The 71,489-nt window shown below is 47.5% G+C and overlaps 1 protein-coding gene across 1 annotated transcript; it reads right to left on the bottom strand.

Moving 5' to 3' along the window:
* Positions 1-38,442: 38,442 nt before the first annotated feature.
* Positions 38,443-66,759, bottom strand: FAM155B (family with sequence similarity 155 member B). Its single transcript, XM_010361780.2, has 3 exons — positions 65,064-66,759; positions 41,784-41,955; positions 38,443-41,377 (listed from the first exon to the last, which is right to left on the bottom strand). Exons 1-3 carry the CDS (start codon positions 65,937-65,939, stop codon positions 40,992-40,994), a joined length of 1,434 nt encoding a protein of 477 aa, XP_010360082.2. The 5' UTR covers positions 65,940-66,759; the 3' UTR covers positions 38,443-40,991.
* Between the last annotated feature and the right edge of the window lie 4,730 nt (positions 66,760-71,489).

Below are 71,489 nucleotides of genomic sequence, written 5' to 3'. Positions count from 1 at the left end.
GGAATGGGTGGTGAGGAGAGGTTCCTGGGATATGATGCTTTTATGCTAAAGCCAGGAAAGCCCTGGGCAAACCAGAATGAATTGACCACTCTATCCTTCTCTGAAGGCACTTATGATCAAACAAAAAAAGACAATGTTTATTCATCACTAACTCCAGTATACAAAAGAATACCTAGCATTTAATGAGGATGAAATATCTGTTGACTGACCAACCACATGAATAACTGAGAAAAGTGCTCTAAGAAAGGATGCTTTGGGAAGGCAAACTTAGTCATTCAATGAATACTTATCAAAGACCTACTGTGTGGCAGACACAGTGCTAATCACAAGAGATACGATGATGAATAAAACCAGGCATGTTCCCTGCCCTTAAGGGACTTACAGTATCATAAGAAAGATAGACATTTAAATCATCTCAACAAGGACAATGGACATCATGGAATCACACAGCAGGAGAACCTCGCCTAGTCTACTCATCAGGTAAGACTCCCTGGATTAAGTGACATTTAAGGTGAGACTTTCAGGATGAGTAGGAAAGAAGAAGATGGGTATGGAGTGGAGAAGAGTTAAATGATTTAAGTCAAATGAATTCTGGAAAGAGACTCTTCAGTTGGGAAGAAATGGCTGTAGTAGCAATCCCAAAATCATCCTCTGGGGCTTCATTTTCCTTATGGCATTATTCCACACTAATACCCAACACTTCTTTCTCTTTAGATACTCCACTCAGTTGTTATCTCCTCTATGAAGCCTCTCCTGCCCCTTCCAAGTAGAACTGTCCATTCTACCTGTGGCAGAGTCTGGCTACATGTTCATCAAACCCTGTTTCAAATATCCTCTTCTGCATGTCATTACACTGTATCTCTCAACCCCCTTGCATCTACATGGGGCCACACGACCACATGCTGAGTCACTTCCGGGCCAAAATGGTATTGGAGAGTTCATCTTCTCCACTCTGGCTCTCTCTCCACGCACCAGATAGGTGATTATTAGTGATCTTTAGTGGAAGACAAAACAGGTCTGTATCTCTAAATGACTTTGTGGAGTGGAGCTTCCCTTCCTAAGCTGACCCACAATAAACTTTGATGTGAGCAAGAAATACATTTTGTTATGTCAAGTCACTTAGATTTGGGACCGCATCTATTACAGCAACTAGCATTACTTACCCTATTGTACCAGCCTCTATTCAGGTTATATTTATATCTCAGAACCATTTTGATTATTTAGTGCACCTACTTGTTTACATGAATGTCTCCTTCTATTAGAATCTAAGTTCCTTGATGTGTCTTATTCTTCTTTCCATCTTCAGCACCTAGCACAGTGCCCAACATATGAAAATATGTAACTCTTTGATTAATGAATGAATGAATGATGCCTCACCCTCTAGGCTTTCCTGCTCTCCTTTAAAACTCAGGCACACACTGAAAAAAAAGTCCCATTTTCTGGTTTTCCATAGTGTGGTTTACATTCTCTAAAGGAATTTTACTAAACCCCGAGGGAAAACAGAAAATAATTACAGAAAATAGTAACAGCATGGCGTCAGGTTTCTACACTATAGATTTTGAATTCCACAACTCCAGTAAAAGCAATGAAAACCTTTCTTTACTGAGTCCCCAAACCTTCTCCCTTGAAATAGATACATTTAGGCCAGTGGTCCTCAAGGATTTCCCCCTGCTTCCACACCTTTCACATGCAGAACACACTACAATCAATAGCAGGTCTCTTTGCACCCAGGTAACTGAGATGCACTGATGAGCTGATATGACTTGGCAGCTTCACGTGGTCTTCCTTTCCCTTTGCCCTGCCTTGCACTCCTCCTGTTGCTTGGTCATGAGGCCCTCTGAATGTCTCAGCCCCCAAGTTCTCTTACCTTGCCTCCCCATTTCGAACTAGCAGCTGCTAAAAAACCTCACTCGGCTGTTTCAGATTTCAAAGGCCTTGCAAGGGTTCACACTTTCAATTCTAGTGTTTGGCCTACAGCAATAACCTAGCTCATAGCCAGTTTGCTGAAGAGGAACATTGCCACTCTTGAGTCTCCAGAACTGGCCCTGGAGCCTTCTATAAGGATTTAAGTGAGCCCTCTTTATCACTCACTGCTCTGCGATATGACAAGATCTTCACCACACAATACCCAGAACAATCCTGCAGTGAGAATTAGAACCTATACAGAGGCTTCTGCAGAAACAGAAAGATGAGAGGTACAGTATAAATAAGAGGAGAGACAGAACAAGCTTTAAGCCACTACAATGTGAGAAAAAGTGTGCTAGACTGTGCTAACTATGTTTGTATGATTTACAAGTCTTTGTAAAAGCAAACAGCTCTTTTTATCTGTGTTCACTGGGTCAGTAAACACAGCAGAAGCTAAGGTAAAAAAGTAGAACTACATCACAATAAACAGAACTTTACTGCATGCTAGTGCCTTGGAGTTAAAACTGGCCATTGCCCATGTTCTGGAAATAAAGATAGCCATGCTTTATTTCAACATGGAGTCCAAAATTTGGGCTTCATTCCATTTGGTTCAACACAACGATATCTGTGACTGAGCAGACAATCATGTATTCTATATGGAATCCCCAGGGACTAATTTCAGTTTCTGGCATAAAGTACATACTCAGTCAATGCTTGATCAGTGGATAAGTTCTCAGCAAATATTTATTCTCTCATGAAGACCATATCGTTTGGAAGTGCAGAGTTGCCAATTTGTGATTAGTGGAGGAGATCCCATCCTCACACCCAGGGTTCAGATGATGAGGAAGAGGATAAATAAAAAGGGAAAAGTCTAGGCCAGTATGACAAACATACAGCACATATGCTACAACTTCTTTCTCCTTCACCTACAGCAGATATTGCTAATCAATGGCACTCATGTCTACCACTAAGTTCATTTGCAGCCACAGACTCCTTGACAGCACACTCCAAACAATCCCTACCATTCAGCTGGAGTGCAGCATGAAATGTGTTTATCATTCTGAACTCAGGTTCCCTCGGTTATGAAGAAAGCATGAACGTGGATCTAAAATAAGACGCCTGTATAGTAAATCAGAAAATCTTTGAGTACACCATAACTTTTGTGGGGTTTTTTGATACTCATAGCTAAGATTTATTACAGTGACTTATTAAGGATATTAAGATGCATTAAGGATACATAGCCAGATCCTAAGGGAGAAACACACAGGTGGAGTCTGGAAGAATTCATATGCATAGGTCATAACTTTTTATGTTTTTGAGCCTTTGAACATGCTCTTTCTTCTTCTTGACAAGAAATTTTTCTCCCTTGTTGTCCTGGTAGACTCCTAGTCATTCTTCATGATTTAGGTCAAGCCTGACCTCTTCTTTAAAGCCTTGTCTCTCCTTTCTCCCCATCCTAAAGAGAGTTGATTACCTCTAGACTATTTTTCTCAGTCTTCTTTCATTCACTCAGCAATGTTTATTGTGCATTTACTATGACACAGATTCTATGCTCTTATTCCTCATCTCATCCCTTAAAGTCTGGGGTCCCACGAGCCTCTTTCTTCAGCCCCTTTCCTCATTTTCTCTCTATACACTGTCCTTGGGCCATCCCATTCACCCTCATGGCTTCAATGACCAGCTCTGTTCAGTTGTTGCCATTTCTCTCTTACTTGATCTTCAGTTCTGAATATTCACATATCTATTTGGATGTTTTGCAGACACTTTACAATCAACATATTCAAAACTTAATACACTATTTTCTTTCTCTCTTTTTTTTTTTTTTTTTTTTTTTTTTTTTGAGATGGAGCCTCACTCTGTCGCCTAGGCTGGAGTGCAATGGTGCGATCTCGGCTCACTGCAACCTCTGCCTCCTGGGTTCAAGCAATTCTCCTGCTTCAGCCTCCCAGGTAGCTGGGATTACAGGCGCCCGCTACCTCACCCAGCTAATTTTTGTATTTTTAGTACAGATGGGGTTTTACCATTGTGGCCAGGCTGGTCTCGAACTCCCAACCTCAAATGATGCACCTGCCTCAGCCTCCCAAAGTGCTGGGATTACAGGCATGAGCCACCGCACCCAGTCAATAAACTATTTTTCTTCCACCCTACAACTGCCCCTTCTCCAGTACTCCCTATCCCAGTGCACAGCATTTAACAACCACCTAAGTAGCTAAGCAGAACTTTGGAAATTGACTCCTTCCTCTTCCTTAGCCCCTACATCTGATCAATCACCAACCAATTCCTATTGATTCTACCACCTACATCTCTTGCATTGTTCCACCTTGCTCTATCCCCACTGCCATCACCCTGCCTGGGCCACCATTTTCTCTCATTTGGATCCCTGCATGGGCATCCCAACTGGTCTCTTTATGTCTAATTCTTGCTCCCCTTTAATCTGTTCCCTATGAAACAGTGAGAAGGATTTTTTAAAATACAGATATGATATGTAACTCTTGAAAACTCTTCAATGGCTTCACGTTTTTTCCCAAAGGAGTAAAGTCAAAATCAGGCCTGAAATATGGACCGGTACAATCAAGCTGCTACCTCTCTCAACAGCCTCATCTTCCATTCCTCAACACTTCGCTAGTCCCCTCCTGACACTCCATGTTCCTGCCATATTAAACTTCTGTCAGTTCCTCCAGAAGAGATACCATTCTCTTCACTTGGGGGAACTCTTCCCCACTTTCTACTAATTCCTTAGGCCTGAGCTTAAATATTACCCTCTCTGGGGTATTGCTGCTTCTGGAAGGCCTCTCGACTGCACCCACTCATCGAGTCTGAGTTTTGCTACCCCTTTACTTACTCCCACAAAACTTTGTGCTTTCTTCTAATGGTACCTTCACATTAAACCCAAATGACTTGTTTACTTGTCTGACTCCTGCACTAGCCTGTGAGCTCCCTGAGGCCAGAGACCAGAACTGTCTTATTCTCATTCATATACCTAGTGCTTAGCACAGTACCTGGTACATAGTAGGTGCTCAATAAATATCTGTTGACCACATGAGTGGTTGCTACTCCACAGAGAAGTTTTGTCTAGACTGGGCATAAATTCAGGAAGTTGATAAACAACACCCTTTGAAATAATACTTCTCTATAAACGTAGTTGTTTGCAAATGTTAATGTATGACTGGCAAGAGATTGACTGGAAGCCGAACAATAGGTGAGAAACAAATTGTTCCCTGGTGTGTGGAGAGCAAGGAATGAGTCAGGAAACAATGAAAGAATCAGGATTGAATTAGCTAAAATGAAAGATTAGCATGAAATAGCCTGCAGGAAGCTGGAGAGTGGGCAAGTAAGGAAAAGATTGAGTGAGTGGTGAGCTAAGAATAACAACTAGAACAGGTTATGGTACTTTATATTTCATAATGCCCTTCACCTACACTGTTCATCGAATCCTCACAACAATCCACTAATACAGCTATTGTTAACCCCTCCCCTTTCAATGTTAGCACAAGAGGAAACTGAGATTCAGAAGCTAAAGTAACCTGGCAAAGGCATACAGAAATCTAATGAGAAAGCCAGGACTCCAATCCAAGTGCACTAACTGCTATACCTGTACTATGCCCTAGAGCATCTTGGAGCAGGGATAACTAGGGCAGGTGACACAGCCATTCTATCTGAGGCAGCCCAGGCATTCCTGACCACCTGCGCACACCTCCCATCTGGGTCAGGCCCCCCTCTCTGCATGCTCCTAACACCTTAGGATTCCTAGCATCACACTCAGCATGCTGCATAGGAACCATGCTCACTTTGCTCTCTCCCCTGCAATAGCCCCTGCCCTCTACTCCAGCCACAACACTCCTATGCCTAAGGAGTGGGTACTAGCAGGAAGCAGCTGAATGCAAAGGTAGGGCATTGGACTCAGGCAGAGGCAGGAAGCTCCAGGCGAGTAATTGTTCAGTCTCTCCAGAGAAACAAACCACTCAGCCCATTCAAAGTCTGCCCCAGCTAGGGCCAGATCAATACAGTTAAAGAGAAGGAATCTCCAGTAAGAATGCTAGAATTCCCAGGCGACTGGGCACTCAGATCCCTGGAGCAGTCATTCTAACTAATAAAAGCAAACAGACCATAAACATAGACAGAAGAGCCACAAACAAATGTCATGAAGCTTGAATGGCCTCATTTCTCAAGCAGGAGGGGATATGGCAGAAGGCCTGAGGGGAATTTCAGGAGAAAATACCTTAGAGCACATGGTGGATTGAAAAATGGTCCCTCAAAATATATCCACCAAATGTTATATGCCAGAAAAAAAAAAAAAAAAAAAAAAAAAAAAAAAAAAAAAAAAAAAAAACACCTTGCAGATATGATTTAAGTTAAAGGTCTTGAGATGGGGAAATTATCCTGAATTTTCTGGGTGGGTTCTAAATGCAATCACATATTTCCATAAAAGAAAGGCACAGGGAACTTTGACACACAGAAAATAGGAGCAGACAATGTAAGGATGTGGATTAGAGTGTTGCAGCCCCAAGCCGAGGAATGCCGGCAGCCACCCAAAGCTGGAAGAGGCAAGTAATAGGTTCTCTCCGAGAGCCTCCAGAGGGAGCAGGGCTCTGACAACACCTTGATTTTGGCCCAGTGAAACTGATTGTGGACTTCAGGCATTCAAAACTGTGAGAAAATAAATGTGTGTTGCTTTAAGCCACCAAGTTTGTGGTAATTCGTTATAGTTGCCATAGGAAACTAATACAGAGTACAAAGCCTGTTAAGGCATTTTGGGTTTTGGCTGACTCTGTTGCCAATGTAGATTATACACAGTGAACACAGAAGCCTTTTATCTTCTTATCTCCACATTAGGTAAAAATCTGGGGTCATTTGTCTTATCTCTGTCCTTTTTTCAGAAAGACAGAGTGTACACATCTGACAGTTTTTCTTGTCAGAAATGCTTCAAAAGCAAGACTTGGGTTGGGTGGGACTCAAGAGGGCAAGGCTGAAGTGAAAGTGGGCAGGCTGGATCTGGGCCAATTGCCAGGACCTGAGAGCCAAAGTTCAAGTATCAATCAAGACCAGTACACAGCACACAGTAGGCCTGGATGTGGATTTAGACATATGAGATCTCAAGGAGAAGCCAATTTTCATTAAGGAGAGCCTGCTGTGAAAGTCACATGTCAGCAACCCAAGCCCAAGGTGTCAGAACATCTGGGCAAAGAGGACAACCACTGGGAGCCCGGCATTAGAGTCCAAGCAAGAGCAGTGATAAGGCGGACTCCATGCTGCCCCTTCTCTCCCCAACTACTAAGGTCAGGAAGTGTTTCTGAGGGTGGGGTTGGTGCAGGGCCTACAAATAACAAAAATAGCTAACAATTCATGCACTTACTGTGTGCCAGGCATTGTGCTAGAGTGGTTTACACATATTAACACATTTAATCCTCAACACAACCATATGAGGTAGGTACCACTGTTCTTTCCATTTCAAAGATGAGGGAAGTGAGGCTTACAGAGATTGTGTAACTGCTCCAAGGTCACACACTTAGTAAGTGAAGGAGACAAAATTCAATCTGAAATTCAATGCCAGGGCTGTCTGGCTGGCTTCAGTGCCCATTTTGCCAGTAAATTTCAACTGCAGTTGCAAATTGGGAGCTTCAAAAAAATAACCCTGCCTGGCCTCCACCTCTGGATATTCTGACTTAATTTGTTAGGGGTGGGAACTGATCATGATTTATTTTTTAATCTCACAGGTGATCCTTACAGCAGCCAGAGTTGAGAAGCCCTAGACTAGGCTGTACCAACTCTTGAATGACTGATAGCTCCTCCTTTGAATTCTTCCAGAGGTGTTTGCATGTTATTGAAATAAATCTCTTATGGGTAGAATTTCAAGTCAAGTTGGGAGACATAATAGTAACTATAATGAAGATGATAATGATACTAATAACTCTTTATAGCTTTATAGGCATCATCATTTACAAATGGCTTTCAAATGCATTATCTGCCACTTAATCCTCACAACCATCCTGTGAGGAAACAATCACTATCTCCACTTTACAGATTATCACACTGAGGCTCAGAGAGGTTAATAAACTTGCTCAATGTGTCCCAGAGTTGGTAAGCTGCAGAACTTTGGGTCTTCGGATTTCAAATTCCTTAGTCTCTCAATTACAGCACAAGTACAATCTTCCAAGGTCACAGTTTGGCAGAAGAGGGAGCAGGCAGGAAATAGCTACATATATCTCCCAAATTCACCTTTTCTTTCCCGTGCCAGCAGCCCCAGCCCCAGCCTCCTTTTATGTGGGATCGCCATGTGTAGCATGAGCCCTCTCCGTCCAATTTTCAAGGTCATGGTTCAGTTTGTCTCCCAACTATCAACATTATTTTGTCCTTTGTAATGGCATAAACAACATCAACATAAATACAAAGAAAAGAAAAAAATAATTCACTGACAATCCTGCCACCACAATGAGTCATTTTCATTTTTTATGCTCCCCTCTCCAAAGCTTGGCCATGTGCATAGATCATTTTTACATACTTGTAATCATTGCATAGCTGTAATTTCATATTCTGCTTGTGTCGCTTAGCATTATATAGTAATCATTTGCTGTATTGCTACAGTGTCCTCATAATTACCATTTTAATGGCCACATAATATTCCATTGAGTGGAAGCACCATCATTGACTTAAGTATTTCCAATTTTTCACTATTATAGATAATGCTGCAATAAGCATCCTTACACATAGAGCTTTTTTCTTCTCATTCAGTCATTCATTCATCCAACCATTCATTCAGTCTAATCTAAAAACATTGTCAGGACATTGGGGCACACGCACAGAAGAATGAGACATGGGCCCTGTGTTCAGTCTAGTGGTAAAACAAGCACCTCAGTGAGATTCTGATATTATGCTCTAAGTGCTATGGGAGTCCAGTGGAGGGAGTAACACATTCTGTCTCTTTCCCCTAGGGTAGCTTCTTATTGTTCTCTTGCCAGGACTTTGTCTCTTGCCTGACAGCTCTGGTTAACTTCATTTCTCCAGTCTCTTCTTTCTCCCTTGGCTGGCCTCTTGGTCTCCCTCACTCAAAGTCCCCTTCTTCTGAGCAATCTGTCCAAACTTGACCCTGGAATGCACACCCCCCACAACTCATAAGCTTTCTTTCTTCCTTAATTCAAATATCTCTGACTGCTACCTCCTTTTAATAAGCCTTCCCACAGGTTGCGAAGTATGGCCTTTAGGCCAAATTGGGCCTACGGGTTCACTGGTTGAGCACAGTGTTTTCAAACGTTGAAACTGGAAGTTTGTGGACTAGGCATGCTTCTCTGTTTCCCCCAGGTCCATCAAAACCTACCATCTCAGACTAGGTCAGCTCTACTCAGGTATTTTTCCTGGCTGGTCTGAACTGGCAACTCAAACTAGGTTCCACTCAAGTAATCTGGGAACTTTTAATATTTTCCCTCAATTCCTTACCCCTCTACATAGGAATTTAATTTCTCCTATATTCCAACCTTGATGTGTGCTGCTGGTTTTTTATTACATGTCTATTTGCTTCATTCATTTATTAATTCAGTGACTGGTAAGGTAAGGAACCCTCACTGTGCAGCTGTATTGTACTGAATGCTGGACATACAGATGTAAATGATATGAAGTCTTTACACAGATGGAACTCATGGTCTAATACCCATATGTGCTGTATGAATTTAGATTGTAAGCCCCTTTGCCTTTTGGGGGGCATGGTTAAAACACTTTATTTAGGGTCCTGCATATGAAACAACATACTTAGTGCTCCTTGGTGACAACTTTGCCAAAATAATGGGTATTCATTCAAGGGCCATTCTACTTCATCATGTGAAGCTCCACTGGTGTCTAGTTTTGTGGGACCAGAAGTTGACAAAATTTATATTTCTTCCAGGATAAAACTGGTCACTTGGAAAAGACTAGATGATTATCCTAAGATTTCTCAGTAGGAAGAATTTTGTCCTTTCCTCTCATTTGGTCTTTGCCTCTATCTTCTGCCTCTAGCTTCTGTTTTGTTCATCTGTTCCCAAGCTTTTGCATAAGTACAGGTCCTCGGGCCTCAGTATGAGAGGGTCTCGCCTCTCCTGTCTTCTCAGGACCACAGCTGAGATGTCTTTTTATCCAGACAGGAGAAAAACGAGGTGGAAAAAAGAAATGAAGTCCTGATCTTACATGGCTTGTCCCTGGCATCTGACCCTTGTTTTGGAACACTCTCTTGACCTGCTCTTATTCCTTTGTATCTGCCCCAGTACTTGCTGTTGACTATCCTATCTTTAGGATATTTCCGCTAAAGGCCTTTCTTTTTCATCCATCTTTTTTTCTGAATTTTAGTAACAGCTTTATTGAGATGCAATTCACATACCACACAACTCACATGTGTAAAGTGCACAATTAGGTGGTTTTTAGTGTATATTCAGAGTTATGCAACCTTTACCACTCATTCCAGAACATTTTCATTACCCTTAAAAGAAGCCCCATACTCCTTAGCCATCACCCCCAAACCAGTCCTAAACAACCCACTAATCTACTTTCTGTCTCTCCGAATTTGCCTATTCTGAATGTTTCATAAAAATAAGGTTATACAGTGTATGTCTTTTGCGTCTGACTTCTTTCGCTTAGCATAATGTTTCAAAGTTTATCCATACTGTAGCATGTGCCAGTACTTCATTTCTTCTTAAGGTTGAATAATACTCCATTATATGAATATGCCAGCATTTGTTTATGCATTCATCCATTGATGGACATGTGAGTTGTTTCCACCTTTTGGCAATTGTAAATAGTGCTGCTAGGAGCACTTTTGTACAAATTTTTGTGTGCATGTGTGTTTTCATTTCTCTTGAGTATATATATATTAGGGAGCAGAATTGCTGGGTCAAATCGTAACTCTACGTTTAACCTTCAGAAGAACTGCCAGATTGTCTTCCAAAGTGCCTCTGCCCACCTTTTTAAATGTTGCTGTTTCTCTTTTCTTTTTAACCACCATTGATATTTTCCAAATTTCCACTTCCAGCTCAGATTCTCCTCTGAGCTGCCTATGAACATCTCCACCTGGGCGTCCCACAGACTTTTCAACCTAACAGTGCAAAATGGAATGTATCATCTCCTCCCTACCCCATACTCTCTTCCCTCCTTCTCCCGTGTTGTCTATCCCAGCATATGTTACAGTAGTCTAGCCAGTTGCCCAAATGCCAGACAGATACTAGATTCTTGCCCCTTCCTCATTCTCCACATCCAATTCATTACTCAATTCTAAAGGTTCCGTCTTCTCAATAATTCTCCAGGGCGGGGGATGGTGGCTCACGCCTGTAATCCCAGCACTTTGGGAGACTGAGGAGGGTGGATCACCTGAGGTCGGAAGTTCGAGACTAGCCTGACCAACATGGAGAAACCCCATCTCTACTAAAAATACAAAATTAGCCGGACATGGTGGCATAAGCCTGTAATCCTAGCTACTTGGGAGGCTGAGGCAGGAGAATCGCTTGAACCCAGGAGGCAGAGGTTGCGGTGAGCCGAGATCGTGCCATTGCACTGCAGCTTGGGCAACAAGAGCGAAACTCCATCTCAAAAATATAAAAATAAAAATAAAAAATAATTCTCCAATCCATCTACTCCTCTTCATGCCCATTTGCCACTGCTCCAATTAAGGTCCCGTTTTGCTCAAAATAGTAGTGTTCCATCTAACCTCTAATCTTACTATCCCTCCAAATCTTTCTAAACATTATTGCTATTGTGATAAGTCACTTTCCTGCTCAACATTCTTCAGTAACATGCACCAGACAATGGGATGAAATTTATCTTCTTTACCTGATATGGTAACACATAATGCTTCAGCAATATCGAATTAGGTATGCTTTCTTATACTTCAGTGCCTTGCACATGCTGTTTCCTCGGCCTCAAGGACTCTCCCCATGCTTGTTCACCAAGAAAGTTTCTATTCATCCTGTAAAGCCTAGATCAAATGCTACCTCCTCTGTGCAGCCTTCCCTGACTTCCTTGGGTAGACTTGTCTTACTTCCTCCACATTTGCACTGAGTTTATACATATACTTCACTAGACACATTATTATCAATTATGTTTATTTAACTATCTTCTTTTCCAGATTGCAAGACACTTGAGGGCAGAGATTTTATCATTTCATCTCTGAACATCCAGCCTCTACTACAGTATGTGGTATAAAGATACGCACACACAGAGAGAAGCAAGGAAAAAAGTAAGCTTTATAGACTCTTTGATCATCTGCTGCTCTGGGCCAAGAATGTTAAACAGTTTGCATATTATCTCATTTAATCCTTATTTAACCCTCTACTTGGTATTTCTACCTTAAAAATGAGAAAACTCGGGCTCTATGAGGTTAGGTAATTTACACAATGTCACATATATAGTAGTCAAAGACAGAGGCAAAGGTGACAGAGAGAAAAAGAATTGAACTCCTCTAGGAGTAGTCTTTCCTTAAAAGGGCCCCAACCTGAATTTTCACCAACTCCATCTTGCTTTCAGACCCAAAGCCTCCAAACAGTGTCTTATCTACAGACCATAGTCATCTACATCCTCCCTCTAAGAAAGAAAAGTTTCTAAGGAAGAAACTTTATGTCTCAGAAATGCCACCTTTCTATGTAACTTGCCTCCATCTTCTCTACCTAAGACTTCAACCATCTCTATTCCATCTCCATTCCATCTCCATTCCTCCCTGTTGGGAGCTTGAAACCCTCCCAGCTGTCTTGACCTTTCTATGGCCCAAGCCTTTCGCTTGAATTGATCTACAACAAAATGGGAGTTTTTGAAAAGAACTTTTCTCAGAAGTTCAGGGGAACACAACAATTTTTTTAAAATTACAAAACCCTAGAAATAAATGAGTTTACAGAAGACATTTATTTTCCTAATGGATCTCAGATCTTTCCACTGATGGATTTGGCCGGCAGATTATAGGGCATTCAATCCCCATTCCTATTCTTGGCCTCAGCCCTGTCTGAATTGGATGCTTGACCATGCTATTCAGACTCATTGCCTGGAAAGTTTGGGTTTGTGCCACCATTAGAGCTGGTGGGATTCTCTGTCTTTTCCAGAATCTGCTTTATTATTTTGGCTTTGCAGTAGGGAGGGGTGAAGGGAGATGGGGGACATTGCCAGATTACCTCCTTGCCCTGGGAAACTCTGTACTTGTCCTGAGTAGCTTTTCTGTCCCCTGAGAGAACTACCCTGGTTCCTAGTCCCAGAGTAAGGAATATACTTCCTTATCTAGCCCAAAAGTGGCCTTTCTTGCACTTCAAATGTAGCCTAGCAAATGTCTCTGTAACTCCTCTTACATCCCTCTAGGCTCTGGTCTCTGAAAAGCCCACCTTCACTCCAGCCTGTTTCTCTTGGTCTCCTTAGATTTTCCTGGAGCATATCTGGTAGACACCTCCTGCGGTGGTGGTATGGCTCACAACAGCACCCCTATGGCAGTCACTGCTGATTGTTTATCCAGTAGACCTGTCCCCACTCCATCACTTATTGTTCCGGGGTTTAAAAATCTCTTACAACTCGGTCCAAACAACTTCACTCTCCAGGGAATTTTAAACTGGGAGCGGGAGACACAAAGTGTGGCAGCCAGTCATTGAAGCTGGGTCTCATGAGTAGCAGCGCTTTAATGAGGAGGGGCCACCAATTTCCACTGTTTAGGTCTACAAAGCAGTCCTGGTTCCTGCCTTTCCTGTGGTTAACTCTTCCTTCAGTTGCTTGCAACCCAAAGAGCCTTAGATAAGGGCATCTAACAAATTAGACATTAGGACTAGTTCTACCATTCTGTGACACACACAGCTGTTATTGTAGGCCTGAAATTACAAATTGCTTTCATTTTCCATGTCAATGACTAGTGTACTCAGTTAAGAAGGACTTCAAAGTAGTGTCAGCACTGAAATCGGGGTGCAATGTCCACCAGGGGCAGAGGAGTGAGAAGTGGCATTATGTTTGCCAAGTATTTGCAGACCCTATCTGGGCTAATATCTGAGACTATTCTCTCTAGTAACCTATGTGGCCTCTTTCTGAAGCCTGTTTGTCTACCTAGTTCATTAACTCTGTGACCTTGGACAAACTTCTTCCCTTCTCTGAGTGCTGGTTCCTTGAGTATAAAACAAAGAGGCTGGGTCAGATGATCTCGGGGTCCTTTCTAGCTCTATGACTCAGGTCAGCCCCCTTCAAAGGGCAGTAGCAGACTCCCTGTCTCTTCCTGTTTCAAAACTCCCTCCCCTCCCCCTTTACAGCACTCACTGAATTCCAGTGTCATGTTTGAGGGACACCTTCAGTTCTCAGACCATTGGCAGAGTACAGTGGATTGACAGCCCTGGAGCCCAATGAATCATCAGGCCTTTCCTAGTTCAGGTTACGAACTCCACCCACTTCCCCTGGGTTTCTCTGGTGATTCATTCAGGTGCCCCTCTTCTATCCTTGGGAATGACCTTCCAGAATTTTATCTCTCCAGTTTTGCAGTAGACAAATACTTCACATGCTGACTGATGGTAAGAGACAATATCTATCAGCAGTAGAAGGGTTGCTTTCTCACGCCCTCCCTCCTCTGCCTCCACCACCATCATCCAAACCATGCGCCTCTCCAGTCAGGCTCTCACTGGCCCTCTCTTTCCTGTCTGCCTTCAGACTCAGTCCTGCATTCCGCGGGATTTCCTCTCCTAAGGCCCAAGTGCCTGCACCTCACCCCTTTCCCCTCATTAGGCTCTGGTCTTCCGTGGCAACGGGGCCTTTACCTTTTCCCCACCCTGCCACCCCACTCCAGCCTCATTGCCCCCTTCACGGGCCTCTCCCTCTGCAGCTGCTGCAGTCTGAATAAGCACAACAAAAAAATTACCACATGTATTAAAGCGAAGCTCTTGTTGGACAACTGCAGATTTCCCTGGGCAGGATTTCAGTTTGATTTTCTCAGGGTTCCTATGGAGCCGGAGTTCCTGCCCAGACCCACCCCACCCCCGCCCCAGATGTCTGGGCCTGTAGGGAACCAGAGCCCTTTGCTTCTTTGGCCAGTCCTGGAAGACCAGACCCCCTTCCCACCCTGAACTTCCTTGTCCACCAGTCAGGGGCCCAAGGAACAGTGAGGACAGAGGAAAGTCAGCCAAATGGGGCAGAGAGCCTGCAGTCCACCCCTTAGGGAAGTTTAACTCAGAACTGGGGGCCTTAGGGCAGATATCCAAGCCCCCCTCTCACTGAAACAGAAACCAATCTTGCAAATAAACATATAAACAGATTACCAGTGAGTTAGGAAGGGCTGCTAAGGGACTGGAGAGCTAAGCTGTCCATGGCCCCACCCCTGGCACTTCCCCCAAGGAAGAGGGATTGAGTCTCCAAAGCCTAGGCCCCACCCAACCTCTCAGTTGCTGAGGTTGGCCAGGCTGGGGCCTCTTCGTTCACTGTTGCCCCTTTCTCCCTGGCCTCTCCACCCAGAATCCCACTCCAACTCTTTTGCTTCCGGAGGCTGCACTCCTGCCCATCTCTTCTGTGCACCTCTGCCATCTCTTGCCAGTTTTTCACCATCCCCAGCCACATTCTCTATATCCCCAAGCACATTTGCCACCGTGTGCCTCCCTCTCAAGTGCTCATTAGGAGCCTTGAAAATGGCCACAGATAACACTCACTTCATCCCCCTCCTCACTTTTACTCTTTCAGAAGGCCAGGCAGACCCTTCTATTTAAGTTGTCTGGGTCTCAGCTTGTCCCAAAATGCTGAGAGCCTTGTCCACACCCACAGGCACCCCTGAGAAGTATCTGTATGTTATGGAGCAGAACTGGGGTGCCCAGGCTCTGGGCCTCAGTAAGATTTTCCCAGTTTGTTCCTTCCTGTGGTTGCCCTTTCTATCACTCCCATCATAACCATTAGGGAATGGTTCCAAGCATTCAGATGCTGAGAGGGCCCAAGGGGAACCTGGTAACAGGCCAGAATGCGCTGCTGGAGGTCAGGTTGCCCATGCAGGTCACAGCCTCCAGCCTTGGCCAGAGGGAGAGAATACTGTCCCTGGACCAGGCTGGAAGTTCCACAAGTCTGTTTAAGCTCTGTTACTGCATCCTCAAGGCCTAGCACAGTGTCTGGCACACAGGAGGCATGCAACAAATATGTTGAATATGTGCATGCGGAAGTATCTAAATGAATAAAGCTGACAGCAACAAACTTCTAGGGCGATGGTGCTTCCTCACATGACTAAAACTGGAAGGCTTCTGTATTAGCTTTCCATGACTGTTGTAACATATTAGCACAAACTTAGCAGCTTTAAAACACCACCTATTTATTAGCTCACAGTTCTGTAGATCAGAAGTCTGAGTGGACTCAACTGGGTTCCCCACTCAGGGTCTCATAAAAGCAAGATCAAGATTTCTGCTGGCCTGGGCTCTTATCTGGAGGCTGAGTAAATATCCATTTCCAAGTTCATTTAGGTTGCTGGCAGAATTCACTTCCTTGTGGCTGTAGGTCTAAGGTCCTGTTTCTTCACTGGCTATCAGCTGGGGGCTGCTCACTGTCCTGAGAGGTTGCCTGCATTTCTTCTCACAGGCCCCTTCCTCCATTTTTCAAAGCAGCAACAGCGACTCAACTTTTCAAATCACTTTGCGTTTCTTTTCTGCCTTCCTCTTCTGCTACCAGCTGGAGAAAGTTCACCGCTTTTAAGGACTCGTGATTAGATCAGGTACATCCAGATATTCTCCCTTTTTTATTGTGGTAAATACAGAAAATGGGTCACTGAACCATTAAGCGTACAATCCATTGAGATTAAGTACACTCATATTGCTGTGCAGCCATCCCCAATGTCCATCTCCAGAAGTTTTTCATCCTCCCAAACTGAAACTCCGTACCCATTAAACAATACCTCCACATTCCTTCATACCCCCAGCCCCTAGCAACCACTATTCCATTTTCTATCTCTGTGAACTTGACTACTCTAGGTATCTCATATAAGTGGAGTCATACAATTTTTTTATGACTTGCTTGGTTAACTTAGCATCATATTTTGAAGTTTTAGCCATGTTGTGGCGTGTGTCAGAATTTCCTTCCTTTTAAAGGTTAAGTGATATCCCATTAAATCTCCCTTTTGTAAGGTCAACTGGGCCATAGAACTCAATATAACCCTGAGAGAGATAGCTTATCACATTTATAGGTTTGGGGAATTAGAACACAAAATCCTGGGGCCATTCTTAGAAATTCCGCCTACTGTAGTCTCCAATTCAAGGATGTAGACTATTGCTATCCTCCACCCAGAGCCAAAAAGAGCAGCGTGGGTAGTAGCCAGAGCATGCCAGGGGCCTGGTGAGGGTGACTGGTATGGGGAGTGGACCGAGAGGGTCAATGGAGAAAGGCACTAATCTTTATTGCATGAGCACTATACACAGGGTGCTAATAGGTGCTTTTACATGCATAATTCGCCAAATCCTGAGAACACTCCTGAGAAATATGGATTATCATTTCCATCTGACATATGAGGAAACTGAGGCTCGGAGAGTTTGAGTAACTTACTCAAGGTCTCACAACCAGTAAGAGGAAACATGTGCCTGACTCCACAGTCCGTGCTCTTTTCACTATATAGTGCCACCTTTCAAGACTGGACTTGAGACTGGTCAAGCTTATGAGGGCATGACTAGGTGGCTTTTGCTCCCACCTCTCACTAACTCTGCCCACCTGTACCGGAACAGAATTTATGAATGCTGGGCACAGCATAGGGTGACTGTTATGAACTCAATGTTTCATTCCCCTTGCCCCTGCCAAATTCATATGTTAAGGCTCTAACTCCCAGTGTGACTGTATTTGGAGATAGGGGCTGTGAGGAGGTAATAAAGGTTAAATGAGGTCATAAGGATGGGGCCCCGATGTGATAGGACTGGTGCCCTTACAGAAGAAGAAGAGAAACCAGAGCTGTCTCTCCCTTTGCTATGTGAGGACGTAATGAGAAGATGGCAGTCTATAAGGCAGAAAGAGAGCCCTCACCAGGAACCAAATTGTCTAGCACCTTGATCTTGGATGTCTCCACCTCCAGAACCATGAAAAAAAATAAATTTCTGTTATTTAAGCTACACAGTCTTTGGTATTTTATTATAGCAGCCTAAGCAGACTAATACAGTGACCATGATACACAGCAGCAGAAACCAAGATAGAAAGAAAGCTCCCAGTCCAATTGTGCAATCCTACTCTATGTCCTTGGCCTTTCTGGCATTTACTGAGATCCAGCCTGGGTGTCCTGCTGGCCCCAGTTCTGGCGCCTAGAAGAAAAGGAGAAACGGGCAGTTTCTGAGGCTCAGGCTGTCTTAATGCAGCTACCTGTGAACTGGGTAGGGCTGCTGGAGCAGCTGGGGTCCTGGGTGCAAGGCCACCTCCCCAGGTGGGGTTAAGAAAGGTTGCAAGGGGAATTAGCTACAGCTGAAAATCTGCAGCGAGAAGCAGGGCAAGTGTACAGTACCATCAATCTGCAATTCATTTGTGACTGTGAACAGCATATTTGGGATGTGACAGCCGACTGCAAGGTCAAGAAGCCAGCAGAGCTGGGTTGGTTTGGAGGCAGTTCAAGACTCTGAACTGAAAAATCATGTGTGTGTGTGTGTGTGTGTGTGTGTGTGTGTGTATATATATATATATATTTTTTTTTTTTTTTTTTTTTGGGAAAGACCACGAGCATCTGTTTCAACTCCGAGACTGGCTCCTCCCTCCTGTTGTTGCTGGTTTCTTTTGTCAGAATGGGTGGGTCCCAACTGTGGCTCCTGGAAGCAAAGCTCCCAGTTGTTCAATGGCATCTTACCCTTGGGGCTGTGCATTAGTTACCTATTGCTGCATAACAAATTACCATAAATTTAATGGCTTAAAACAACACAAATTTATTATCTCATGGTTTCCATGCATCAGGAGTCTGGGCACAGTTTAGCTGGCCCTCTGCTTGGGGTCTTACTAGGTTGAAATCAAGGTATTCACAGGACTGCAATCTCGTCTGAAACTTGGGGTCCTCTTCTAAGCTCACTGGTTGTTGGCAGAATTCAGTTCCTTGCAATTACAGACCTTAAGCCCCCATTTTCTTGCTGGCTCTTGGCCAGGGGTTAATCTCAGCTCCTAGAGGCTGCCACTCTGAGGTCATTGCCACATGGCCCCTTCCACAAGCAGTTCCTAACATGACTGTTTGCTTCTGCAAGGTCAGAAAGAGTGCGTCTGCTCTCTTGCTCACTCCCTTTCACTCTCCCTCGCTCTTTCCCTCTCTCTTTCTCTCTTTAATTTATTTTGAAATAATTATAGAGTCACAGGAAGTTGAAAAGATAACACAAGGAGGTCCAATGTAGTGTTCCCTGACAGTTATGTCTTATATCAGTATAGTACTATGTCAAATCCAGGAAACTGACATTGGTGCAATGTATGTGTATACTTCTATGCTATTTTATCACATACGTAGATTCCTGAAACCACAACTGCAGTCAAGATTCAGAACTGGTTCATACGTTAAAGGTTTCCCTTGTGCTACCCCTTTGTAGTCACACTACCCCTTCCCTCCCACCATCCCTAACTTGCAACTACTTATCTGTTCCCTGACTCTATAATTTTGTAATTTTGAGAATGTTACATAACATTCAGCATGTGACCTTTTGAGATTGGCTTTTTGTTTCCACTCAGCATAATGCCCTTGAGATCCATCCAACCTTTTTTATGTATCAATAATAGTGCATTCCCCTTTTATTGCTGAGTAGTATTCCATGGTATGGATGTACCATAATTTGTTTAACCATTCACCACGTGACAAACTTTTGGTTGTTTCTGGGCCTGGCCAGTGCAAATAAAACTGATAGGAACAATTGTGTGCAGATTTTTGTGTCAACATAGATTTTCACTTTTCTGGGATACTTGTCCAAGAGCTGGGTTATTTGGTAAATGACGTATGGTTTTAAAGAAACTGCCATACTCTTCTCCAGAGTGGCTGTACTATTTTACATTCCCACCAGCGAGGAAGGAGCCATCCAGTTTCTCACATCCTCACCAGCATTTGGTGTTGTCACTATTTTTTTCAGTCTTTTGGATAGGTGGTTTTAATTAGCAATTCCCTAATAGCTAATGATGATGAACATCTTTTCATGTGCTTCCTTCCCATTTGTATATTCTCTTCAGTGAAATGTCTCTTCATGCCTTTTGCTTATTTTCTAATTGGATTGTTTGCTTTCTACTGTTGAGTTTTCAGAGCTCTTTACACATTCTAGATACATGCCCTTTGTCAGACATGTGGCTTGCAGATAGTTTATCCAAGTCTGTAGTTTGTCTTTTCTTCCTCTTAATGGATCTTTCAGAGTAAAAGTTTCTACTTTTAATGAAGTCAAATTTATTTTTCTTTTTCTTTTATAGATCAGACTTTTCATGTCAAGTCTAAGAACTCTTCACCAATTCCTAGTTCACAAAGGTTTTCTCCTATGTTTTCTCCTAAAAGTTTTAAAGTTTTGTATTTTATATTTAAATCTACAATCCACTTGGAGTTACATTTTGTATAAGGCATGAAATTCAGGTCGTTTTCTCTTTTTGTTGATGGATGTTCACATGCAGCAGCATCATTTGTTGAAAAGACTTTTTGTGTCTTTTAAAGACTCACCTCAATCAGTCAGGCCCCACTCAGGAAAATCCTCATTTTGATTAACTCAAACAGAACTGATTATGGACCTTAATTATATCTGAAACATCACTTTGTTAAATAGTAGCATAATCATGGGAGTGATAGCCCTTCATGTTTACCAGTTCCACCCACACTCAAGTGGAAGCAATTATACAAGAGTGTTGATCATTGTGAGAGAGAGGGTCATCTCTAGAATTCTGTGGATCACAGGCCATGACTCATGACTCATTCACACTCACTTTTTTTTTTTTGAAAAAAGTTTCACTCTTGTTGCCCAGGCTGGAGTACAGTGGCACAATCTCGGCTCACTGCAACCTCTGCCTCCCAGGTTCAAGCGATTCTCCTGTCTCAGCCACCTGAATAGCTGGGATTACAGGCATCCACCACCACATCCAGCTAATTTTTTGTATTTTTAGTAGAGATGGGGTTTCACCATGTTGGCCAGGCTGCTCTCGAACTCCTGACCTCAGGTGATCCACCCACCTCGGCCTCCCAAAGTCCTGGGATTACAAGCGTGAGCCACCGTGCCCAGCGCATTCACACTCACTTTTTCCTCCTCTGGGGTGGGAAAGCCTGCTCAGCTGTAGGGCCTTGAACAAGTGGGGACTGGCTTATTTGGAAAGCCCTGCAGGGATCTGAGGGTGGGTATGGGTACACGTATATATGCCATGACCCAAGCAAAACATGATTGTTGCTTCCCAGGGTTAGGGCTGGGTACTCTCACTCCGGACTGAATAGCTCTGATGGTGACGTGAAACACAAGTGGGATGGGAGGACACTACCACATGAGCCTTTTCTTTTAAAATAGAGCTTGGATTAGCGAACTCAAAGCAGAAGATTGTCATAGGCCCAATTAATGCAGGAAATGCCCATTCTCTTGCAAACGATTTTCTAATCTTCACCTAAATCACTGTTCTTTCACTGACATTCAGCCAAGAAGCAATGTTGGGGGCCCAAGAGTGAGACTTCTTTATCTGTGACTTCTTTTAGCCATTGGATCCTTCCTGTCCCTCTGTACTTATCTCTGAAACTTCTACAACACTTCTTCTGCCTGAAAGAATCAGGCTTGTAGAAAAGAAGGCCCACCCAGATCCTCGTAGACAAATATCCCAAAAGTCTCAGCAGACCAGCCACTTGCTGATTCTATGACTCTTGAATGGAAGGTGGCATGGTGAAATCAAGTCACAATGATGCCCTTTCAAGCTGGGGCCCAACAGGAGATTGTAAGCAGTAAGTGGCTGAGGACGTTGAGAAACATTCAAGAGAAAAGGTGAATTGAGAGATATAATGGGAAGGCTATTAGCAGACACCTATTTAAATGAGTGGGATCCCAAACCTGCTTGTTAATCAGTCCTTCATAAAGCCAAAGAAAAACCTAAAGCAAGAAGAGTAAGGAGAAGCACAAAGTCTTATCTGGTCACAAACATTCTCTTATTATCTCAACTCCCAGCTCCTCTGGACTTTCTTCTTCTTCTTTATAATTCCAATGTGAATATCATCCCTGGGGCTGAGCAGTACGGCAGCCCTGATTCTAATGTGCACTATGGAAATAGCACTCTAAGGTCAGCAAGCTCCCATACACTTTCAATCTCTTCTCAGAGTGCACCCTCCACCTCCTGCACTAGCTGCTAAAATCAGGCTCTTTGTGGACACACTTCCTCTACAAACTAGCTCATTCTCTGATATCCCACCAGTACATTGCCTCAAAGCAGGATTGGCATCACCTAAATCCCTGTGGCTGTTTCCAGGCCATTGTTCTCCATCGTTATGTAAAATCCCTTCCTCCTTCAATACTCAGTCCATCTGGTATCATCCCCTTCTATCCGCTTCTGTCCACTATCACTGTCCATTTTCTCTTCATTGTCAGAGGATTTTTGCCACCCCTTGCTTAGTTTATATATTCCTTCTCCATTCCAATTTGTCTTGCCACATTGGCTGATTTCAACATTCATATGGATGATTCCACTTACATCTCTGGCCCCGTGGTTTTTGACGTGCAATCACTTGAAAAAGCTTTTTAAAGTACTGATGCTTGGGACCAACTCAGATGAATTGAATCTGAATCTCTGGGGATGTGGCCTGAACACTACAGTACAACTAGAATCTTCCAGCTCTCACACTTCCCTACTCTAGTGCCTCTTCCATTTCATTATAACTCCAGATTTTTAACCCTACCACTGTTAAGACGTATTAGCAGTAGCCCATCATTTTGTTTTCCCACCCATCCTGGCTCCCATGATTGATATTCTCACTAGTAACTTCACCAGCCAAGCTCTCTTGCCTATCTGTTGCACTTACCTTTACAAATCCCAAACCCTGAACCAACAGGGAAATCTACCTCCTCTGGTATTCTGTCAGAACTTCCGGAGAAAAATTGGATATGCCATCCAGATGGGTGCCACTGTCACAGGATCTTCAGGTTGTCACTTTTCTGGCCAGAAACCTCTGTGGCCAGTGGTGCTTTTGCCCAAGTTTTGCTTGGGCCTGCTGGGCTTGTTCTGCCCACTTGGACTGTCAGGCTACTCTTGGTTCATGCTACTGGCCTGGATCCCACACCTGCCAAGGGTGAGCCAGGTGCGGAGTGGCAAGGGGTGTGTGAGTGAGTGAGCATGGGGTCTGGCCATTGTGCACAACCAGGCATGCCAGCTGTGGTGGGGTGGGCAGCTCCAGGCGCTGGCATGGGCGCCGGCTCCCTGTGAGGCTAAGGCTGGACCAGGCAGCTTCCACTCTGGCAATGAGAAACATGGTGGTGTCCAGAGGCTTGGAGATGCCAGGAACCTCAGAGCCCCAAAGAGGGTGTCATAACTCTGGCCTGGGGAACTGCTACATCTGGTCTCTCTGAAGGGCCACACCTCCCTCTTCTCTTCTCTCCTTCTTGTTGCCTGCAATGTAGCCAGTCAGGGACATGTTTCAGCCCTGTTTGTGTTACAGCTCTTTCAGCTCTTTCAGCCCCACCATTAGACAGGTCCCAAGTTCTTCTCCTGCATCCAGGAAGAATGAGGTATACTGACAACTGGAGAGTGAGTCAGGTGAAGAGGTGCTTTACTGAGTAACAGAACAGCTCTCAGGAGACCTGAAGTGGGTAGCTCCTCTCTGCAAGCAGGTCATCCTGTTGCCTGCTTGAGTCTGGCTGAGTCTGGGGTTTTTATGGGCTCCAGATGGGAGGAAATACATGCTGATTTGTCCATGGGTGGCCATGGGCGGGCCTGGATAAAGCACCATAAGTTCTCACTCTGGTCCATACAACTGGCATCCCAGTTCCTGGGCTTCAGGCTGTCCCTGGCCTGAAGGTGGGGTTTCACCAGGGATCCACCCCTTTTCACCCAGGAGCCTGCCTGCCTCCTGCCACCATTAACCTGCCATCCACAGTACCCATGGTACCCAGGCTGTTTTTGCTGAGGGGTGCCTGCAGGCCTGCACCAAGCCACCCTTAGTCCCCCCTCAGCCTTCCTCCTGTGATCATTGATGCCCAAAGTTCAGAAGGGACCGAGGTGGCAGGGGGTTGGCATGTCAGCACTTTCCTGAGTGCATGGACACCTGGCCAGGTTGCAACAGTGCCTGGGCTTGGCCACAACTTTGCTCTGAAATCAGAGCAGGTGTTGGGAGAGAAGAAAGGCCATCCAGTGGGAGCAGGCACTTCCTAGCCTGTCGCAGGGAAGACTTCCTGGGCCCCCGAGAGTGAAGACATGCCCAGGTACTCAGTGGCTGCAGCTGCTCCAGGGAGGGCGGGGCTCCCACCCCTCCAACTTGGAATTGGGTGGGGCTTCTGCCTGTTCCCAGCTCCTGCCAGCTTCACAGAACATGCAGCCCTGATGGTGCCTCCTCCACAGCAGCTGGTGTCATGGCAGCAACCACTCCAGATGGGCCACTGCTGAAATGTATGGCAGCCATCACCACTACAAATATATGATTTCTAATTTTAGTTAATTTCCAATACTATTGTTTTTTTTTTTTTACTTCTATTCAGCTCTCCCTCCCATTTCCCTTAGCCAAAATTCTAAAACTTCTCCCCCACTTAGAAAGAGGCCATAGTTTATGAGGCCCCTCTTCCACAACCATAAGTTTGTTTGCATCTCCTATTGTCCTTTTCTCTTTTCCTTTTTCTCTGAGAAGAGTGTTCCTTTTCCTGTACAAGGCACATTATTCTTTCCGTGTTCTGAATCCCATCATCATGTCTCCTTTATTGAATCTTCAACCTCTGCCAGCTTCTTCCCCTGAGGATACACACACACACACACACACACACACACACACACACACACACACACAAAGTCTCTCCCATCTTCTAAAAATTCTCTCTTGAGCTTGTATTTCCCTTCCACTACCATCATCTGTTTGACCTCAGCCAAGCTTCTTGAAAGAGTGGTCTAATTTATTGTCTCCCTTTCCTTGCCTCCCAATTACTCCTCAACCCACAGCTACTAGGTTCCCATCATTCCACTAACCGCATGGCAAATAGTTAGGGCAGAATTCACACAGACATTCCAGATTTTTCTTTTATTGAAATTATTCTCTACACCATCTGTGCTAACCACTTCTGCCTTTTTGAAACCTACCTTGGCTCTCCTGATGTTTCCCTACTATGGATCACCTTCTCCCTTTCTGACTGAATGCTTCTTTTAAATCTTCATTGCTGCATTATACATTATCTTTTATGTGCATTTTAAAAGTTGGTATATTCAAAAGTACTTTCCCTTGCCCTCATCTTTTCTCTCTATATACTGTCTCCCTAGATAGCCTTATATTGAGGACTTCCAATACTCTCAGTCAAGTCCAAGCCTTTTGTCTAAGTTCTAGACCTATACATTCACTGTCTATTGGATCTCTCCTCCTCCTCCTCCATTTCCTCAAATTTTACATGTCTCAAACCAAGCTCATAACCTTCTAGAATCTTCTTCCATCAAATAAAAAACCAGATACCTGTGTTTCTTATCTTTATTTGTGATGCCATTATCTACTCAGTGTATCACAACAGAAACCTGGGTTTAGTTATAATGTTTAGTGATAACACCTCCTAACTTGTCTCCCTGTCTGCAGTTTTCCTCCTCAATGATGCTTCCACCCAGCAGCCACAGTGATAGAAAGCCCCTAGAATACTACCTGGTACGTATCAGGTATTCAGTGGAGTTTTGTTGGCTGAATGGATGTCCAAATGCTCTATGGAGGAACATATATATCCTGTTCCTAGTTCTGGCCTCATTTCCTCCATTGCAATTTGGATTCTGGCTAATGAGTGCAAGAGCAGATCTCATAACAGGCCTTCTGATTCCAAGTTTGAGTGTTCTTTTGACTACAGCCCAGCTGCTTCCATTTCAGCCTCATTTTATGGAAGTCTTAAAAACCTTCTGCTTGGGAGTATTTACATACAGTCCCAACTGGAGGCGAAAGGATAGACAATATGACTTCCCCCTTCACTTCCCACTACTGAATTCTATGATGTTAGACCGTCCAGAGAAGGAAAGAGATAGATTCTATAGAGGTCAAGAGCGTGGAAAAATTCAGACCATAATTACTGCATTCACTAATTCATTCGTTTACTCAACAGACATTTACTTTGTGCCCAGCTCCATGGCAGGCCCTGAGTATGATGGTGGGCTCCACTACCTTCAGAAGATTTGATGGACAGTGATGGGAACTTTTGATACATTGGGAAACAGAAGGGGATGAATCTGTGCAGCATGACCTTGGTGGTGTGGCGGCCAAGGGGAGAAGAGCATCTCCCATATCCTCTGGACCAGGATCTACTTCTGCCAGGCTGTGGGCCCTTGGGCATGTCCTTTCTTTTCTCTGGGTCTGTTTTCTCCTCTACTGAACAATGAGAGTTTTAAGTAAAGTCTGGGATGGTTTTTAAAAAAAGTAATAGCCAAAAAATAGCCAAAGAACTGCTCCAGGGTGTGTCCTGGGTCCCTGCAGTGCCAGGGCAATGGGAAGTCATGGGATAGTGGGCAGAGAGGGAGTTCTGGGTCTGGAGCAAAACATTATTGCCTTAGCCCCTCACTTTTTGCTCTAACTACCCCTTGAAGCAATAATTATCCCCCTCCCTGGATACCTAGGATGTGGCCAAGTCAACCTTCCTGGCAGTGCCCAAGATGGCTGGCAGCATAAACTTCCCTGAGAAGATGTTATTATGTGGAATTGAGCATGCCCACTGAGGGGCAAGTTGCCCAGGACTGTCTTCAGCCTGAGTTTTTACCCATAAGCCCTTAGCTCTTTACTGGTGACTCACTCAGGTGCCCCCCAAAGGAAAGTCTTTTACCCAGAATCCTAGAACTTCTTTGACAATATTTTTAAAACCACTTTGTATACCAGACAATTTCTGCCAGCATTGTTGGCGGAGAAGTGTTGGTGCCTCACACAGTTGCCGACCTATGAGGACTAGGGCAGGCAACAGGGATCAAGGCTGCAAAGCTTAGCAGTGGAGAAATGTCTGTGCTGTGACTCTGTGCTTTCTCCCCAGGGGTCTGAGCCAGACCCCATGGTTGGCCTCCTCTGTGCCCCACCCTTTGCCCCCCTCCCTTTCTGGGCAGGGCTGTACCAGACCAAGAAGACACTGCCCCAGGGGCTCGTAATCTGAACGAGACAGACCAATTATCTACAATTTATGGAGCTCAATTGGAGTGAGTTCAGAAAGGAGTAACCTGAACAATTAAGGGACCAGAGGGCTCGGCTTCTGGGGCAAGATAAAAGGCAGGAGGTCTGAGGCAGCAGTAGTGGTTTCAGGGGGAGTGGTGACTAAGCGGGAGGGCCGGCATGGATGTCTGCCAGCGAGAGAGTGTTAAAGGGGGCAGACACCTGTGAGGGAGGGGGCAGAACGAGCGGGAACAAGGCAAGGGATATGAGCCCCCAGGTAGGGCGGGCAAGAGGCTTAGAGCTCAGACCCAGGCTCTGGGAGTCAAGCCATGTTGAGCAAGTAGTAAATTTTGGCTTCCCTGGCCCAGGCCCTGGCTTGAGGGAATCCCAGGAAGCCCCAGAGAGCAAAGCAAGCAGCAGGGTAGTGTCTCTGACAGAAAGAAGCCTAGACCTGGGGCCCGTGGAAAGCACAGGCCCCATAAGAAGGCCATGAGATGAAGAAAATGGTGGTTTGCTGGGCTAGTTGAGCTCCAAAGTATCCTGAAATATCCGTTCCAGCCCTTCAAAGATCCCACAGAAAAAGAAGTCCCTAACCCAATTCAATTCTTAACTCAGACTCTATCTTAAATCTAGAGGTATACTAGTTGAGAAGAAGCCCTGCTTGTAGACCAGGTTCTACTGCCAGGCCGTGTGACCTCGGGCAAGTCCTTTGTTTTCTCTGGGTCTGTTTTCTCCTCTACTGAACAATGGGAGTTTAAAATGAAGTATGGGATGGTTATTTTTTAAAGAAAGACAAACAAACCAAGGTGGACCTTTTAAACTAGCTGAACACTTCCCCTTTTAATGAAAACTTACACAGAATCCTACCATGTAAAACAGATAAAAGCAGTGCTTTATTGATAGAAATGTGTTCATTGGGATCAAATTTATGCCATTTACCTTATTATAAAGTGAATCAATCAGAATTATGGGGCTATTTTGATCAAATCAATGGTTTGAAATGAAAGGTTGCAGCTCTCGGTTCCTGTCTGAATCTGCCAACACATCTGACCTTTGCAGAACTCCCAAAGCTCTTCTGTAAAGCCCAGGGGCACCACAGAATTCTGGGTGAAAACCATCACCTCAGTTATCCCCCACATTTCTCCCAACTCAGACTTTTTCCGAATCTAGACTATGTCTCTCTAGAAGACAGGCACTCTGTCTCCTTTTCCTGGTGTCCCCAGCACCTCAGGATCTTTACACCTGGCCTGGAGCTTTGCACACAGTAGGGTTTATTTTTTAAAGCTGTTGAATTGAATCAGGGGTCTTTGGTCAGGTAATGGAGGTGGGCCTTGACTGGCAGGGTGTATACACAGATGCAAGGGCTCTGCCCACTTCAGAGATCCCTCCCCAGATAACTGGGAGAAGCACTTTCAGAGAAGGAGGGTTTAAGGCCTGGTCTTTGGGTGCACTGCTGTTGCCAAACTACTTTTCACTTTAGCCACAATCCCCAGAAGGCTGAACTTCTGGGTGCCAAGGAGGTGGCCCAAACGAGGAATTTTTAGAGCTTGAATGTAGCCAACCTGAGCAGAATAGAGGAGATGGCCCAGGCAAGAAGAAGCAGAGTAAACGTGACTTATGTACACTTGGACATAGAATGGCGACTGTGTAAATGACTGCAAATGAAAGGCTGGGGTACTGCCGACTCCAGGTTGTTCCCTGTGTAGCCTTGATGGTGATTCACCTTGTCGGTGACTTCAGGTTGTCTTAGGAGGAACACTGGAATTAGTTTTTTTGTTCCTTTTGTATCTACTGCAGGATTTATTAAAAACAAGATTTTTTTTTTGCTTAGATTCATGGTTCAAAATTTAAAAGAAATACAAAGGTATATATTGGAAAAAAAAAAAAGCATGTCTTCTTTCTCTCTCAGCTACACAATTCTTTTCCCCAGAGGCAGCACTGGTTACCAATTTCTTGACTTCTCCTTCCATAGATATTTTACGTCTACACTATATTCAGACATCCTTCCGGAGATATTCTATACAAATACAAATACAAGCAAGTATATGTGTGGGTGTTTATATTTCCCTTTTCTCCTTCCCACAGAAATGGAAGCATATCGTACGCACCACTCTTCGTGTTCTTTTCAATGATCACATAGTATTCCACTGTAGGTATGTGTCAAATTGATGACATTTCAGTTCTTTCTAATAGTTTCTATTATTCATGATGCTGTACATACATCACTTGGCAGAGACATGAGTGTATCTTACTAGAATTGTTATTACTATTGAGTCCTTGAGGCAAATTTTAAACCCAACTTTGGGGCTGCAGGAGAGGATGCTCTGGAATGCCATGGTCTCATTTTGACTCCCTTTACCATCCTTGCTGCTTCTCTTGACCTTCAAGTTGGTGTGACTAAGTGTTATTCTGGGACATTAAAGAAAAGGCAGGCAAAGGCTTTTGACTGGCTTGGTAGGGATCTCTTGAGATGTCCCCATTGGCTGACAATTTCTGCTTCATGATGTTCCTTGCCCCTTGAACCATTTAAGCAGTGGTGAAAGATGACAGACTGACTTTAGAGGCCAGGAAGATAATGAAAACTCATGAAGCTAGCTGTATGTAAGATGACAAATGGCAAGTGACACCTGGCTTCAGTGTCAGGGACCAAACAGGAATTTGCAGGACTGAGGCTACCCAGGAAAGAGCACATCCCACCTGAAGAGGGCTGATTCCGTTCTAGGCGGCAATGGAGGACCAGGGCTGTCAGATATTTAAGGCTCCTGGCTCTGTGCGAAGGTGTCTGGGCTGCAAGGGCAAGAGGCTAGAGGCAGGGATGCCAGTTGGGAGGTAATGAAGATTCTGAATATTTAAGGGGAAGTGAGAAATTTGGGTTTTATGTGAACTCTCCCCAATTTGTATATAATAATAATAGTAATAACAAACACATAGCATTTACTATGTGTCAGATACTATTCTAAGAGCTTTAGATATAACTCAATACTCATTGTAACCCTATGAGGTAGAGTACTATTTTTTAAATCTCCATTTTACAGATGAGCAAGATGAAGCACAGAGAGTTTCAGTAACCTTCCCAGAGTCACAGTTCAGAACAAGTGGCAGAGTCAGGATGCAAACCTAGGCTATGTTGTTAATGACTACACTATACAACCTCTTATAGAGGAAACCCAACTCAAATTTAAATACTGAATAGATCAACACTGCCAAGTTAAACAAAATAGCTGTGGAAGCTCCAGGTGGAGACTTCTACATTAGAAGGGGTTTGGCATGAGGCTGGCTGTTGCTCTAATGGTCCTGCAAACCTCAACATTGACTGAATTCCCCTGCCATCATTCAGACCCAGGCCAGGTGTCAGCATGGCCCAGGAACCAGGTGAAAGTCCTTCACCTGGCTTCAGTCACACTGCCTGCTTTTTCAATCACTCTTGAGAACAGGGTGAGGGTACAGGACTGGGGCCAGTTAACCTAGCTTTGGGTCTTCAATAGGTCATGAAACTGTGGATGGAAAAGTGCTGGCACTGGTCTTAGAGTTAGAGTTCTTGGCTTCTAGTCCTGGCCTTCTGCTTTGCATTTCTCTTGTTTATTTTGGGTGAGTGGATCTTTTGGCCTCTTCAAGCCTCAGTTTTTTCATCTGTAAACCTAAACTAATTTCTACTGCACATGGTTATTGTGAGGATTAGCAAGACACTGTGTGTATACATGCAGTACAAGTGGAAAAGGATATTCTTAGCAGTAGAGCTAATTTGGGGGACAGGAAGCTGTCATTTTCCAGAGAAAGGTACCCCAAGATGGAGCCAGGAAAGAGGAACTGCCTCCTCCTCTCATCCCAGCCTTCTCGGGGCTATGTCTTTCATTCCAAGCCCTTTTGTCCACTAGGCCACAAATGAGCCATATCTGACCCTGGGCACTGATTCCAGAAGTCCAAGGGCCCAGGGAATCTTGAAATTAACCATCAGTGTTTGCCAATAAATCTACCTTTGCAATTTTCCTCTTCACCTGTATGCTTTTCCATGTTAATTTTCAGGTTTGTGTCCTGGGTTCAACAAGGCTAAGATCATTACAGGAGTCTCTGACCTTTCCTCAAGAACAGCTACCTACAGTCTTAGTATCTGTGAATAGCAGGTTCCTCAAGAAAAACAAAAACAAAAAACCAACCCAAGTGCTGAAAGTGAAACTCGATGTTACAGAGAAGCCTGGTCATGCATGTCATCAAGCATTTTGTGGCAGGATGCTGTGTGCTTGTTGAGAATAAAGCCTCCTGCCTCCTGTACCCGCAGGAGGGTCATGAGGGGACAAGACAGAGGAGAAGAGGGAACAAGGAGATGGCAGGAGAGGACAGATCCTGGGAACAGGGGGAAAAGAGAGGGGCCAAAGGAATAAATACGGATGTGCTCTAGTGTTCCAGGGCAGGCAGGAATTGTGTTCTCTGCATCTCTCCAGTCTTGTGACAATGTGATCATGAATTAAGGCTGTTCAAATAGATGCTATTGAGCCCTGTACAGAGTCTTACAGAGCCTCCCACTCTGTTCAGTTCCTGTTCTAATTCCTCTTCTACTCAGGGCAGTCCACCAGGGGTATGCCTTTGAGTCTGGATGTGAGTTGAAGTGAGTTGGCCAAAAGGGTGAGGTCAGAATGTGGAAGGCCTTGAACAACAGCTTTCGATTTTTTCCCAAACAATGGGAACCATTAGAGGGGCAGGATGCCAGGCCAGTGCTCCAGGAGGCTCCTGGCTCTGTGCGAAGGTGTCTGGGCTGCAAGGGCAGGAGGCTAGAGGCAGGGATGCCAGTTAGGAGGTAATGAAGATCTGGGCAGACAACAGCAGTGACGAAGGAGGGATCAGTTTAGAATATAGAATATATATATGGGGTGGTGGCGATGTAATCTGGGACACATGGCAGGAGGGTGGAAAGGGCCACTGGAGGAGTCCCAGAAGATCAGCTTCTTGCTCCAGGGGTCAGGAGGAAAGGCAGGACTATTAACATAAACGGTGAATTGGCCCCTTAACTGCTCTGGTCCCTCCGCAGGAAAATGCTGCCCTTGCAGCCCTGAACTCGCTTTAGTCCCGGGCCTGGCTGGACTGGACGGGCCGGCTCGGGGCTGTGGTCGCGAGCTCTGTTTCGTCGTTGGGGTCCAGGGAGACTCAAGGCCTGAACGGGCTGAAAAAGAAGGGCGACACTCGGCCCCAACCCCTCCCTCGTCCCGCCCAGGCCCCTGCCTCTGGCCCGGCTGGTCCTGAAACGAAGAAAGGTCAGAAGCGAAGGAGAGCGGGCTACCGGGGGCCGGGTTGGGGGTGGGAACGGGCCTGAACGCGGGAGAAGCCCGCGAAATGGGAGAAAGGAACAGACGAGGAAGAGCCGGCTCTGCAGCGCCGACAGACCCTAGAGCCAGGCCGGGTTCGGCGGCTGCGCCTCCGCCTCCCTGGCGCCTCCAGCCTGGGTAGGAGGAGCCACAGCGCCACCCAGCGGCCGGTGTCGGGGAACAGCAGTCAGGGCTCTTCCGTGGCCCCAGGAGAGTGGGGGAGCTGGGTGCAACAGGACAGCGGAGGGCCTAGAGGACAGCGGGTACCAGCGCGGGCACAGAGTGGTTGATACGCCCTCCGTTTACTTCACCTACCAGTCCATCCGGCACATGGCACCAGTTAAATCTTACTCCAGGTCAGCTGATGCTATTCCTCTCAAGCTCAACAATCTTCCATGGCTCCCAATGGGTCACCATATAAAGCCCACACATTCCCTGGCCTGACCTTCACGGCCTTCTGTGTTTTTACCTCAGGCTATCTTTCAAGCTCATCTCTTACCACCCACTCCACACATCCTGTGCCACTCATTCCTGCTCAGATGAACCACCCACCACTTCTGCATCTACATCCATTCACTCAGTGAGCATTGACTAAGGCACTGGGAAGATAATAAATAAGACAGACAAGGTCCTTGTCTGCTCAGAGCTTACATTCAAATGGAGAAAGAGGCAATAAACAAGAAAGCCAAAGTATAAACAAGATCGTTCCAAATAGTTACAAGTGCTAGATCATATACAAAGCAGGGTGGTATGATAGAGTGTCTGCGGTGAGAAGGGCACTACTATACCTAGAGTAGCCAGGAAAAACCTTTCTGAGAAAGCGATATCTGAGCTTAGACCTGATCATGAGGAGCGTTGCAAAAATCTGGGGGAATAACATTTCAGGCTGAGAAATGGCGTGTTCAAAGGACCTGAGACAGGAACAAGCTTAGCATATCAGTGGAAAATAAATAAGGCAGGGTGGCTGTAGGAGAGTGAAGGGAATATGCTAGGTGAGGTCGGAGAGATAGACAATTGGCAGGTAGTGTAGGGCACTGTGGGCCATAGTAAGGAGTCTGGAATTTATTTTGATTTAGATGGGAAACTAGGAGAGGGTGTTAGCCGGGGAGAGACATGATCTGGTTTGCATTTTTAAGAGATACTCTGAGTGAACTGTGCATGGGTTGCAAGATTGGAAGCAGGGAGACCAGTTAGGAGGCCATTGCAGTGGTCTATGAGAGAGTTGGTGACTAGGCGGTGACAATGGAGGTGAGAGAAATGGTCAGATTCTAGAGGTATTTTGACCAATTTCTGTTCATGTATTTTCTCCCCAACCAACCCAGGAGCTTCTTGAGCTTCTTCATGTCTGGGTGAGCTTTGGATTCCCATCCTACACCCCTAAGCAGTTAGTTTCTCTGTGACCTGCCACAGTGACTGTGACAGGAGGTAATGGCAGTTGGATAGAAACTTGGGCATGGCGCAGAAGTTCTGAGACTTCCTTCTAGTTGCTCTAATGGGCTTCTCCATCTCCTTTTTTCCTTCTTCACCCTTTAGTGTCACTTAAAAGATCTAAGTATGTTTTGGAGGGAAGAAAACACAGGAGTTATGGAGTTGCTCCTCTGTGCTAGCAACTGGGCTCCATGTCTTCATGTAGATTACTTCATTTGGGTTAACTTATTTCATATTTATAAAAACATCTAATCCTATCCCTTCATTTTAGAGATAAACAGATTAAGAACCCCAAAAGGAAAAGGGACTTTATGAAGTTGGGTAGAAAGGTGAGGTTGTCATAGCATAAAGCAGTCACTATTTTGAGTCCCTCATAGACCCCTCTTCCCATTTAACACCCAAATACTGTTTGTCTACACCCATTTTGCTAAGGTCTTTTTCAGTCTCTTGTTAATTGTTAGCATTACATAATGCCAATAAATCTCTGGGTGAAACTGCAGGTCTTGAAAAGGATTCAAGGTTTCATGAAGTCAATGAAAGTGATGTTGGAGACCCTCTCTAATGTCATGTAAAGTCTTTGATAAATGGGAATTTGGCAGAGATAGACCAGTTACCCCTGGCAGAAGAGAAAATTGACCTGGGTAATGACAGGATCAAGGCTTCAAAGAGAATGATTCAACTCTCAAAGGATTACAAGAGGTCCTTGGGATAATTGAAGAAGCTCTCTAATTTTGGAAAAACAAAACAAAATTTCTGCTTATGACTGTGCTGCAAAAGTCAATATTATCCTCTCATGTACTTTGGTCAGGAAAATTACATTATCCCCCAGTGCTTGACTCATTCTTTGTTCATTGTAAGAATTAGTGCATATTTACAATTATTTATACATTTATACATTTTGTACATTTTAAATGCAAATTAAAATATTTTCCATGTTTCCAATTTTATTTCTCAAGATGAAGTCCTAACCAAATCCTTTTCCCCTTTTCTTCTGCTCTACTGTGAAATGTTGGTCCCCATTTCAAGTGGATTCATTGTAAGTGGCCTTTTTCTAGCACCACTTATCCTCAAATAACAAGGACTTCATGTAGCCAAAGCCTTCTCTTCACCCAGTGATTGTAAAGCCTGGCTGCACATTAGAATCACTTGTGGAGTTTTCTAAACAATGCTGAAGCTGGGACTCCCACCCCGGACTAATTAAATCAGACTCTCTGCTGGTAAGGCCAGAACTAAAACTCTCCAGGTGATTCTGATGTGCTGCCAGGGCTGTGAGCCACTGCCATGTTTCCTCCTCGCCCATGCTGAGGCTGCAAGAGGCAGACTGTCTGCAGTTGGACTGACCTGAACAGAGTGCCAGGGCCTGGGCCTGGGCGAGGGAAGGAGAGCTTAGAGAGGCAGCTGCAGGGTGATGGCAGCTTAGTCCAGGAGTGAAATTGTGACATATGGCTTGTAGAGCTACTTCCTTGGCACAGCTATTACGCCCTTTAGTCCCTTAGTACTGTGGGTGTATTGCCTCCTCTGCTTTTGTATGTAGTAGGTTAGTGTGGGACCTGCAATCCTTCATCTCTCTTTCCTATGCACAAGGCCAAGAGAACCTGGCTTCCTTCTCTTGGGTATGCAGTGAGACAAAAACTCTAATGTTGTAGTGGGTGGTATTATGGTTGTCCAATGCATAAAGTCATGTTATCGTGTGGATTTATAATGTGCCTGTTTCCTGCTGTTTTGCCAGCACCCAGCGCAGTGTTTGATATATTGTAATTGCTCAGTAGGTATATTTTGAATGAATAAGTTGAACACAGGCAGGATGTAATCAGTACCACGATTAAGGGACAAAGTGTTATTGAAGTACAGAGGAGGAAGAGATTTTTTCCAGCTTGAGAGAGGGGGTAATGTGGAAGTCTTCATAGCCGGGGGAATGTGGAAGTCTTCATAGCAGAGGTGGCATTTGAGCTGGACTTTGAAAAGTAGGAAAGTCAGTAATAGGCAGAGATGGAAAGAGGGCATTCCAGGCAGAAGAGACAATGCAAGCCAAGGGTGGGAGATGAGACTGTGCAGAGCTCATTCAGAGGCTAACCAGTAGGGCAGTGGGGAGTGGATGTGAGTATATGAGCACGTATGGGGGAAGATCAGACTAGTAGGATATGATCAAAAAACAAAGATCCTTGAATGGGATGCTCAGAGGTTTACACTTGATTCTACAGACAATGTGGAGCCATCTGATGTTTTTGATGTTTTCCAGGGGTGTAATGTTTGCTTTAGGAAGATTAGCTGTGTCCTCTAGGTAACTCAACTATGGCAGCAATTGTTTCACAAAATCTCTAGCAAGTGCCTCTGAAGCATGTGGGACTGTGCTAGGTAGAGGATGGATCAGAGATGGAGTGACTGGACAAGAGATTGGTTGATAGGCTATTGCAGTAGTCCAGGCAAAAGCTACTGAAGGCCTGAAACAGCTTAGTAGGAGTCAGGGCGGAAAGTATGGGAAGGATTTGAACATCTTACAAAAGAAGAGTGATGGAACTTGGTGACTGTTTTAGGTGGGGGTGAAGGAAAGAGAAGAAAGATTGAGTGACTAATGATAATAACAATCAGCATGTGAATGGCCCTTTGTGCCAGCTGTTTTGCCAACTGCTTCATGTACTATACCATCTAATTCTCACAGTAACCCTTGTGAGAGATGAGGACACCAAGGTTCAAGGAAGTAAAGGAACTCTTGTCTGAACTCATACAAGTAGGAGATGATGATGACAGCAGTGGCCCATCTAGAGTGGCCACTGCCAAGATGTCAGCTGCAGCAGGAAGGTGTGGTCCAGGCCTCCCACTCCACAGAGCAGGCAGGAGCCCTATCCCCTAGGCCTGGGCATCCCACTTTACAAAGCAGGCAGGAGACCCACCCTCCCAGGTGGGGCTGCAGCTGCCCAAGTCATGCCTGCAGATCTGAGCATCCCTGTGCTCTTGAGGGGCTGAGAGCAGGCAGGAGCCCTGCCCTCCTGGGCACAGCTACAGCTGCCCAAACCATGGTTGCAGACCTGGGCCTCCTGCTCCATGGAGCAGGCAGGAGCCCTGCTCCCCCAGGCACAGCGCAGCTGCCCAACCATGGCTGCAGACTCGGGCATCTTGGCACTTTTAGGGGCCCAGGAAGGCACCCCTGCCCTTGCAGGCTCAGAAGTGCCTGCTCCCGCTGCCTGGCTTCTCCCTGCTGCTGGTGCCCCCTCTGATCTTGGAGCAAAGTCAGGCCAAGCCCGGGCACCATGAGCAGCAGTAGAAGGCAGATAGGTTCCTCGGTGAAAGGGGGTGGGTCCCTGGTGAGGCCCCACCTTCAGGCCAGGGAGGGTCTGAAGACTGGGGGCCAGGCTGCCAGTCCCACAGACTGGAGTGGGAACTTGTGGTGCCTTTTCTGGGCCTGCCCATGGCTGCCCATGGGCCAATCGGTGCACACTTCCTCCCCTCTGAGGCCCATAAAAGCCCTGGGCTCAGCCAGAGCTGAGCAGATGACAGGATGATCAGATGCAGTGAGGAGCTACCTGCTCTGCTGAGAGCTTCAGAGACCTGCAGAGATGTCAGGACTACCAGCTGCAGAGAGGAGCTACCCTCTCCAGGGGCTCCTCTCTGCTGAGAGCTGCAGAGATGACAGGATGACCTGCCTGCAGAGGAGCTATGTGGGTAGCTCCACTGTGGGTCCCCTCTGAGCTGTTCAAACACTCAGTAAAGCTCCTCTTTGTCTTGCTCACCCCCCACTTGTCTGCATACTTCATTCTTCCTGGATGCAGGACAAGAACTTGGGCAAAGGTATCACTGACCACAGAGGTTTTCGGCCAGAAAAGTGACACCCCAAAGATCCTGTAACAATGGCACTGGCTAGACTTGGAACTCATATGGTCTGGCTCCAGAGACCATGCTGTGACCTCCATGTTATGCTGCTTTTGGGGAAGTGGAGTGGGCTCATGTTTTCTTGGCAAAGTAATTTGGCAGCTCAGTCAGGGCACCAGCCTCTCTCCTGACCATGCTCTCCTTTCCTCATGTATGTGAAAAGCAGTATTAGTGATGGAGAGCCCTGTCTGCCACCCCTCAAGCAGTTGTCCCCAAGTGACCTTCCTCCTGTGATGGGAAGATGGGTCTGGTGAAGAGGTGTAGGAGAGATGAGGCTGGCAGACTAGAACCAAAGGCTGCAACAAAAGCAAGAACTGGCAATCCCCAAGCCACATACAGCCTGCAGACTTGTTTAGCCCTCATGGAGGTAGGTTTGTTGGTTTTTATACTTGAGCCAACATTTGTGAATTAGGGGGCTTCATGTTAGAATCCCAAGTCCTAACTTCCCTTGAAGAATGAGAAGATTGGCAACACTGGACCTACATTCCCCAAGACAACCCTGGGCTTCAGCTGCCTCCTTTGCACATGTCCTGCAGTTCTCAGCACTCAAATTGGAGTCTGCACTTTTCCCCAGCCCGGCCTACTTCACTCCATACAGTGATCTGCCTGATCCCTGCAGGTGGCTGGCTTTGTGAGTCCTTGTCTAGAATGGTCTACTACAGTTTACCCTTTCTTCCTGAGATTTGAGCTGACAGAGAGCTGGGCACAGGGTCAACATCTCTGGTCCCACCCCCTCCCCAAGCCACAGCCTTTCCTAATGCAGCAAGCTCAACTCCACAGAACAAATCCATGAAGGGAGGGTTATCATCAAGTCTTACCATTTATTTCTTTATGGGGTTAAACAAGAACAGAGAGGCCTCTGCTCCACAATGCAACAAAACAGAAAGCAGTACACATACAGAGACTCTCACCAAAACACAGAGGCAGGGTAAGAGGGAGGGCAGAGACAACTGAATCATAGCTGGGTAAGGGAGGAAGGGATGGGAGACTACTAGGAAACCAGTTTGGAGACTCAGTCATAAGAACTAGTGCAAGAAAGTCCTACTCATGAAGCACAGTGTAGAAAATGGCATAAGAAAGCTGCCCGGCTCTGCTGCCTGTGATGGAGGGCAGGGGCAGCCGGAGAGGTGGTGGAAGATTAGGGTGGTGGGGTGGATGAGGGCAGTCAAATGACTTTGAGGTGGAGTGAGGTGCCCCTTTCCCCTGCCACTGGGCAAGGCCTTGGGCTGGTCTGAGCCAGGGGTCTCCTGGGCACTTGGTGAGGGGGAAGAGAGGATGGGAGTCTCCAAGGGTCCATTCCCTGGGGCCATATGGTTCCCCTTTACTTCCCAGTCCCTTTTCCCCTGCTGAGGATGCAGGAGTTAGAAGGCAGTACCTAGGGTCTCTCTGGAGCCCAAGCACCTGCCCCTTTACTTATACATAAGCATGTCTGGAAAGGAGCCAGCACCTCTTCCCCTCCCCAGCTGAAAAGAGCAGTAGGGATGGGGTATGTGACCAGGCCCGAAGTGCTGAGGGCCAAACAGGGGAGTGTGTGGGCAGGGCACAGGGGTAGGGTTGGGGGATAGGCTGTAAGAAATGAGAAAACTGGCAGGGAAGGACTCCCTGGTCTCATGTAATCAGTCTGGGACCCAGCTGAGGCCCATGAATGATCCCTTCTCCATTCATCCCTAAGCTGACCAAGGTCAGCTCTCCCTTCCCCATCCGCTTCTTGATTTCACTCTCACGCAGCTCCAGGCCCACCCTTCCATTCACTCATTAGCATCGCATCCCAGGACACAGGACCTGCTGGCACTAAAGGCTCCCTGGCCTGTCCCAGGAATACAGCTCTGGCTCCCTTTCCTGTCCATTCTTATCAGCATTCAGATGTCCCAGGCAATGTGGGATGCCCCCTACTCCCCACCCCCACACAGCAGACCAGAGCAAGGCTAATGGCCCCCAAGGGGGCTCTCAATGCCTCTTCTCTTATCCAGCCCTCTAGCCTGACTCAACAGTTTCTCAGCCAAGAGATGACAGCACATTATCTTTAGTCAAAGGGTCTTCTTGGCAGTCCCTGGACTTTCTCTTGCAAGGGGCCGGGGTGACTGGAGCAGAAGACCCTGCTACAAGGTGAAGAGGAGTCTGGGTGTTTCACAATTGGGACAGTAACCCATGGAGTCAGGGATGGAAAGGTGTGAATACTCTTTGGTAGGCTGGGGACAGGGACAGGGTGGGGATAGGGGAGGCTCATCTCTGGAGAGCTCTGGGGCAATGCCACCAGGTTCTCCTTCATGGAGGCCTGGGCTGGGACAAGATGGGGGAGTATGAGGACCCGGGCTAGGCCTGACCCACTTGGGCTTAAGTCCCTCCTCCCCATGGAGATCGGAAATGGAAATATCTTTGACCCCAAGGCCAAGATCTCCAGGGCAAGAGTGGCCCTTGGGAGTATGTGCACCTTCTGTAAGATATGGTCCTTCAGACAGCGGCAGTCTAACCATGTGCCTGCAGCCTTTTGTTTTGAGGCCTAGCAACTCAGTTCCTGTGCTCTTTCCCCAGAGGGCTCCTCACGCAACTCACTGATTTGGGGAGCAGTTCTCGAGCCTACCTCAACACTTATCAACTGTCTTCCCAAAGCCAGGTGGCAGTAGCCTATTCGGCCATCTCTTCAAGCCCTCTGTCCACATTTCTCCTTTCCTCTCCCCCTTCTCTATCTTCACTCTCTTTCACCATTCATTCTGTACCCCTTTCCTGCCCCTCATTGCCTAGGGTGGTGGGGCACAGCTTAACTGGGGCCCCGACCTAGCTGCAACTGTGTGTACCTCATCTCCCAGCCTGGTGCTTCACGTGTGATGGTCCCAGGTGGGGCAAGGTGTGCTGAAGTGGCAGGAGGGCCATTGCACTGTCTGCCGTCGCCTGTAGGGATGTGGGCAGGAGGGAATTAAGGATCTTGGCAACAAAAGGAATGTGGAGTGGGGGAAAGAGCTTCTCCCCTCTGTGCCCCCCAACATTCCCTGCAGGGCCAAGGCTGGGTGAGCAGCCTCCTTCCCTGGGGTCAGGGCTTTCGGCAGGGGTGGGCGTATCCAGTCCCCACTTCCTCCTTTTTTCCTAAGCCCCATAGATGGGGGCTTGGGGGGGTCACCTGCTGCTCCTGCCTTTTTCTCCCGGATGAATTTTGCAGCTCCCTGGGGCCCTCTGGCCATTCTGTTGGAGCTGATTTTGGGGTGGGGGTAGGTTGGGGGGGAATGTTTCGTTCCCCCATTTTCCCCCGCCCCCACCTTATCCTATACCTCCCATGGGAGGAACCCCTCCCCCCCACCTGGGGGAGCTGGAGTTGATGTCAGTGTGTGGTGGAGGTCTGTCCTCCCTCCCTACTGTCACTCTTCCCTTGTCAGGCCCTCCTCTAGGGCAGGCAGTGTCTCCAGCCCCAATCCCCCACCACCCTGGTTGCTGGAGAAGGACACCACGGTATGGAGGAGCATGAGAACAAGGACGCAGAGCCGGATCCTGCTAGGGCTGAGGCGGGAGCCCCCAGAGACCGGCAGCAGGGCAGGCTTGTTGCTGACGCGGCGGGGGTGTTCATGACGGGGGTGGTAGTGATGGTACTGTTGGTGGTAGTGGTGGAAATAGGAGTGGTGGAATTGCTGGTGGTGGGTTTTGGGGGCCTCAGACTCCTTGAACTTCTTCTTCTTCGCCTCACAGGAGACCCACTGCACGTCACAGCACTTGGTTTCCGGACGCTTTGGTGAAGTATCCAGCAACCCTGCCAATGGATAAGGAAGGTGTGGTGGGGTGCTCGGGGAGCTGATAGCTATGCCTTACCTAGGGAGCAAGTTTCCAGAGCTGGGGCTGCTCAAGTAGCCTCATCTAAGGCTCCTTCCCCCCAGCCCTCGGCACTTGCCCTTTCTGAGCCCTTCTTTCCTGGGGACCCCAGCCAGTTTCTTCGGGATGACTACCTGGGAGTGTCCTGGGCAGAGAAAGATACTCTGGTCTTTTTCCCTATTCCAGTTGGCCCTATCCCAACCTGGGGACCTCACTGCCCATTCGTCCAGCCACTGGCCTTCTTCTCATCTGACTCCCCTGTTGTTCTCCCTGCTCCCAGCTCCTCTGACCTGATGCCTGTCCTGGGCCCCCAGCCTCCTCCCTCTTCCCCAGTGCCCTGCCTTTACCTGTACAGATAAAGCCAGGGAGCCCTCCGTACACCATTTCCTCATTGTCGGGGAGTATAAAGGGGCACCGGGTCTGCACCTCCAGGCAGTATTGCTTGCAGGGCACCCAGCGCTGGCATTCCTGCTGGGTCACGCTGAAGTATTCTGAGCACAGCCAGGCCTTGTAGACAGCCTGTGGGGAGAGGAAAGAGCATCAGCCCATGTGCCAGCCCCATCTCGCCTCAGAGGAGAGGGATGGGGAGACTTACTTGTGGTCTCTCAAAGGGGCCTCACCAACCTAACCCCAAGATTCCAGTGGGTAGAGCGGAAGAAGGGCTTGGATCAAGGCCACTACATCTTACCTAAGATGTCCCATCTCATAGCCAGTGCTCCCAAGCACCCCAGTCTGCAGTCATCCAAGACTCAGCATTTGTGTGTTGGCACAGATCACAAAATTACTGGAAGGTCAGCACTGAAAGGAGCCTTACCAATCATTCTGTGCAACCCTGTCATTTTACACTTGGTTCAAGGAAGTCTCTGACTTGTCTGAGACTACCTATATATAATGAGGCAAATGTCAGTTCTGTTCAATTCAGCAAACATTTCTTTGGCTGATGGTACTGAGTTTCTAAATTCAAGAAAGAGAAAGAATAATCCTTGCTCTACCTCATTAGAGTGTTGTATGGATGAAATAATATGGCACATATGAAGATGTTTTGTAAACTGTAAAGTGTAACGCAAATGTGAGGGGTTATTTTTAATGAAAACAAACAAACAAAAAAAACAAACAAACAAAAAACAGGAACCTGCCTTACCAGGCACCACATGTGCCTTTGAGCTCTACTTGATCCATGCTCTGCCCTATTGGCTTCTGCTCTGGCATGCAGCAGACATCACACACACCGCTACGTTTCATTTGGAATCTCTGCTTTGCAGTTTCGCTTCGCGGGTATGCTTCCTGTCCCTCATCTAGTCCACCCCTACCAGGCACTGGGTCCTAGATAAGAAAGGTTCCCTGCTCCATACTCTTTGGTTATCATCAAGCCCAGGGTTTCTTAACAGTGATACTACTGACATTATGGGTCAGATAATTATTTGTTGTGGTGGCTGTCCTATACACTGCAGGATATGGCACAGCATCTCTGTCCTCTACCCATTACACAGTAGTAGCATTCTCTCCCCTCACCTATTGTGAAAACCAAAAAAGAAAAAACAATGTCTCCAGCCATTGTCAAATGTTCCCCTGGGGTGGGGGCATTGTCTCCAGTTGTGAACTACTGATCTAGGTCCTTGCTTCTCAGAGTGTGGACCTGGACCAGCAGCATCACCATCACCATCACCTAGGAGCTTGTGAGAGATGCAGAATCTCAGACTCCACCCCCAATCTGCCAAGTCAGCATGTGCATTTTAACAGATGCCCAGATAGCTCTCATGCACCTGGCCTGTTCCTGCCTCGCCACCCACATCCAGTCCTGTATCTTTAGGGGCACTTTCTAGGTTCATTGTTGTTCCTCACAGCAATGGTTCTCAGACTTCAGTGTGTCTCAGAACCCCCTGAAGCATTTGTTAAATATGCAGACGTCTCCCTCTGTTTCAGCTTCAAGAGGATGAAGGTGGGCTCAGAATCTGCATTTCTGAGCCAGGTCCAGGTCACTGTGCTGCAGGAGGCTCTTCTATCATATTCTGAGCAACATGGTTTCAGAAGCACTGTCAGTTTCTTATACTTACTTTAAACATTTTCACGAAACTACAAATAACTGCTGTGAACATGGACTTTGGCAATGCAATCCCACACTGGCCTTTTCCAAAGCAGGGGGGTACTAGTGGGTGATGGGGTAGGTTGTGTTGCTAACCAATCCCCCAAAGAGCAAAGCATTGCTTGGGACTTTGGTATCTCACAGGCATCTCAAATTTAACATGTTATAAATTTTAAAATGTAGATCTTATTTTTTTAATCCCAAATCCACTGTCCTCCTCAAGTCTTGACCGTTTCAGTGAGTGCCATGAAACCTAGATGTCAGCCTTCATTTCTCTTTCTGTTTCCCCACATCTAGTCCATCAGCAAGGCATGCCAACTGTAGCTCCACATCCACGCCTTTGGGCAGACCATCATCATCCCTCACCTGGATAACAGTCTCCCATCTGGCCTCTCCACCTGCACCCTTGCTCTTTCCAATCCACTGTCTACACAGGAGGAACAGGGGTCTCAAAACGCAATTGACTCATGTTACTCCTTTGCTCCAAACCCTTCAATGCATTTAGAATTAAACTTCTGACCACAGATTTCTAGCCCTTGTATAACTTTGCTCCTGTCTTTCTCTCCAACTTCATTTTCTTTCTTTTCCTTGAACATGCCCTACTTGTTCCCACCTCAGGGCCTTGACACATGCTGTTCTTTTGGCCTGGAATGCTCTTCCCCCTACTCTTGACATGTCTGGGTCATTTTCGTTTTTCAGGTCTCAGTTTAAATGTCCTCTCCTCAGAGAGGGTCTCCCTTACCCCTCTCACCAAAGGATGCTACCCTCATTATTCTCTTTTCCTTGTTTCTTCACCACAAGTATTACTTTCTCTGCACTCTTGTTTGGTTCCTGTCAGCTCCACTAAAATGTGAGTTGCACGTAAGCAGACATGGGTTTGCTTTATTAACCATTGTGTGCTCGGCACAATATACATTTTCAAAAATCTGTTGAATGAATGAACAGGACAACTAAATGAGGACATGGCCCTACGCTCATGAAAATTCCAGTTTCATGGGCAGACACATCTAACTTGAATCTATGGCATATGATCTATACCACAAGAGAGTTCAAACCATGGACCAATGGAGGGAAGCAAGTAGAGAAGCAGGGGAAGATTTCAGTGATGGGAAAACAGTTGAGCTTGGACTCAAATCAGGATTTTAGATGGGGTGGGTAGAGATGACATAAACGAGCATTCCAGGCTGAGACAATAGCTTAAGCAAAGATATGTCGGCAAACAAATTCATGGTGTGTTAAGAGAACAGAGAATGGTTTTGTATGAATGGAATGAAAAGGGCATTGGTGATCTCTTGTTCATGGACATTTATTTCCACGTTTTCACTATTATGAACAATGCTCCAGTGACTATACACACATCTCTCACACACTTGTGTTAAATTTTATTTATATAAATTCCTAAATATGAAATTATTGGGCTAAAAGAGTATATGAAAAGGAATGGGAAAGGAGTGAAAGGACGGTAGAAAAACAGGTGGAAATAGGAGGCAGGGTAAGAGAGCTGGAGGGTTAAAAGAGGGCAGGAAGAGAGGGGCTTGAGAGGATTGAGAGAGTGGCAGATGGGGTAAGGGGTGGAAGACATGAGGTGTATGGGAAAGAGAGGGTAAGGAATGGTAGGAATAGTGGGGGTAGGAAACAACAGGGTTGGGAGAAACAGCCAGGGAATTAGAGGTGGAGGGTGTAAGGGAGGTGAAGAGTTAAGAGTGAGGTGAGGGTGAAATAAGTTGAAAGAGAGGGTGAGATAGCGGTAAGCGGGGCTGTTAAGAGGAAGCGGTAAGAAAGAGGGAGTAAGAAAGATGGGTAAGAACAAGCAGGGGGTGAATAAGATGGAATAAGAGTGGCTAAGAAAGATGGGAGCGTAAGAAAGCAAAGGTAAGAAAGAGGGATAAGAGAGTGCAAGAAGGGGAGGAGAAAGAAACAGAAGTAAGGCAGGAAAGAACATGAAATTACAAGAACCAAGGGTCCCAGTACCTTAGAGACTTCCCTCCATCTTTTGAGCCCCTGAGTGCCAAGATGAGTCTCTGTCCACAGGCTCTGCCCCAGTATCTGTAGCCTGGACCCAGAGCCTGCCTGACCTTTACCCCAAAATGTGTGCAATCGGCCCCCTCCCAACCCTGCATCCATCAGTGCAACTCAGAGGTCCCTGTGGAATTCTTTCTGGGCTCTTCTAGTTCAATGCTGCAGCTCCTACGTGAGGAGGCCCCAGTGGAGTTCCTGCCCTCCTCCCAGGCAACTGCAATTAGCCCAGTAACAGGCTATGGTGGCTGGGCGCTCCCCTCATCTGCTTCTGGAGGGAGGAAGGGAGGGAGCCAGCCAGGGTAGGTTGGGGAAGGGGGAGGGGTGGCCTGACATTGGGAGTGTGGCCTTTCTCCTTAATTAGACGACCTCCCCACTCAGTCCCCACACCCCCAGCCAGAGTCACCATGACAACAAGTGGGTGAGCAGATTGCTTGGGAAGGACACCAGGCCTGTGGGTGGGGAAGCAGGAACAGGCAAGGAGCTAATGAGGGGAATGGAGGAAGAAGAGTGACACGGGGCTCTGAGGTAATCCAATTCCTCAGCCCCACAGCCGGCCAGCAGAGGCCATCGCTATCCCTCATGCCTCAGAGGTAGGCTGGGGTCCTTCTCAGGTGAAAGATCTGGCTCTCAGTGTTTGTTACAGCTTGGGCAACAAGCCTGCCTTAGACTCTGCAGCTGTTTCTTAGATGGACCTAGGTAACCTGCCCTGTCTCATTAGTGTTAGGACTGAGCCAGGGGTTGACAGGGGGAGGTTGTTTGGGCAGTCACAGCTTCCTGGGCACTTGTCTACAAGGATGGAGGAAAGCCAGGAGGGCCCGGCTTAGGAGAGTTGTGGGGCTTGCTGGAGGCAAGGGATGCAGGGAAAGAAATGTTTCAGAACAAGACAATAGTCAGTTTTGGGTGGACCACGGAGCTCTTTTGTTCTCCAGGATCTCAACTCTGGCTGCATATCACAATCACTCAGAGAGCTGCCAAAAAAATACTCCTGTCTTGGGCTGGGTGTGGTGGCTTATGCTGGTAATACCAGCAATTTGGGAGGCTGAAGCTGGTGGATCGCTTGAGTCCAGGAGTTCTAGACCAGCCTGGACAACATGGTGAAACCCTATCTCTACAAAAAAACAAAAAAACATAGCTGGGTGTGGTGGTGCACATCTTGGATCCCACCTATTTAGGATGCTGAGGTGGGAGGGTCACCTTTGCCCGGGAGGCGGAGGTTGCAGTGAGCCGAGATTACACCACTGCACTCCAACCTGGGCAACAGCGTGAGACCCTGTCTAAACACACACACACACACACACACAAATACTCCTGTCTGGCTCACATCACACCCAGACCAACTAAGTCAGAATCCTTGTGGGTGGAGCCTACACGTCTGTAGTTTTTCAAAATACCTCAGGCAATTTTAGTATGCAGCCACAGTTGAGAACCATCGGTTTGGGAGGAACTGGAAACCTGGTTTCCCATCTCCACTCCAGGGTTCTTCCTACCGAACAGTCCTACCAGCAACAGTGAATTCAAAATTTGAGAGGCAGGACACAGGGCGCGGGGAGGGGAGGAGAGCTGAGGAGAACCAGACCTGCTCTGGCGTGTTAGGCTCTTCAAACTCTAGCCCTGGCAATAAAAGACTTTCCAATTATGTCCTGTCCTCTGAGCTTAACCATCCTGAACTCTTGAGATGGCAGTGGGGGGTGGGTGGGGTGGGAAGCACTGACCTGGCAGTGCCCTCCTTTCCCCACCTCAGTTGGGCCACTGCTGGGCTCAATCAAGTTCTGGCTGCTACAGCCCAGTTGCTATGGGAACTGGGAGGGGAAGGAAGCAGGGAATAACTAGAGGGAACACCAATTAACCCAAAAAGGAAGCTGCGAAGGCTGTCCCGTCCCTCCTCCCAGCTGGGCTGCAGAGCACTCCTGAAATGGGAGGGGCAAGATGAGAGGGGTCACCACCCCTCCTGGGCTCTGCAGTTGCCAGTCTAGGGAGGATCCAGAGAGCCTTACCCTCCGGCTCTGAGGCTTGCAGCCCTGGCCACGGCATCCTCATCCCTACTGTCCTCTAGAAAGAAGACTTTTACATCCCAAAGCCAGGACTCAGGACCAGAAAGTTTAGAAAGCGGAGGCCATCCCAAGCTCCTCGGTTCTGGGGCTGAAAAGCCCTCCGGGGAGGAGAGCTTTAGTTCTTGCCAACCAGGAAGTTAAGCAGTTTCCTTCTTGGATTCTAACTTGCTTCCCTCCCTGGGGCCTGTTTCCCCATCCAAATCCTCCCTATAGGCCTTCTCTCCAGGGCTGCTTGTCTTCCTAATGTACCCCTGGGGCCATTGACCAGCAGCTGGAGCTGCAGCTGCAGAGCCTGTGGAGGCAAAGCAGCAATGTGAGCTACATATGGGGATGAAATCCACTGTGCACAGCCACCACAGTAAACTCCACTCCCAGATTTTACCCATAGGGAAACCGAGGCCCAAAGAAGAGGGTCGACTTAGCCAAGTCAGAGGCATGGAAGAAATCAACTATAAGCCATGATTCGAAGGGAGGCAACCTGATTGCTAATCTGATGCCTCTTTGTACTGCATCCATCAGCACACAGAGAAGTGTGTGAGGGATCCCCTCGGGCAGGGTCTGAAAAGAGCCAACTGCTCCTAGTCCCGACTCGGGGCTTTCAAAGTATTGGATCAGAACAGGGTTAGGTCAAAGTCAGTCTCCTCAACCAGAGGAAGGAGATCATGGACGTAACTCTGGGGAAAGTAGTTCATTGGGATTGGTAGAATCAAACTGGGATTAGAGGCATTAAAGGGCAAATCCAGGTGGATGATAGGGCTCTAACTTAAGTGGCTGTAAAAAATAAGCAACAGCTGTCCTGCTTCTCAGACTGAGCAATCATGAGTCAAAGTGGTCTGGCCTGAAGGAAAGGCAGGGGAGATGGCTAGAGAAGAGGGTGAGAACCTAGAGCCAGTGCACTTCCAGAAAGCTCTCCCACCATCAAGCCTCTTGGGCCATCTGCTCAAAGGCCAGTGGCTGGATGGGCCCAGCCTGGACAGGGTTGGTCCAGTGGAGAAACAGTGTCCCTAATGTAGGAGCAGCTCTGAAGGGGCCCAGATAATCCATGTCAATCAGGTGAGCAGAGGAGTCAGGTTCATGACTGTTCCAGAATATAAGGGACCATGAGAACCATCACAACACTGCCCTATCTGCTGTTGGAATTTCCACTCCAACATCACTGCCAAGTGCTTATCCAGTTTCTGATTGTAAGCCTTGTCACAGGGGGTCATGCTGTCCTAGGGCAGCCCATATATTCAGATAACTCTAGCAGTTACAGAAGTTCTTCCTTCTTTTGAACTAATTCCTCCTTGTGGCTTCACTCGCGGCTCTTACTAACTCTTCTGGTGCCATATGGAACAGCTACCTTCCTGTCCCCCGTGCCAACCCTGCAGGTATTTTTAGACTTCTCTGAGTCTGGTTTTCTCATTATTTGTCCATGCGAACATTTCTTGAACATCTTCTGAGTGCCTGGCACTGTACTGGGAACTACAGATAATAGAGATGAGTAAGACAAGATTCCTGTCTTCAAGGAGCAGGGGAGACAATTATATGAATCAATCATTTGAAGTCACTGTGATAGGTAGCACAGACAGTCCCCAACTTACGATGGCTCAACTTACACTTTTTCAATTTTACCATAGTGAGAAAGCAATATATATTCAGTGGAAATGATACTTCAAGTACCCATACAACCATTCTGTTTTTCACTTTCAGTACAGTATTCCATAAATTACATGATATATTCAACACTTTATTATCAAATACACTTTGTGTTGGATTATTTTGCCTAATTGTAGGCTAGTGTAAGTGTTCTGAGCACGTCTGAGGTAGGCTAGGCTAAGCTATGATGTTTGGTAGGTTAGGTGTATTAAATGCATTTTCAACTTACGATATTCTCAACTTACAGTGGGTTTCCCAGGGTGTAACCCCCCTGTAAGTCAAGAAGCATTGTATCTCCTTGGTACAGTAGTAGCATTAAGGGTGGAGTGATCAACTGTGTTTTGAGGGCTGAAGGACAGGAAAACATCTCCATGTGGGAGAGGGTTGAGTTAGGAATTGAAAAAGAAATGAATAGAAGGTAACTAGGTGGAATATGGAAAGAGTAAGTACACTTCAAGCAAAGAAATGAGCAGGCATAAAGGCCTGGAAGTGTTGAGTTTAGAGACTGTAGGTAGTTCAGCATAGTTAGAGGGCGCAAAGTGGGACACAATGGGAGATGAGGTTGCAGAGGAAGGCCATGGCCATGGTTATGATATGCTCTGGAAGCTGACAAGGAGCTGGGCTTCATCCTATAGGCAATGGAGAGCCTTTAATAGGTTTCAAATAATTGCCTACTTAAAGATCACTTGCCACTCACATGACTAACTTTTCAGACTTCTGTCTGAAAGTGTGGATGATGGAGTATAGGCATCAAGACTGGAGGCATGGAGACCAGTTACGAGACAATTCCAATAGTCTGAGTGAGAGGTTATGAGGACCCCGACTAAGGCAACAATGGCAGAATTGAGAAATAGGGAGGAGGGGGTGGATGTGGGAAGAGATGTTAAAGAGGTAGAATCACCAGGATTACTTAGGGATGTGGGGAATGAGAGAGAGGGAGAGATCCAGGATGATGACCAAGCTTCTGGCTTGGGTGGCTGGATGAATAGTTTCATTTATTAAGGCAGGGAAAACAGGAGGCATAGAGTTGGGGGTGAAGATTCAGTTTGGGGTCATGTTGACTTTGAGGTATATGTGAGTCAGCCAGGTGGAAATGCTGAGGAGGCAGCTGGACACAGTAGTCAGCTCAGAAGGAGGGTCTGCATAAAGGCCTGGAAGTCATCAGGGGTTAGGGACTTAGTCATCAGGAACATAGTAGGACTACACTTTCCCACACCCTCTGAAGTTAGGCATGGCCATATGACTTGCTTTGGTCAATGAAGTGTGAATTGAGGTGACATGAGTCACTTCTGGGGAGAAGTTTAAAGAGCAAATGTATCATGTGCCACATTCTCCTCCCTCTGATGCTGACTGTGGAAGCAGTGTTATGTCGGATTCTCTACCATGCTGGGTCTTTGGTGACTATCATGAGCCGATGTTCCCTGATGACCTGTTTCAGACATGTATCATAAGAAAGAAGTAACCATTTGTTGTGCTAAACCTCAGATATTTGGGGGTTGTTTGTTACCAGAGCATAACCTAGCTCACCCTGGCTGCGTCAGCAATTGTGGAAGCCTAGAAAGTGGATGGCGTTGCCTAGGGAGAGTAGATAGAGAAAGGGATCAACAGATCCCTAGAAAAACTAACATTTAAGGGGCAGATGGAGGAAAAGAATCAGATGAAGATGGAGGAGTGGCTCAAGAGACTGGAGGAGAAACAGGAGAGAGGCATTCTGCCAATTAAGGGAGGAGAGAATTTCAAAGAATAGGGAGTGGCCAGCAGATAAGGATTTAGATAGGAACACAGTGGTTTGGGGAATTAAGAGGCAGTCTCATTATGGTGAGAGCAGTTTCAGTGGAGCAGTGGGGGCAGAAACCAGCCTGTAGAAAACCGAAAAGGAAATGTGAGGAAATAAAATTGAAGATAGCTATGTGTAGACTACTCTTTCAAGAAGCCAAACATCCCCAATTTTTTTTTCAACTATTTCAAAAGATGTGGTTTCCAGTCCTCTCTTAGCCTGGTTGTTCACATTCAGATGAGTCCCTGTATTTCCATGTCCTTTGCAACTACACACAATCCCCGGATAGGATTTATCAACACAACATGAAGTAGAGGTATCAGCCCTCCTGTCCTAGAAACTTTTTGTTAATGCAGTCTAAGGTCACATTTGCTCTTTGGGGGACTGTATCACATTCTGGTAACTCATGAGAAACAAAGAAGAGGACGGCTGCCTGAGTGTGGGACCAAAGGGGCAGCCTAGGTCAGTCTTAACACAGAGCCTTCTGGTAAGACATTTCTATAAATTATACACTCATGAGACTGTAGATTCACCAAGGACAGACTGTATCTTACTCATCTGTCCACTGTCCTCAGGGCCTCACATGGAGGTAGGTATGTAAGTGGAGGAGGTATACACATGGAGGTACTTGACAAGTACTTGAAAACCAAACCTCTAGCAACTAGAGCAAGGTGGAGAGCTCTAAGAAAAAAAGTGAAAATAATGGGTCATGAAAGTGTTTGTGTGAGATTTTATAGTTCTGATAAAGAAACTGGGAATGTATCAGCAAAAAATGAGAAAACTAAGCAAACAAAAAACAAGAGGCAATTATTAACTCCATGCAAACAAGATGACCAAGGAAGGAAACATAATCACAGTATTCCACATAACTCAGCTGTGAACAATATTTGTAATTCTAGTAATATAAACAGGAATATTGTTAAAACCAGAAATTTTGATTTGCCAATACTGAATGTATGAGGGGAGGGGAAGCATGTGTGTATGTTAAGTGCTGCTGGGAGTAAAAGAACTAAATCTTCCTCTAATCACATTTTAAAAGTCAACAGATATTTAAAAGAGAAAAATTGGGAAATAGAATATTGACATGGCATTTAGAAATGTGGAGGTAAATATCAGAAGAAAACAGCTAAGAGAGTTGGAAGTATTTAATTCTTAAGATTGAGGCTCAGGGGTGGAGTAGAGGGCTACTGTTTTAATGATAAACATTGAGATCTATATATGTCATTTAACAGATATTTTATATATAGAATTTAAAAGCTTTATAAGCTACAAGAATACATATAAATGAGATATATACACATAGGTGTAGATATGTGTATGTGTGAATATCATCTATATGTGTGTGTATACACAAATATTTAAAACAGAAAAAACAAGAAATAGCAATATTAGCATACCATTTATAAATATTGAAGTAAATATCAGAAGAAACAGTCAAGAGTGTCTCAAGTGTTTGAAGAGTGAGGCTTGAGGTGTGTGTGTGTGTACACATATATATGTGTGTATATATATATAGCTTGTACATGCCTTTTAAAATTATGAAAATACAGTACTTTGATAAAGTGAATTTTAAATAAAAACAAACTGCTTTGCAGCCACGAACCTCAAAAACAAAAAACAAAATCTCCAAGACCTGATCTGACCAACCTCGCCAGACTCAGCCCACACTGAACCTGCTGCAGAGCCCCAGGCCCTGCACTGCCCTGCCCTGGATCATCTACTCCATCATCACTGTCTGGACCACGGTAAATTTATCAGGACAACAGAGCTAATGAGGGGTCCCACAGCCACACAGAGGACTAAGATGAGAGGAGGGGAGCTTTGGGAGCTTCTGTGCACAATGGTTGTGCAGATTACCATGGGAATGGTGCCATTGTGACAGTGACAGCCACAGGTTCCCTTGAGCTGCACACACTTCCCCTTCCCAGGCACACTTGTTTGCCACATACAGCTATACCTGGGCCCGGGCCCAGGCCCAGGAAGCAATCTCCAGCCTTCTCCAGGGATCACCAAAGACAGATCTTTACCTCCTCCTCCAAATGCTGTGCCTTGCCAGAAAGATGAGAGGCTGGAGAGAACAGAGATGTGATCAAAGATGACTGTCAGCTGTGCTTGGTCTTTAGTGATGAGGTAAATCAAGGGCTTTGGAGTCTTTCCATCTCCCTCTCTGCCTCTTTACTCCCCCATCTAAGCATATCCTTGTGCCTTCCCTCACTAGAATCCTCTGGCTCGTCATCTCCCACCCCAGATACTTCACCTCCTGCTCACAAATTACCTTTCTCTACTCCTAAGTAGCCCGCCCCAGTGTTGCCAATCTCAATTAGATATTAAGCAGTCATTTGGATTAAACACCTAATTAAGGAGAGAATAATAATAGCTACCATTTATTAAGTGCTTACTATATGCCAGGCTCTGTTCTAATCACCTGACCCTGACATTTCTTAACTCACTGAAACCTCACAACCATCCCTTGAGGCAGAGACAGATCTTTACAGATGAGGACAAGGAGGACCAAAGAGTTTAAATAATTTGTCCAAGGTCCACAGCCAATAATAATAATAACAATGTGGCTAGCCTGTCTTGAGCACTTTCCATCTCACAGGCACTGTGCTCTTAAGAGATTAGCATGCTTCATGGCATTTAAGCCTCATAATAACCCTATTTTTTAGTTCCAAACGTGAGGAAAGTGAGATTCCAATAGAGATTAAAGAATATGTTCAAGTTCTCAACAGCTATTCTACAGAGAAGACAGATTTCGAACTGGAAGTTGAAGTCAGGTTAATCTGGACTTCGGTGTCCAAACTTTTATACTCATATTGCCCTTGGGATGGTCCCCTTCAATTCATTACAACCGCTGAAGCCTGTGGACTCAAACAAATCTCGTTTTGACATAATTTCACATCAAATTAGGGAGAGATTTGTAGGTCTGGATGGGAGGGGTGACTCTGTAAAATGAGTCTGTATAGTCCATTCTCCATATGAGTCAAGTTTTCTTTGTAAGTAGATGTGGGGGGAATAGCATTTGGATATTAGGTGCCACAAATGATCATTTCCATTCCACAAGCAAAGTATTCCTTTCTCTCTCTCCTCAACACACACACACACCCACACATATGTACACATACACGTGCACACGCACACACCCTGGGAGATGGAGGTGTTAAAAAGAGGCAAACACTGCTTTGCTTCTTCTGCACCCATCAGCTTCCTACCCAGAGCCGAAGGCTCACTATTCCTGTTTTAATCTTAACAATTGGTGAAGGGAAGGCAGCTGTCTTCAGAAGAAACATTTTCTTGCCTCAGAATGTGAGTTCTCCTGTCCCAGGTCCTACCATCTGGGGGCTTCTAGAGTAGCCTCACCCTGGAAGACTCCAATGCCAGAGTCCATTCCTTCAGAAAAGTCTCGGGGTATCTATGCACTCCACTTTCTCCCCAACTCCTTCTCCCCAGCATATTCCACAAATTCTCTTCATCCAGAAGCCCCTGCTCCAGTTAGACAGTTAGAGCTGGCTTCAGATTCTGGCTCTGCTACCAACTGTGTGAATTTGGACAAGTCACCTCTTGTAGGGAGACAGGGACTCAGCCACTAACTTTCTGGTGACTGTGAGAAAGGTATTTTTCCTTCCTGGGCCTCAAGTTGGATCCAAGAAGTTGATGCCTAGGGAGTAAGCAAATACAGTGGGAAGACAGGGTCAAACATCTTTAAACTCAGTCATGCCATCCAAACCCTAGGTCTGCTCATACTGGTTATAAAACCTCAGGCAAGTTACTGGACTTCCCTGATCCACACTTTCCTCATCTGTAAAATGGAGATAATAAAAGTATGTACCCTTACTTTTCTGTAAATGATGCCTGTTAAGGAACTAGCACGAAGCTTTACCACACAAAGCTTTACCGATAGTATAATTACACCAACAAAGGCTGGGTGGTGCCATTGTCTGCTGCCATTCAAATCCCTGCATTTGACGTGGGTTCAAATCCCAGCTCCACCTCTTACTAGCTGGATGACCTTAAGCTAGCCATTTAACCTCTCTGAGCCTGTCTTCTCCTCTGTAAAATGGGAATAATATATATGTACTTCATAAGGCAGATGCAAGAATTAAGTAAGATAAAGGACACAAAGTTTGTGGAATAGTTCTCTTCCTTTCCATTCCCTCCTTTCAGCTCTATGGTGCGAATAACAAATGAAAAAAATCTGCCACAAATGTGGTTAGAAAAAGGTTAGTATAATTAGTACATACAAAAAAGCACGTACAAATCAGTAAGGGAAACAGAAAACATGAAAAGACAATTCACAAAGCAGGCAAGACAAATGGCCTATAAACAAGAAAAACAAACATCTGACCTAAGGAATGCAAATGAAAAGCCAATGCTGTACCATTTTTCAACTACCAAATTAGTAAAGCTTTAAAGATATGATAGCCAGCCGGGCGCTGTGGCTCAAGCCTGTAATCCCGGCACTTTGGGAGGCTGAGACGGGCGGATCACGAGGTCAGGAGATCGAAACCATCCTGGCTAACACGGTGAAACCCCGTCTCTATTAAAAAATACAAAAAAACTAGCCAGGCGAGGTGGCGGGCGCCTGTAGTCCCAGCTACTCAGGAGGCTGAGGCAGGAGAATGGCGTAAACCCGGGAGGCGGAGCTTGCAGTGAGCTGAGATCCGGCCACTGCACTCCAGCCTGGGCGACAGAGCCAGACTACTCCATCTCAAAAAAAAAAAAAAAAAAAAAGGTGTGATAGCCAATACTGGAAAAGTGTGTTGCATTAGTCTCACACTTTTGGTGACGGTATAAACTAGAATAACCCAGTAATTTGAAAGAAAGTTGGTAATGTATGTCAAGAGCCTCAAAAAGGTTAATACTCTTTGATTCTGTAAGTCTAGCTCTGAAACTTCATCCTGCAGAATTAATGTCTATGCTCCTATTTGTATGCAAAAGGAAAGAAAAAGTCATTTTGTGTATAGACGTCTATATAAGCCTGGACAGAGGGGTAGGAGAACACACTCCATGTTGTTAACATCAGGGACCTCAGGCAGTGGGATTGGGAGGGGAGCTAATAGGAGGATCATTAATGTTTTCTTTATAAACCACTGTATTGTTAGATTTGGTACAAAGAGCATGCATTATTTTGTGATTTTTAAAAACTCAGCAAAGTAGAGAAATAAGAAAAAATGACTGAGATAGCATTTATTAGTAAAAAAGAATCATAGTTCTGAAACAGATTTATGAACAAAGAATATCATCACAGTATTATTTATAATAGTAAAATGTTGGAAGTAACATAGATGTCAATAGGGGACTAGTTAAATACATTACATTACATTCACATGATGGAATATTGTACACTCATCAAGAATGATGTTTATGAATATTTAATTATATAAAAAGATAGTGTAACAAGCTTAAAAGAGCAGGGTAAAAAACACTATGATTTCAACTACGTAAAAATACAGTAACACATATCAAGATGGCTATTATCGAAAACACTTCAAAAATAACAAGTGTTGACAAGGATGTGCAGAAACTGGAACTCTTGTGTATTGCTGTTATGTATGTAAAATGGTGCAGAATGTATAACATAAAATGTAATATAATGTAAAATGGTACAGCCATTGTGGAAAACAGGATGGCAGTTCTTCAAAAAGTTAAACATAGAATTGCCATATGATCTGGCAATTCTACTCCTAGGCATTAATATAAACCCAAAAGAAATGAAAGCAGGGACGCAAAGGATACCTGTACACCAATGTTCATAGCAGCATTATTTACAATAGCCAAAAAGTGGAAATAACCCAAACGCCCACCAACAAATGGATAAACAAAATATGTCATAGATATACAATGGACTATTAGCCATAAAAATGAATGAAGTACTGATGCATACTGCAACACGGATGAACGTTGAACACATCATGCTAAATGAAATAAGCTGGACACAAAAGGACAAATTGTGTATGACTCTACTTATATGAAGTATCTACTCAAATTCCTAGAGACAGAAAGTAGAATAATGCTTACCAGGGGTTGGAAGGAGGGAAGAATGGGGAGTTATTTTTTTTTAATTTTTTTTTTATTTTTTGAGACAGAGTCTCACTTCGTCACCCAGGCTGGAGTGCAGCGACACAATCTCACTCAGCTCACAGCAACCTCCACCTCCAGAGTTCAAGTGATTCTCCTGTCTTGGCCTCCTGAATAGCTGGGATTACAGGTGTGCACCACCATGCCCGGCTGTTTTGTATTTTTAGTAGAGCTGGGGTTTTGCCATGTTGGCCAGGCTGGTCTCGAACTCCTGACCTCAGGTGATCTGCTCAGCTCGACCTCCAAAAGTGCTGGGATTACAGGCATGAGCTACCGCGCCCAGCTGGGAGTTACTGTTTAATGGCCACAGAGTTTCTGTTTGGGAGGATGGAAATGTTTCAGAAAGGGATAGTGGTGATGATTGTACAATACTGCAAATGTGCTTAATTCCACTGAATTGTACACTTAAAAATGGTTGAAATGGTCAATTTTATGTTATGTATATTTTACCACAGGAAAAAAAAAGACTAAGTGCTCTGGGACTTTTTTCCTTTTATACTTCTATGTTCTAAAATTTCTCCGAGACCTTTTTGGTTAACTGGAAAAAAAAAAAAAAGATATTCTTATAAGATTCTGAGACTATAATCATTCTAAGAGATTAACTTGGTTGGAAGTTTTAATGAGTTCAACACTAAACAGACAAGCTCACCTTTCACAGATCAGCCAGGTAGCCATGCTATCTTCTTAAAACCAAGTAAGACAGGGAACATTGGTAACACCCACCGCCACCAAATGCCCCTCTTCTGGCAGAATTTGGTGCATTGGCACTTCCTTCAATCCCCAAGAAAAGCCTAGGTATTCAAGGTTAGGGGCTCACCAAAACCCTTGCTTGGGAACTGGGCATCCAAAGCCCAGGCCAGGCCTCAGCGGCCTCTGGGGCGACAGTTTTACTGCAGTCGTTTTCCCTTCCAGCTCTACCAGCATGGGCAAGGATATGGAGAAATTGCACATGTTGAGGTGCAGTGGATGTGGAGGCCAGGGTCTCAGGCCTACATTAGGCCTGCTTAGGTACTAACTTAGGTTAATGTTTTGCACCTTCTCCCCTCTTGCTCTGCTTGATCCCTCCAGCAGATTGGGGCTGAGAATATAACAGAGATACCTTCCCTCCAGGCGAGAGGAGCCCAGGTCTCCTTTACAGTTCCTTCCTTGTGCCCATTCTCTTGTTGCTATTCCAGGAAGGTAACAGTGATTGTCACTGGGTTCAAGGACAAGAGACTGGGATATTGAACAAAGAGGATGTTGGTGGGTCCTCATTTTGGATCTGGGCCACTCCAGAGGACCTCTAAGCTGCCAATAGGCTCTGTTGGGCCTCCCTTTCAGTCCGTCCAGCTTCTCAGCCCAGCCTCTCAGTAGCCAGCTGGGCACTACCTCTGACAGCTGGAGGAGATTATTAGCATTTTCTTCATGCATCTGTGCACTGGAGAAAGAACAGACCGACCTAGGTTTGTATGCCAGTCCTTTTGCTATGTGGCCTGGGAAGGTCATTTCACCTCACTGAACCTCAGTTGTCTCGTGTGTAAAATGGGAATGATGATAGTGCCTGCCTGCTAGGATGACTGCCAGGATTAAATGAGTTCATGAACCTATATAAAGCCCCTGGCATCTCCTAGGCACTCAAAGGCTCACAATTTTCTTCTTTCCTTCCCCTTTCTTAGCTCTTTCATCTTTGCAGCCAGTTGGCCTCATCTTCTGGCCCATAGACTTGTGGCTCAGGTTCCAGCTACTTTCCCCAGAATGCATTCCAGCAGGAGCTTTGGCCCTGGCAGTCCCTGTCACTCCGTAGTAACTCCTTCCCTCTCCAGAGCCAGCTGCAGCTCGCCTGGTGCCCTTGCTCTCCCCTCTAAGCACCTATCTGGCTCACAGTATCAAAAATTCAGGCTTTACTGAACCCACTTTTATGCCCAGGGAGAAAAGGCTGGTCCAGCATCCCTGGCCTCTTGCACACACTCTGGTCTGTGTGCATGTAATCACACAAAATGCAAACATACCCATTCCCCAGAGACCTACCAGGCCAGCATTGGAGAATGGTGCTTGTAGTGGTCCAGATTTGTCCAGACCCCCAGAAGCAGGGGCCACCCCTGGCTTTTAGCTAACACTAGCAGCTGGAATCCACATGTGGTTGAGAAATGAGCTGGGAAGGGCAGGTTTGATGCCCAGTCTGTACGGGCACACAGCAGGTAAACAGCCTCAGAGGGTGGGGGCACAGAAGAACTGCCCCAAAGGAGAAGTTTTTCTAGGACACACTCCCACCCCTGAGTCTAAGGTGTCAGCCGATGTCCCTACCCACATGTAAAAAAGTGGGTATACCCTTTCCTTAGGGTACTGACATATCTAGAGGGGACCAGCATGCACCTGCATGGCTTAGAAGCACCCTCTCATGTTTATGATGTGTTGGGAGATTCTTGACCCTCCTTTGATCTTGGTCCCACCCACTGTCTTCCCTCTCCTCACTTCCACCTTCACCATGTTCAGAAGACTCTTCCTACCAGACCATGGTACTGGGTGGGAGGCTGTTAGGCTCCCTTTCTCCACCTAACTCCCCCAACCCCCACCTTCAGGAGATACCAGTGTATCCTTCCTGGAGGTTCCCGTTGCTATGGTGACTGTAGTAGTCAGGCACCAGCCTGCGGGAAGGATGGGAAGTAGCCATGAAGAAGACTGGGGGATGTGTGTCTGTGTGTGCATGCACACATGTACATGTCTACCCTGAATGGTAAGGAGAGAAGGGAAGTGGGAGAAAGACGGCAGAGAGGGAGAGGGGGAGGCAGGAGGAAAGAGGGCAGAAGAGAGGACCAGGAGATGAAAGGGAGCAAGACAAGGGATGGGGAAAAGGGAGGTAAAGTGTGAGTGGAGTGTGAGTGATGCAAGGCCCAAGGGGCATGTGGGCCAAAGGAAGGTGTGGGATCTTGGAGTAAAGGTTTAGGCGGGGTGTCAGGTGGGAGATGGGAATAGGGGGAGTAAGGTGGAATGTGAGGGGCTGACTGTTGACAGGAAAGAGGTGGGGAGTGAGGTCCAGAGTTGGGGTGAAAGGGGGTAGAGGTCACTGTCAGGAGGGGCAGGGGTTGGAGGACTATAGGTAGAGGGAGTAAGGTGTGGGTGTGACTTGGGAAGAGCCTAGGGTGATAAGTAGAAGATTGGGAAGGTTGTAGGGTCATTGGAAAGTGGATAGGCATGTTGGGTGTGAGCTAACGTGGGAAGAATATGGGGGTTGGAGTTGGGGCAGGTCAGGGTGGGCGTGAAGGGTCTGGAAAGGTGTGAGCAGCATGAGGCCACTTTCCTACTCCCAGTCTTAATTCACTGTGTCCTTGTCCTAGCTATAAACATTGCCTCCTCTCTGTCCCTGCTCCAGGATTCCTGGTTCCTGCTCCTTCCCAGAACCCCACACTCACATTCCTTGGTGATGAGATGAGCTTCTGTGGATCTGGAGGCCCCTCCCCCAGGGCAGGGTTTGCCATGGCTCCCAAGAGGCTGTTTATTGACAGCCTGCCCCTTTCTCTACCCCCAAACAGGGACCAGGGCACCTCTCTGGCTCTAAGAGCCCTGGGTCAGGGAGGCTCCCTGACTGCAAGCCTGTGTGATGGTAACAGAGACCACTGGCCAACTTGGGGCTCCTGTCCTTTACCCAGTGCCCTGAGCTCCCTGCTCTCAGCACCCTTCATACCCAGTGTTAGCAAGGAGTCCCGCTTGGCAGGAAAGCTGTGGCAGGTGGGAGGAGAGAGGAAGGCAGTGAGGCAGAAACAGCTGCCAGCCGGAGTGGAGGAAGAGCAGGGCCCCAGCGGGTACGGGCAGAAGGCAAGGCGCTGGCTCTGGCAGCCCCCCACCCCCTCTCTTTGTGTGGGCGTTAGGACCAACCTCCTTCCCCAGCCCTCCCCATCCAGTGCTGCTGTTCAAGGAGCAAGCTTTGCTCACAGGCCTAAAATCCAGGCAGAAATAGACCTCAAAGGTCACCCGGTCCAACTCTGCTCAAAATCTGGTGTTAGAGTTGCCTCCATGGCATTTTCCCCAGGGGTCCACCTGTACCGGGCCAGATACTTCCTGGGAGGAGGAACTCACTTCCTCCTAAGGCAGTCTGTTCCTTTTTTGAAAGGAAGAAACTGAGCAACTCTGCTATGGCAGGTCTAGGTACTGTAAAGACTCTTCTCATTAATAATGACCTCACAGGACTGTTACAATGAATTAGCCCCATTTTACAGGTGAGAAAAGTGAGGCTCAGAGAGTTGACGTCCTTAGCTCAAGGTTACACAGGTAATAAATAAAAGAACTAGGTTTTAACCTAGGACTTTCTAACTACAAAAGCCCTTTGGGGCTACGCAGGTCATGCTTCTTCATTTATACCATGTCAACTCTTCTGAGGTGTGAAGTCAGACAGCATGTCTGCCTGAGTCGCCCCTTCACCAAGTGAAACACCTCCTTCAACTCTCTCCAGAAGAACATGGGTTCCTGCCTCCTTCTCAGCCTAGTCAGTGTGAGACCCAAAATCAAACATACTGTCTGCCAGGTGTGCTTGGGTCAGTCTGGAGTAGAGCAGAACTATCACATCTTTCCCTGGTACTCATCTTTACTAATGCAACCCTATGGCTGGTGAGAGAGCTAAGAACTGTCCCTCCCTTGGGCCTCTATTCCCTCTCAGATCAATAGCTTTGAGAGAAGTCAGGATTTTGCCCCCATCTCCATCACTCCCCCTAGTCTGAATGCTCTGAAGAGAGGTAGGAAAGAGAGAGGTGGGGGAAGAGGCAATCAGAAAGGCAGAAGCGTGGCAGAACTGGGAGGATGGAGAGGCATGGGGGAGTGAGGTGGTTGTCCAGTAACCCTAGCTAGGTCCAAGAGAGTGGGGTGGGGGTTGGAGGAAACAGGGCTTGGGGAGATGCACAGGGAGATAAGAGAGAGGTGAGGCATGACCCTAGGAGCTGGGAGAAGCCAGGGCGGGGAAGGGCATCGGCCTGCCTAAGTTAACATTGCCCTGCCGTGTGAGAGGAAGTCAGTCACACATTAAGGAAATGTTGCAGCTGGTACTAAATTGGGAGGTGTCACAGGTAGCAGCGAGGACAGGTATGATTCGTGGGGCCCTGTGTGGCCTGAAACAGGGGCAGATATTGCAAAGGCAGAGAACAGGGTTTCTGGGGCCACCCAGGGAAGAGCTAACTGATGCACTCAGGACAGGGCCCTGGGGACAGGGGGTCACCTGGCTCTGGAACAGAGGTTCCCAGCTTGCTTTCCAGAAGTAGAGAAAGCGTCTTCATCCTGGCCTGGGGCTGTGGGCTCTCCACTCTGGAGAAGCTCTGAGGGTGGGGCATCATCTCCCAGGGATCCCATTTGGAGTGGGGACTGGACAGGAGGGCTTGGAGCCCAGGAACAGGGTTGGGGAATGGCAACTAAGGCCTGCCAGGGAGGTGGGGTGAGGGGCTGAGGAGAGAGGAGCCTACAGTCCAAGAAGGGTAGCAAGGTTGTCTTTTCCCTTAGTGCCCATCATACAGCTGGATTCGAGAGCCAGGTGGGTCTGGCCTCAGTTGAGGGAGAAAGCATTGGACAAGGGGTGGGAAAGGCAGGAAGAGAGCTGTGGAGCTGGCACTGCCCTTCTGCTGGCACAGCAGGCAGCAAGAGAGCAGGAGGAGTTTGCTGGTTTGCTGGAGAGAGACAGACAAGAAGACAAAGGAGAGGAGGGAGGGCCATCAGGAACTTGATGTGAGGCCATGGCAAAAGCACCAGCTTAGCACCAAAACAGGTGGGCTGGAGTCCTGGCACTCCTGCTCATTATCTGAGTGACCTTAGGGCAAACCATTTGATCCCCTTGCACCTAAATTTCCTCATCTGTAAAACAGGAGTAATGGTGCTAGTATCACCAGCCTCCTTGATCTTATAACATACACGAGAGGGGCGGAAAAACCCTAAGCATTACATTAATGTCAGATGTTATATTCTTATTACAAAATACATCTGCACCTTCTCCCCACAAAAGACCCAGGATGTGGGCAGAGCAAGGATGATGATCGCTGTTTTACAAATGAGGAAATGAAAGCTTACAGAAGTGAAGTGACTTGCCCAAGGTCATACCACTTACAAGAGGTAGAGGTGATAAGGCCTCCTGAATCAGAGAGATCAGATATATTTCTTCTACGTCACACTGCTTGGTAAAACAGTCAACATGAGAGATTTGTATTTAGTTCAGGTCCAGACAGAAATCGGAATCAACTACAACATGGAGAAAACCCCATGGGGAAGTTGTGGTGTGCCTCTCATCCATACTGGTGATTGAGGAAAAAAACAAAACAAACAAACAAACAAAAAACAGGGCCATGGGGTTGAAGGGAGGGCCACAAAAAACAGACATCCTTGATTCCATCTGCTTGTGGACCCTGTCTCTCTGCTCCCACTGAGTGTATGTGTCCGTGGCTGACATCAAGGGTATGTGTCTCTGTTAAGACAAAATGTGTCCTTCTTCATGTGACAGTACTTCTGCCTGCGTGTCTCTGACACCATGGGGAGATGTGCGTGTGTGAGACACGGCATCTGTTTCTGTGACACTGTTTGTGGGTGTGACGACCTCTCTGCATGTCTATGTGACTTTGCCCAGGGTGGTGGTGATGGTGTATGGCAGTGTGTGTGTCTATCTGTTTGTACACCTTTAAGAAGTGGAATATCTCATTTGGTAGTGTGAGTGAGGCAGTGAGTCAGCTGAGGCTGAGGGAGGCGGGAGGGAGACTGCTAGGTTACGAGAGCAGGAAAAAGGAGAAGGAGAAAGTGAAGTCAGGAGCAAGGAACTACCCCTTTCCTGCCCAACCCTCTGCCCCCAATCCCAAGGGAACCCGCCAAAAGCATGGAAGCCCTGCAGAAGTCCACAAGGGCCATGCTGGATGGAAAAGGGCACTTTCTGCCCCTCCCCAAAGTCTTGGAGGGAGACGAGCTAGGCTAGAAAGCAACTGTCTCACTCTCCAGCTCTTGGCCCCAGCTCGAGGATGTGTGAGGTCACCACCCCTCCCGGTCTCCTTGTCATTTGACCCTTTGACCTTGCTGTTCTCTTTCCTCCCAAAGGCAGGTCACCTGGCCAGGCCGGGTGAGCAAGGCAGTAGCATCAAGTCCCAAATGTTTGCAGCCCTCACCCACCTAACTGTCCAGAGCAACCCCGCCGAGGATCAAGAAGTTTCTTAACACTCAGCTCTTCCCTAGGCGGGCCTGTCTGCAGCTGCCTCACCTCTCCTCTGGATACCTATCCCCAGCAGCTAGAAAGCCAGTTTTCCCTCCACTGTCACCCTGGGGTGCTGGGAAGGCACTGGGAGTTTTGTATGAGAATGCACCAACCTTCAGTGGCCTTCCCACCAGTCGCTGTTCCCTGTTCCCAGCTCCTTCCTTTGTCAGGGGAGTGGAGCCTGCAGGTGACTTCCTTGGGAGAAGACAGGCACCCCCTGGGGTTGACCTGCCTCGGCTCTGGCCAGCCACCTCAGGTCACATAAGGTCAAGAGTTTGATGTGTCCCACCACCAGGAGTGCTCCTCCTCTCAGCCACTGGCAGAAGCCAAAGGGTGAGGGTTTGGTTGCCAAATATTCTTCCTCCCGTCTTTGGCCTTCCCCCTGCACCAGCCAGTCCCAGGACGTTCAATTCCAGCTTCGGAAAGGAGGGGGCATGGCTGGCTGAGGATGGAGGCTGGGGGGAGCACAATCCCTCTTGCCACCTCATTGTCAGCCCAGGGCCCCGTGGCCCCTCCCCACTCATGAGGGGGCAGGTCGCCAGGAAGCCCCAGGCCTAAGGTGCCCAAATCCGGAATTAATAGAAGTTGGCCAGGTGGTTACCTGACCTGAATCCCTGAGGCCCCTTCACTAGGGATGGTCCCAGGGTGGCACTGGTTACTGCTGCACTGGGCACGGTGGGAGTGGTGGGGTGGGTAGAAAGGGAGACTTCCTTTTTTCTTCCAATCCCACTGCTGCCGCTGCCGCTGCCGCTGCCGCTGCCCAGGGCGGCTGTTGTGGCTGCGGAAGCCAGTCCTTACCTTACAGCCTTTCGTGCAGGACCGGATTGAGTACTCTTCCGCCTGTAAGTATTTATGCAGCACGAGGTCGAACTCGTCATATTTTTCCTGAGCGTGTCGGTCCAGCCGCTGGTATGCCTCGATACAGTTGCTACACGCCTCCCAGGCCCCGGAGCCCGGGCTGGCCACCACGGCTAGCAGGTCCCCCAGCAGGGTGTCCAGGCTACAGTCCAGGCTGTCGGGGCGGTCCATGCCCAGCAGCAAGTCCCAGACCGTGTAGGTATCGCAAAAGGAAAGAGTGAAGTTCCGAAAGTGGCCTTTGAGCAAGTTTTTTTTGGCGGAGGGGAACTCGGCCGGGGCACGGGAAGGGGAGTCAGGGGGCCGCAGAGGGGGAGCCGGGGTAGTGGGTTCGAAAAGTCTCTGCAAAGATTGCAATTTGGTGCAAGCTGCGTCCAGCCCCGTGGGCTCTGGGACGCCGCCGCAGACCGGCCGAGAGCCGGCTGCGGGGGCGGCTTTGGTCAGGTTGCTGTATCTGAGGCCGCAGGTGCCCGGGGGCGCGCTGGGCTCGCCGGGCTGCGGCGGCGGCGGCAGCGGCAGCGGCAGCACCGCGCGAGGAGGCACCGGCGGCCGCTCCCGGCCGGCCCCCCAGGGCGGCCGCATGGCGCTGCTCAGCTCCCTGACCCGGGGCAGGGCCCGGGCCCCCGCGCACAGCCACAGATGGTCAGCGAGCAGCACGGTGAAGAAGAGCAGGGACGCCAGGGACAGTCGCCATCGCTGCGCCCGCTCGGAGTCGGCGCAAGGTTTGTCGCTCGGCCTGGGAGCCCAGCAGCAGCAGCAGCAGCAGATAGTCAGCGCGGCGGCGTCTTTCCCGGGCCACATCCAAGCGCCCCTGAACATATTTCAGGGGGGTCCGGGCTGGAGGGAGTAGGCAGGCGCGAGGCCGGACGGCCGTCTCGGGCGGGCGGGCTGCGCGCCGCTCTGCGCTCCTCGGCGCCGTCCAGGCTCTACCTCGGGGGCTGCATGGTGAGGCAGGCCGGCCGGCCGGCCCGGTGCCCCGCTCAGGCCGGAGTCGCGGGGCGCTCTGGTGCCGTCTCCGCGCCGCTCCCGCGCTCCGTCGCTCTCAGCCTGGGCGCCGCCGCCCGGCCCGCTAGGCGCTGCCCGGCGTCCCGGCTGGGGGCGGTGCGGGGCACTGGGGCGGTGGCGGCTGCGGCGGCGGCGCCGCACTCCTCATAGTGTCGGGCCCCTCAGCTGCCCTCGGCTCCGCGCCACTTCACTCCGCGCCGGCGGCCGCCCGGCTCGCACTCCAAACCGGCCGTCTCGGCTCGGCGCAGCTCTGCGCCCCTCAGCGCCGCCGTGCGGGCCCCGCCGCCGCGCTCCGCTCCGCTCCGCTCCCCTCGCCCCGCGCCGCTCCGCTCCCGCCCGTCCGCCCGCTGCCCGCTCCGCGCCGCTCCCTGCCTCGCTCGCGCCTTCCTAGGCCGGCCGGCCGGTCCGCTGCCGGGCCCTTCGGGCTTCGTTCGCGCGCCGGGTGTTCGCCGGGGCCAGTCCCGGGCCGGCTCCGCTCTGGCTCCGCACCCGCTGCTCCTGGAGTTCCGGCTCGGGCGGGCCACCTGGCTCCCGGCAGCGCCACAGGCGCCGGACGCGGACACCGGGTTTTACTTAGTGCGCCTCTCGCTTCCGCCTCTCGTTCGCACCGCTGTGGCGGCAGCCGAGCGGCACGGCCCCGTGGCTCCCGCTGGCCATGCCCCCTCAGTCTGTCGCCATCTTCCGCTGTGCGGAGAACACCTTGAGAGCCCGTGTGCAAGTGTGTTTGGGGGGGAGCAGGGCGGAGAAAGAGGCACGGAGAGGAGGAGGGAGCGGGACTGGTGCCCCGACTGCGCCTGCGCCTCAGGACTCCCCCCACCCCACCCCGCCCCAGCCCCCGCCGGCCACAGCCGGTGCTGTTTGGGGATGTTTCCAGTCCACCCCCAACTCCATTCACTTCAGCGCCTCCGTTCATCCGCCCGCTGCCCGCGTGCACACGCCACACGCTGAGTCCCAGGCCCCGGCGCTTCCCCTCCCCCACTAACCCGGGCGCCCGCCTTCCTCCCCAAGGCCGTCCCTCACTCCCCCGAGGGCTAGGGGACTTCTGAGGGTGATTCTTGGAGGCAGGGGACAGGAGGCATCTCGTAGCTGCTTGCTGCCTCCCTGGGTCGCCTCCGCCGTCCCCGTGACTGGAAGGCGCTCGAGCCTGCTGGGGATCAGACCAGTCCAGTGTCCCTAACTCCACCGTCGCCCTCACCGTCCTGCCCGAGGACAAGGCGGCCCTTGGTGCTGAAGGACAGCTCCCAGCTTAGCTGCTGAGGAGGACTGAGTTTGGAGAGCGTCCTGGAGGGCGCAAGGCAGTGGGCTGAGATAGTAGTGGTGGGGTGTCGGTGTTTGCCCTTAGGAATATTTCCAGCAGCCTCCACCCCCCACCCGCTCCCCCCACGCCAGCACCAGCCCCCGTCCTAGCTTTTTGGCTCCCCCTACAGGCTGCTGAGAATAGCTGACGGAGAGTTAGGGAAGCTGCGCCGCCCGGATGGAACCATGTGCTTGGGGCCCTCACAGAGTCACATGGCACTAGGAACTCAGACGTACAAACGTCCTGCCGCGCCACTAACCTTGTTTGGACTCCATTGGCCCTGTGGTCGGCTTGCTTTCCTCCCTCCCTTTCACTCCCAGTAACTCTCACATTGTAATTTTTTGTCAACCGTTGCCGGCAAGCATTTGTTAATATTAAGAATAATAACAATAAAGAAAATAGCCTTAATTGAGCATGTACTATGTGCTATGTACTGCTGTATACATTTTGCATGCATTCGTCATCCAATCTTCACAACAGTGTTGTGAGATAGGTACTACTGTTATCTTCATTTGCATACAAAGAAGCCGAGGTTTACTGTGGTTGTTGCCTAAAGTAACCGGAGCAGCTAAGAAAGAAACTCAGTCTGACTCTAGAATTCTCTTAACACTCCAGTAAGGCCCTGGAAAGATAAAAGAGCCAAGGCATTCCTTCCTTAAAGGAAATTATAGTCTATATAAGGAAGCAAGACATGTATATTGGCTAGTGGGAGGATTCATGCACTAGAGCCTTGGATAATAACTCAACTGCTAAAATGCTGTGTGCCCTTGAGAGTCTTTTCCTTTTCTGTGTCTTGGTTTTCCCCTGAGTAACACGAAGGGATGCCAAGGGTTAAATGAAATGGGTGGGCATCCTTAGCACTACTCAGAGGTGGGCTGGGGTGGGTACATAAAAGGTTTCTGAAAGAGGGACAATTGAAGCTAGTTTCTAAAGTAGCAGAATTTGGATGGGTGGTTGAGAAGGGCATTCCAAATAAAAGGAATGCAGATGAAAAGTTTCAGGGGTAGGGAGCAGCTTTGTATGTTTGTGAAGCCACGAGTGTGGCAGTTTGGCTATATTGATGGTGAGAATTTGTGGGGAAGGGAGTAGCAGGAAATGAGACAAAGGACAAAACTCTGAGGCATTTGGGAGGCCTATTTATTCATTATGTTTCAAGCACTGTGCTGGGGGCTAAGTGGGATACTGAGGGGAATCAGATGGCCCTGCCCTTGAGGTGCTCACAGTTGAATTAGAGAGGCAGGCATGTTAAAGAAGAAATTGCAACCTAGTGCAACAAGGATGGTAGGTGTCCCTCCCATAGAGGGAGGGACCAGTCAACTTTGCCAGATTCCCTCAGAGATGATTTTGCACACAGCCGCTGGAGTTGAGTCATTCATTCCTTGATTCGTTCCTCTGTCAAACATCTATTGAGGCTCTATTACATTCTAGATGCTGTATTAGGCATCAGCAGTATAGACATGAGTAAAATATGTGTCTTGAGCTGAAGGAGGTTAGGTGAAACCTTAAGGGATGAGTAAGGACTGGCTAGACAGGTAGCAAAGAAGGTGGTGTGTGAAGGATGTCCCAGGCAGTGGGAATGTTATGTGTAAAGGACCAGAAGTAACGCCAGGAATGGTATGTTCAGAAACCTGCAAAGTAGTTTATCATGACTAGGTGTGAAGTGGGAGCACTGCCAAAATGAGGCTGAGGATTTGGCAGGAGCCAAATCATGAAGGGCCCTGGGTGCCATGCTAAGTAGTTTGGACTTTATCCTAAGGGCACTAGGAGCCATGGAAGAGGCTGAAAGGTTTTCAGCAGGAGGTGACACGATCAGACTTGTATTTTTAGAAGATTGATTTGACTGCAGCATGGAGACTGGATTGGCGGGAGTGAGACGGCAGGCGGGGAGACTAGTTGGGAGACTGGTTAGTAGTCAGGTGAGAGGTGTTGAGGGCTGAACAAAGACAGCAGCAGTGGAGACAGAGAAAAGAAATTCACATGGGAGGGAAATGAAAGAAGTAGAATTGAAAGGAGCTAGGAGGCAGGGCCAAAAGGAGGATGAAATCGAAGAGTTCCAGTTAGTGACACTGGCATGACTGCCCCTGCCCACCTAGGAACTGTCTTTCCTGAGCCATTCTTTGTTTAGTCCTTGGAGGGTTCAGTGTTCTGTTTAACAAAGAAAGCTAATCGCTTACAGATACCTAGTTCGGAGCTGATTGGCAGGGCCACAGTGATTGACACCCTTGAATGCCAATGAAAGAGCAGCCTGCCAGGTCTAGGCTATCAGCTCTGAGCACCTCTGGAGCTTTCTGTGAGAAGTCACTCAGGCAAGACTCCCTCCCTCTCCCCAAGCACACACAGGGCGAAAAGTATCTCACAAAGGTCCATTTATCACAGAAGCACAATATAACAATAACTTACCCACACAGTACCCACTGCACACAAAGAAGAAGTGCTAGCACACCAACAGTCAGAAGAGGCTCTCATTCTCTCACTCCAGATGACCCAAGAAATTGGGATGGGGGAAGGGAAGGCATTGGCCTTAATCGTCCCCTGGAGCAGAATGGCCAAGGTGGGGAGGGGGACTGGAGTGGCCCACTGCTCCCCCAGAGCTGGTGGGCCCTGGCCAGTCCTTCTTCTCAGTTCTTTCTTTCCACTTGCTCCCGGGTTAGTGGAGGCTAAAACCATGGGATGGAGGCGGGTCACTCCTGAGGGGGCCCAGACTGCACAAGAAGAGCAATAGAGTGCCCTCAAACCAGGCAGAGGGGAAGACAACTTGAAGGAGAGGGAGAAGGGGAAGGTTTCTTGCAGTTAAATGCTGACAATTAGGAAGAAGACAAAGTGGGAGCTGTTTAAAGCGACCAATGTGGTTGCATCAGGAGCTTTCTGTTAAGCTCAGATCTTAAAAGGTCATGGGAAAAAAAAAGGTGGAAAGAAGGGCATGTAATTAAGGGTGAATCTGTAAGAAGAGTGTCAGGATGGCTAAAGCGCAGCTTGAGCTGATGCTTGTCAGGCTCTGCCTGGATCCTCCCTTCATAGTTGGAGTAATTTCTCTCCTATTTGCAGGCTATCCCTGTCCTAAGACAGGAAGGATTGAAGTAACCCGGGTATGCACACTGAAACTGAGCGTCAAGTTGTCCCTTCACCACTGATCTGAGTCTGATCTCAATTTCCATTGAGTCTCTACCTCATTCCCCACTTCTGATCCCTAACCTTCTGTCTCATGTCCTGTATCTGAGTCCCTCAGTCAGAAACCCTGCCTACCTACCTCTACCAGTGCCCTGTCAAGGCCTAGAACCAGTCATGCTCTCTCAGTCCACCATCCAGGAAGGAAGTCCTGACCCTGAGCCCTAACCCAGTGGCTGAGAGGTCTGGTGGTCCACTGACAGACTCCTCTAATCCCGACGCCTGCTTATATTTCTACATATCTTCCCCTTCTGGATTCCTATAGTCATGTTTGCCCTCCATTTGGAACCCCAGTTTTTCTGTTATGTAGGGTTACTATGTTAATTAGAAATATTTTTTGGCTGCAAATACCAGACAACTCTACAATAGTGGCTTAAACAGACAGAGGTTTATTTGTCTCATTCAACAAAAAATTTCCTTGACAGATGGCCCAGATAGGACTGATGTGGCAGTTCAACGATGCCATCAAGACCCTGGTTTTTCATCTCCACCATCTTAAGGTAGGCTTTCATCCACTTGCTTTTTGCCTTGTGGTCACAACATGGCTGCTGCAGCTCTAAGCCTCATGTCTGCATTCTAGAGAAGAAGAAGGGAAAAAGCTAGAGGGCAAGAAGGCTAAGGACAAAGGATCTTCTAGAGGGGCTCTACATTTTTATTCCAAATGGAACGTCCACTCCAGTGACATCCACCTACATCTCTGACTAGAGCCGTGTCATATGGACATTCCTAGCTGCAAAGGAAGCTGGGAAATCCAGTACTTTTAGCTGGGCACACTGCTGCCCTGAGCAAAATTGGGATTCTATAAGTAAGGAAGAAGAGAAAAATCATTATTAGGCAGGCAATGAGTAGCATCTGCCATGAACCCTAACCACCAATTGGTTGCCTGAACTAAATCCCTAAGA

This window comes from Rhinopithecus roxellana, chromosome 7 (assembly GCF_007565055.1).
Source record: "Rhinopithecus roxellana isolate Shanxi Qingling chromosome 7, ASM756505v1, whole genome shotgun sequence".
Taxonomy (NCBI): domain Eukaryota; kingdom Metazoa; phylum Chordata; class Mammalia; order Primates; family Cercopithecidae; genus Rhinopithecus; species Rhinopithecus roxellana.
Note: the sequence above shows the minus strand (reverse complement) of the source record. Positions and strands in the feature narration are given on the sequence as shown.

What these genes read in the sequence shown, in the direction of transcription:
- FAM155B (XM_010361780.2), bottom strand. Translation starts at nt 65,939, where the DNA reads ATGTTCAGGGGCGCTTGGATGTGGCCCGGGAAAGACGCCGCCGCGCTG. An exon ending in CCTGCACGAAAGGCTGTAAG is followed by an intron (nt 41,956 to 65,063) that starts GTAAGGACTGGC and finishes CTCTCCCCACAG; the next exon opens with GCTGTCTACAAGGCCTGGCT. An exon ending in CCCTGGCTTTATCTGTACAG is followed by an intron (nt 41,378 to 41,783) that starts GTAAAGGCAGGG and finishes ATCCATTGGCAG; the next exon opens with GGTTGCTGGATACTTCACCA.